The sequence below is a fragment of the Aphelocoma coerulescens genome, chromosome 2 (assembly GCF_041296385.1).
Source record: "Aphelocoma coerulescens isolate FSJ_1873_10779 chromosome 2, UR_Acoe_1.0, whole genome shotgun sequence".
NCBI classification, from domain to species: Eukaryota; Metazoa; Chordata; class Aves; order Passeriformes; family Corvidae; genus Aphelocoma; species Aphelocoma coerulescens.
In genome coordinates this window covers 51,791,039-51,857,589 of record NC_091015.1, presented here as the reverse complement: position 1 = coordinate 51,857,589, position 66,551 = coordinate 51,791,039, and the positions used below count along the sequence as shown (strand labels likewise).

At 42.6% G+C, this 66,551-nt stretch overlaps 2 protein-coding genes across 5 annotated transcripts; one reads left to right on the top strand and one right to left on the bottom strand.

The window, feature by feature from the left end:
- Positions 1-16,082: 16,082 nt before the first annotated feature.
- On the bottom strand, positions 16,083-28,375 carry METTL6 (methyltransferase 6, tRNA N3-cytidine). 4 transcript variants are annotated; one of them, XM_069007425.1, is made up of 6 exons: positions 28,308-28,375; positions 26,248-27,486; positions 25,439-25,573; positions 24,032-24,202; positions 22,034-22,175; positions 20,742-20,911 (listed from the first exon to the last, which is right to left on the bottom strand). In XM_069007425.1, the coding sequence occupies exons 2-6, from the start codon at positions 26,524-26,526 to the stop codon at positions 20,757-20,759; spliced, it is 882 nt and encodes a 293-aa protein (XP_068863526.1). In that variant the 5' UTR covers positions 26,527-27,486; positions 28,308-28,375; the 3' UTR covers positions 20,742-20,756. The 4 variants fall into 4 exon arrangements, with proteins under 4 accessions (XP_068863528.1, XP_068863526.1, XP_068863527.1 ...); XM_069007426.1 differs by lacking the exon at positions 28,308-28,375 and having other exon boundaries at positions 26,248-26,628; positions 27,405-28,179; XM_069007427.1 differs by lacking the exons at positions 20,742-20,911; positions 28,308-28,375 and adding an exon at positions 16,083-19,403 and having other exon boundaries at positions 26,248-28,173.
- On the top strand, positions 28,335-48,400 carry EAF1 (ELL associated factor 1). The gene is made up of 6 exons (XM_069007431.1): positions 28,335-28,525; positions 31,587-31,681; positions 35,025-35,161; positions 37,674-37,840; positions 44,261-44,491; positions 46,429-48,400. Exons 1-6 carry the CDS (start codon positions 28,423-28,425, stop codon positions 46,473-46,475), a joined length of 780 nt encoding a protein of 259 aa, XP_068863532.1. The 5' UTR covers positions 28,335-28,422; the 3' UTR covers positions 46,476-48,400.
- The last annotated feature ends 18,151 nt before the right edge of the window (positions 48,401-66,551 follow it).

The following is a 66,551-nucleotide window of genomic DNA, read 5'->3' as shown; positions in this document are numbered from 1 at the left end:
TGTGTTTTCTAATGTTACAATAATTTGGCTACAAAATAAATAAATGGTTTACAATAAGAAAAACTTTAGGAATTTGGGCAGTGGCGATGAATGCCAAATTCAGAGCTCAGAAGTCTCCTCTGAAATGTTGTTAGTTCATACACTGCTACTTCTCCACAATCCTGATCTTTAAAACTTAGGATGAAGAAAACTTTGAAATTTGGACTCTTGATTTGAATTTGCTTTCTCATGTAAGAAATAAACTTTAAGCTTTCAGGAGTTACATACTTAGAGTCTGGTCTCACAATAAAGAACATTGATTTTTCTAGTCAGTAGAAAAATAGAAACAGTTTCTCTTGAAAGCTGCATCACACAGTTTACAATTAGGAACTGCCTGGGAAAAAAAATAAAGTAGAAAAGAAAGACTAGAGGGTTTTTTTAAGCTATGTAAAGCAAGGTTATTATTAGAACTGCCAGAATTCTTTACATTGGCATAATGCAGTAAGAACACTGAAATACTTCTCTACTAAATTATGGTGTTCAGCCAGGCACTTTAAATTGCTATTTTCGCAAATCCACATGGTCTAACTGAAGGCAAGTTGGTTAGAGCCATGCCACTGCCTGTTTCAAAACAGAGGTGGAGAACAAGTGTATGATCTGCCAGGTACCTCCTCGTGTGCTTGCCACAGCCTGACCCACAGCCAGGCTGCTGCTGCTGCCACCCCTACCCCAAGCACTTGCAGTATGAGCAGGTACAGAGACAGCAAAGGAACACCTGTATGCCCTGAAGGGGAAAAATAAATGCAGCAAGAAAGAAAACTTCAGGCTTAAAACTGCTGTTCCTTCCAAAAGATGCATTAAAATGGTCTCACAGCTATCTTACAGACGTACAAGCAATAAAAAAATCATCGAGAAGTTCAAAAGACAGCGGTCGCTTTTATCTGCCACACATTTTGCTTTTGAATCTGCAGTTCTGTGGGGTTCCTCAGATGAGCAGACCACTCTTCTAAGTGTTTCTAACACACCTACTGACTTAGATTCCTATCCTGCAAATCCAAGCAGTCATTACATGCACTCATTCTTGTCTGCAGTATCCAAAGTGTATTTTACACCTATCTATCTACTTTATATTATATCTAGGACATATTTTAAAATTACTAGCACATGAAACACAACAGACTTTTGTAAAGTATTTCTGTCACAATACAAAAAGCCCAGCAGTATTTAAATCAAGAAATCCTAGATAGGTTTCTCCCATCAACTCCAGGTAATCTGGTACATTTCCCACCTCTTCATCTACAAGAACTGTAAGTGGGGGAAGAGAAGGAAGAGAATTCTGCAGCTTCTGCATAATATAACCAAATATCCTCCTCCTGTCAAACCCCTCTCCTCCTCCCAAAATGGCTTAAAATAGATTCACAGTAGACTCTCCATTTGGGAGTGTTACTATCATGCCATTGTTCCAAGCTTTGTACCTCAGAGGATTGGGAACTGAGGTTGTACTGCTAACGAGAACTGAGTCTGTAATTCAACAGCCTGAACCAGGATGCCAAGAAGAAAAACAAAACAATGAAAGTGGGCTGCATATTGGGAAGACAGCATAGAGAGCTGACATTGCACACAAAGCCTTATTTCCACACTCCTTGCTTACTTTCTCTTCTACTGCTGTCCAAATTGAGTTTTTGTCTTTCTTCTACTCCATGTGTTCCCTACTCTAAGGCCAGCTGAACAACTTTTCTTTTGTAGGAACTTGAGGAACTTGAAGCAAGGCAACGAAAGCTTTCTTGAGAGCTAAAGCCAAGACTTGCCAAGTGAGCAATCCTTACTACTTACACTGATTAGGAGTTTGAGCTTCACTCTACTGTATGGTAAGTTATATCAAGAGCCTTGAGCCAGACAGAGATGCTTGGGAAAAACAAGAAGAAGGAAGTCACCTCTGCCTGAAGCTCTCAGCCCAGTCCACACAGGCTACGCTCTGCCTGAGAGCACAGAGAACTGAGCTGAAAGCAAGCAAACACAGCCAAGAAACTCCAGCCTCAAGGAATACCAGAGCCTACCTCCCTCTGGTCCTCTTTTCATGTCCTAAACAGACTGCAAGAGTGGCCAAAATACATCCAGAGCTGCTTAACTCAGCATTTTCTTCTTTGTCTGTGCCCTTGCAGCCATTTAGCCCTAGCTAGTCTCAGTATCTAAGTTCAGTGATACAAATCTGCTAGTGAGCCTGTTCATTGCTCTCTACTGCTTAATCCTCCTCTGCCTGAAGAAACTAAGGATAGGACCTGCTGTTTAAGTTTCTCCAAGCAGATTTTCTGTGTGTAAGACACTACCATGCATTCCCGAGCCAGCTTTATGTAAATCCTGTACTGTCCAGGTAACTCTAAGGAACAAAGCAAACTCTTCAGAGAACAAATAGCAGGAGCACTTAGGTTGTCTTGCACCACTGTTGACCTTTGTCTGTGTTCGTGTCATAGTAAGGGTCCTCAGCCAAACCAGCTCTCTAGGCAATGATTTACTCTACCTGTGCTTCTCTGATGGTTAAAGATTCCACAATTTTTGGTTTTTGGAACCAAAGCAGAAGCCCACCAGCCTCTGTGCTTTTTCTCATACATGTAGCGGACAGTAATTCAAACACAATTTTCCTCTCCTCAAATCTCTCACTTCTTCTCTTCAGCTGGGCTGCTCTTCCTCTCACGCCTACTTTCTGAAGGGAACATGACCCAAAATTGGGAAATAAGCACTGGGACTGGCTCTACAGAGCACAGGTCCTTTCTTTGCACAAATGCTTGTAAGCACCACTTGGCTAAAAGAAATGAAAACATTAGCTTATAATGACTGAGGTTTCCTCTCTTTCTGTGCAGCCTCACAAACCAGGCTGCATTACATGTCAGCTCACAGACCAATTAATGCAATTTAGGATCTTTTTTAGATTAAGAACTTGCTGAGATGGGAGCAAATGGCTGAAGGGAAGAGGTTGGATGACATACTGTGCTGAGCTGTATGTGAAGAGTGATGCGAAACTGTTTGAACTCACTAGTCAGCATAACAAGGAGACAGAGAAGGCTCTTATTGTGCATAAAAGAAAAATATATCTGAATTGTCTACATTTTTTGTTAGTGCTTAATAGAAAAAGGAGAAATTAAAAGAAAAAAAAAAAGAGAGAGATGTTGAGTAAGGGTATAATAAAGTGCAATTAACTCCATGTTGTGTGTAGAGCAATTTCCTCCAACACGTCCTCAACGCAAATGAGGCACAGCAGGAACGAAGGCGAATGGAGGCAGCAGTGCTTTCTCCAGAGCATTTACCAGTAGAACTTACCTTTTATAAATGACATATAAGGATAGAGGTGACTAAATTCTCATAGTTTCAGACCAAATTCAGATTCTGCTGTTCTAAGTACCACATAAACATACACGAAATCAAACCTGCCCTGAAATATTTGCAGTCTAAAGACAATAAACTAGAGAAGGAAGGAAATGTTTATCATATACAGATAACAAGTGTTAGTGACATGGTAGCTAGCATCACTGAAGGGAGAAAGAAGCCAAGCAAGTCAATTTACTTAAGGGTAGGAGGATTATAAAGAAGGACATTGTGGAAAATGGGCAAAAGGGCTGGATAGGAGGTGACTTGTTGATGGATTTGATCTCTTGGTTCAGAAATCACCCTGAGCCAAGCAGGCACAGAGGTCTGCCTTGTGCAGTCTGCCAGCTGCAACCATGTACCCCTGTGGGACTCTGCAGAGGGACCTCCCAAAAAGTGCAGCACTGCTGCCTTCCCAACCATGCACAGCCAGTGCTCCTCAGCATCCACACGCTGCCCAGGCCTGATCACTCAGAGCTTGCATCAGTTAGTAGTATCTATCTCATCCCTGTTTCTGAGAGAAGGAGACCCAGGCAGTGACCCAGGCTGCAAAGGCAGTGCTCTGCAGAAACATTTGCTCCCCTTACCATTTACTGTCCTTTGCATTTTCCAGTGAAATTCCTCAGGACCCAAGAAATCCCAAGTGGCATCTGAAGGCTATCAGGATGAGTATACTCCATAATACAGCCACAAGGCAGTACCCATGGAGACCCTTCTGGCTTTCTCCCTGCCTGCACACCTATTCTCCTTTTTAATGAAAACAAGGACTTCAAGAGAGAGAAGGGGAAATGGTGCACAGACAAGTTTATCGCAACGTTCAGTCATTTGGGGGCCATGCTGCAGGCCCAAGTCCCAGAGTTTATCTGAGAAAGCAGTGTCCCAGGAATGCACAAGGCTTAAATGCATGTATGCACTCTTTTTAGGCTTTCAGAACTTTGCTGATGCACCAAGCTTAAAAAATAATGTTTGAATTCTTTAAGCATTTTTCTTCCAGGTCTTGGAAAAATGCTCCTTTTTAAATGCTTATTAAATGTCTTTGGGTTCATATATGAAGCGGATGATTCTGGATTTCTGCCTTCTCTTAGAACAATGAGCAAATGGGTATCTATGCTGTTAACTCCCCTATTGATTTTGTGATTCACAGTGTAATCAATTTGCCTGTCTCTCCCCAGACTTCTGCCTCAGGGCAAGGAGGGCTATACTAATGCTATGGGACAGTGGGGCTGTCTCTGTTTGGTGCTGTGTTACAAATACTGCTGATCTGTGAACACACACTCTCAATTTTTATTTTTTTTTTTTGCCTCCTCCCTCTCTAATGGCATATTCACCTGAGGAGGTCAGTAAGTAGGTAAGTCCCAGATTCCCATAACAACTAATATCCTCCCCACTCCTGCACCCAGCAAACTAATAGAGCCCATTCACAACTTACCAAGATTGTCAATTTGCATACCTTACCATCATCACTTAGGCTTTATCTGTTTCTCTTCAGTCATATCAGCACTGTGTCTGTGTTAATATTCCTGTATTTGTGGTTCATATCAGTCTGCAACCCACTGGATACCTCTTTGCTAACACAACTACGTGGTTTAGGAGAGATTTGCTTCAGCTGAAGCAGTATCCACTTTTCTTCCTGAGGCTCACTATCCTCCAGTCCAACCAATACTCATTGCATTCCACCAGCAAATAATACAACCCATGGGTGTTTTTGCATCCTTCTTTCAAATGCTGCATTGTCTTGGCTAACAATGTTTGCCAAAGTCTCTGCATCAGCACATTTTGAGTTCTGGCATGCCCTTCCGCATTTCTTGTAGTCTGTAGATTTTATTTTCTAGTACCTCCACGGCACTGGACAGTTGTTCAACCATCTTAAATTTCATAAACCAGCCTGGGGGTTTCCCTCTGCCTTGCAAATTATAACTGACTAATATAACTGGTCAGTTTTGTGTTGTCTAGTAATAACGTTCTCTGATGGCTTTGTCTCAGACCCCACATGGCAATTCATCAGGGACCATGTTAACTCCCCCGATGGAAAAAGCTGGTGTCTCAGTTTGCATTTTCAATTTGTATTCATGTATTAAAAACAGAACAAGAAAATGCACTCTTCACCTCTTGGTCACAATTCTACAGTCTGAGACATATCAACTGATTCAGAATGGGAGGGAAAAAAAGTCTTATGACTGTCTTCATCTTTTGCTGATACCCACTGTCTGCATAAAAGGCTTTTTCAGTTGGCCTCTGCTTTTCCAGAGCAATGTCAACTATGGTGCCATTTTTAGCTGTGACATTTTCCCCACTCAGAATATTTTCTTAGTCCATTATACCCCATGTACCATCTGCCGTACAATAGTCATACAGTGCCAAGAAGCCTGGTCACAGTCTGCTTTATTCAGTGGACAAGCCCTAATTGGTTAGCCTGGCACAATATGAGCCTCTACATAGCACAGCATCCCATTCCAACTGCTCGTGCCACGGTTTCTCCAGGGTACAACAATCCAGCACAACCTCAGAGACAGCTGTGATCACCGATTAGTTCCAACACAGAACAGTTGTGCTTCCATTCACCTGCTGTGAAGACAGGAGGGAGCGCCCATGCTGCAGGCCTCCAGATGCCCTTTGTTCCCAGTTTCACGCTGAGAACACGGCAGAAAGGAAGAGGCTGTGAGACTGGGAGTCAAGGAAAGCACTGCACATCCTGGATGCAAATTGTCCAAGTGATTCTATTGTCCTGCCTGGTGCTAAAGAGTGCTGGAGGGGTGGGGAACAGGAAGGCTGGGGTTATAGTGTTGCCTCTGGCTTTGTATTGGATGCAGCCTCAGTAATATGTGCCGGGATCATCTAACCTGTTGAACAAAGGGCAGGTGCCAGTTTTAGTATCTCCCTTGCAGGCCGTACAGTTGTTGGCTCTGAACACCTTGGTGCCAGCACTGCAGAATGCAAACACCCAGTCTCATGCTGCTTCCCTGTGAGCTGGCCACGGCTCCTCGGATTCACAGGCAGTGACACAGACCAACCTGCCAAGAGAAACACCACAGTCCAGGGTAACACTCAACACTCCTGCTCCACCTCTGTTTCAGTGTCTAGAGAAAAAAGATGCCAAGGCTGAACACAATCCTGACATAACTAGGGAAATATCACAGTCCCACAGCTGTGATACCCCATCAGCCTGTGTTAACCAAGGAGGAAAGACTTCTCGTCCTGCCCAAATACACCAGTACACTCTGAGCTGCTGCTGTCTCTGGGTCTGCTGCTCTCTCAGCCTGTACAGACAAATGAATGTTTGATATGACAGTGACATTTCTTTTTGATCACTGGGTATTTAGAGCGGAAGTGGTAGGCCAGATGTTACTTCTACATGGTGGAGATCAGGACAAGTTTGATGGAAAGGGAAGGAAGAATAACATAATGTACCAGGAGTCCAGTACCACAGTACTAGTACTCACTTGTTAACCCCTATTGTAATTCCCCATCAAAGCAAGCTTTTCTTGAAATGTCTCAAGGCCCAAATCTGTGGGATGCTGTGGCCCCTCCTTGAAAGTCAGTAGAAACCAATGGCACAACGCAGCATTTTGTAAGATCAGGCCCTTAAAAAGAAGCAAGATGGCTCTAAGAAAGCCCACCAGATGCATTAGTAGATAGGCAGAGTGCTTGGAGAGGGGCCAGGAAAGAACTGTGCCTGAAAAGGCTGTCTGGGGGAAGCAGGTCCTTTGCGACACTTCTCCTGGACTGAACACACCTGCTAGTCCCACTCACCACTGTCTTGGGAAGCAGGAAAAAGCAGCTCTCAATCTGTTCTGTTTCTGCCTATCATCCAGTTGCTGGGAAGGAGCCATTTGGAGCCTCTGCACTTTGCTTGCTGATAGGTTTCATTCATAGATGCCTTTCCATGAAGTCATTTATTTTGGGGTTGGAAGATCCCACTCACTTGTGCAAAAAGCAAGGATAAGCCAGTTCTAAATAAAGAGAAGGGAAGGTGTAAGAAAGGCAAGGAGAGGAGCTATGTTCTTAGAAATCAGTTTCTGCACTGGCAGCTAATTATCGTTTACATTAATTCAAATATTTAATATCCAAAAGAATTACTGTTGCATAAAATGCAGTTGAGGCAATTTTACTGTAGCTTATTAGCAGTAATGGATTATACTGAACACACCGTGCTTAAAGTGAGATATAAAGCCAGCAATATGTAAATGTGATTTTATTCTTCCTCTTTCCCTTGAAATGAGAAGGGCTTGCCAGAGACAAAATGGGGATTACTAAAGTAGGAGAAACTGTAAAATGGCAAACTAAACTACAGCTGACTTCACACAGTAATTAATGAGAGAGATGCTGCCTCTCTGGTCATGTGCATCCTATGCATCTCTGCTTGAATGGCTGCTCAACTGGAGAGCAGCTCGTCTATGAAACAAAAGAAGTGGAAAGAAAATGGGAGCAGTTAATATAAACAGAGATTTGCCTAATACTTTTGTGGAATATTGTAAAGAAATATTGTATTAAGGCACTGCGTTTTGAAATTTGTATAAAGCACTGCAGTTTCTACAGTGTCAATATAGTGAGACACAAATGAAACAGAAACAAACAGCAAGTTGTCAATGCAACAAATTATTGCCTCATGGGTAGGAGACAATTAGAATCCCAGCTGCCATTAACAGTAATAGTATTTCACCTCACTCTCCCTCACATGGTGCTAAGAACATTCCCTTTCAATAAGTATCTCTGAGATGCAGCTGTACCTCCTTTTTTAAAAAGTTTTTTTCTTTCTTTGCAATCCAAGTGCTATTTAAGTAGACAAAAAGAGGACTTGACTGCATATAAGAAAACACTCTTAGTTGTCTGGTCCGTAGTTAATCATCACCAGCTCTTCCTACCACCCTGTCAAAGATTTAGACAGTTCAGTGGTGCTGGGACTAAAAGGAAGGTGGCACTGGTTAGGGGCTAGTGCCACCTTGTGAACAAAATCCCAAACACCCTTCCTTCACCCTTTTTATCAAACGGTACTTATGCAGCAAAGCAGAGTGAAAAAATAAAATCCAACTTTTGCATGAGTAAGTAACTTCATGATAAGACCTCCATATTTAGGGATAAAACATGAGACTAAGCCTCCAACCAGGCCAGACAAGAGCTTGACGAAACAGAGACAGTCTAGAAAGAAGATAAATATTTTACAGTACAGCTGATGGTAATAGAAGCAATTCCTTTGTCACTGCATTGCAAACAACATGAACACAGGGATAACCAACCCTCCAACTTCCCTATGGACTCCACAAGAGTGGGATTTGCAGTGTTCTGGCCAGGAACAGACGGGAAAGACAGGAGAGATCAGGCGAAGAGCAGCACTAGCACTTCTCATAACATACTAACAACTTTTATTACAAGCTCTGCTCCTGGCACCATGCAATTGTAACTGAAACCTTCCACTAAAACTAAAATTATTTTGTATCACTTAAGGCACTTCCATATACTTTTCTCCTCCCTGCTCACTTCTCCTACACCCTCGCCCCATCTCATGGATTTTGAGTACCTACTTCATCAGTTTTTTTGATCAGGTTTGGCTGTATCAGTGGTTCCTCTTTTCCCAACATCAAGGGTCAGCAAGGAGGGAGATGCATTAGATCTCCCATCCTAAAGTACAAGCCCCTTTGCCATCTTAGAGGTGCAACTAGGTCTCAAGGAAGTCAGATGAAATTTTCCCCTCAACTTTGACAGAAGGAGCCTTTTACCATGCCCATTTCTAATTTGGGAAAGTACTTCCAGTTTTGTCCTTTTACCCTATCCTCTCCTTTTCAAGGCTGCATTACAGTTAACTCTTCATCTCCTACACTTTAAAGACTTGATGTTTACAGCAGTAGGAAAATAAGAATTAGAACTCACACCAAATGTACCTCCTGACTCCTTGTGAACCAGGAGTGGAACTTCAAGTTACCAGGTGTCTGCTGGAAATACAACACAGCAGATAGGGAGCAGTGTAGGAGGTTCATGGGGTGTGTGGAAGGGAACCTCCTGACACAGCTGGTGAGGGAGCCAACTAGGGAAGGCCCTGGACCTGTTGTTTGTGAACAGAGGAGTGATGGGTGATATGATGGTTGGAGTCCCTCTTAGGCACAGTGACCACAAAAAATGATAGAGTTTTCTATTCTCAGAGAAGGATGGGGATCAGCAGAATTACTAACTTGGACTTCCAGAGGGCAGACTTTGGGCTGTTTAGGAGACTGGTTGATAGAGTCTATTGGGAAGCAGTCCTGAAAGGCAAAGGAGTCCAGGAAGGTTGGTCATGCTTCAAGAAGGAAATCATAAAGTTGCAGGTGCAGGCTGTCCCCACATGCCTAAAGAAAAGCTAGTGTGGAAGAAGAGAAGCTTGGCTGAACAGAGAGCTTTGGCTGTATTTCAAGGGAAAAAAAGGAGGGTTTATGAGCTTTGGAAGAGGGGGAAAGCCTCTCAGGCAGACTACAGGGATACCTTGAGGTTATACAGGGAGAAAATTAGAAGGGTCAAAGCCCAGGGAGAACTTTCTCTGGACATTACTGTAAAAGACAATGAAAATGTTCCTATAAATACATTAGCAACAAAAGGAGAGCTAAAGAGACTCTCCATTCTTTACTGGATGCAGGATGAAACAGAGTGACAAAGGATAATGAAAAGGCTAGGTACTTACTGCTGCCTTTGCTTCAGTCTTTGACATTAAGATGAGTTGGTCTCCAGGTACCTACTGAAGTGGAAGACAGGAAGCAGAATAAAGATCCCTGGGCAAACTGTGTGTGTGGCCAGCAGGACTAGACAAGTGATCACCCCCATGTACTTGGCACTGGTGAGGCCACATCTTAAAACCTGTGCAGTTTTGGGCCCTCAAGAATGACACTGAGGTGCTGGAGCACGTCCAAAGAAGGGCAGCAAAGCTGGTGAAGGGTCTGGAGCACAAGTTTTATGAGGAGCAGCTGGAGGAGCTGGGGGTGTTTAACCTGGAGAAAATGAGGCTCAGGGGACACCTTATCACTCTCTACTGCTGCCTGAGAAGAGGTTGTAGCCAGGTGGGGATCGGTCTCTTCTCCCAAGTAACAAGTGATAGGACAAGAGGAATTGGCCTCAAGTTGCACCAGGGGATGTTTAGAATGGATATGAGGAAAAAATAGCTTCACCAAAAGGATTGTCAAGCACTGGAGCAGGCTGCTCAGGAAAGTAATGGATTCACCATGCCTAGTAGTATTTTGGAGACTTGTAGATGCGGCACTTAAGGACGTGGTTTAGCGGTGGACTTAGCAGTGCTGAGTTAACATTTGGACTCAATGATCTTAGGGGTTTTTTTCAACCTAAACAATTCTACGATTCTTCAATTTTTCACTCCAAGATCCTTCCCTTTTCCCTACAGGGCAGAAGGTAAGAGTAAAGGCTTGAAGTCACCCAGGAAACTAACAGCAGGGCTGGGAATGGTACTCTTGTCATTCAAATTGCAGTGACAAATCATTCAGGAACCAGGTTTCCCTTCATCAGAGCTAGTACCTCTCATTAATAAAGGATCTACTCTGCATCAAGGTGGCTTGCTAATTAGATATTGAACAAAGATATGGGAAATAATTTCTTCAGTCCCATTTTCACACTAATTTAAATTTGAAGGAGGGAAAATACCAATCCCTTTGTCTTACCACAAGGGGGATGTCCTTTCTTCCTCTTCTTACCAATCTCGCATAACTGAATGGTTACAATTTTTAGGACAGGTATTGCCTCTTACTCTGAGTCCACAGCACCTAGAAAAATGCTGTCCCATTCAAGGGTTCCCAGACATCACCACAACAAGCATGTAGTGAACATTTTAAAAGGGGCTTGTTCAATAGAATCCTCGTCGGAAGATGACATGTGTTAAACTTGGCATTTGGGGTCCATTCACCCTGGGTTCTGAGACTCTCCTGTCATATCATACCATCTACAGTTCCAGCAAGCAATTTATATTTCTTTCCACACTCTGCAATATTCAACACATGCACCATAAAATCAATACCAATATAAAATTAGCTGAAGTAAGGATATATGATATTAAAGGCTCCAGGAATTGTCAAATCAAGCCACAAAAGAAAATTTATCATACTTTGCTTATATTTTTGCCTCATACTTTACTCATATTTATGAATGTAATCAGCAGTAACATATTCACAACTCAAAGGCTGGCTACATGAAACAAAAACTGTATCATCACAGTAACAGGGAGTTACACTACTGCTACCTATGCTGCAAAACCATTTGAGTGTCCCTGGAGCAAAGTTTGGCATTGCACATCTTCAGCTTTGGTATTTAAATATGAATAATGCCACTGTTGCAGCTACAGTTTTAGTTGCACGCTGTTTGAAGATGCCAGGCACATTCAAGCTCCTCTCTTTAAATTTTTGAAGGTGGTTTTTATTTTTTAATTAAAGGATATTAATTTTTGGAATTTTCTTTACAGTATTACAAAATGCTGCCTGACACTGAATTTCCTGCCAAACAATAGGCTGGCCTGGCACATGAACAAACTGTGCTGCTGCTAGCATTAACAAAACAGTCTTGCTCCTTCATCAGTCATTCACAGGTGTCGGTTTCTCGGGCTTCACGTGTCGGAGGAAAATAACTGTAAGGGATGGGACTGTGCAACTACATGAATTTATTGTTTAAAATAACAAACGCATCAGTCGAGGCCTGAGATTTTACAACACCTCCGAGTAATGGCGACTAGTCACAAGATTTAGGGTTACATCGTAATTTATAACTTTCTAATCCAATAGATACTTAAAACGACACTTTGTTTTAGATTAATGACCTATCACCTGTGGCACTTCTCACTGCAATGCAGCTTATGTTTTGACCAATAACTTCTCATGTCACGTACACACAGATGTCTCTCTTATACCATCTAAATTCTTAACTTAAACTATATAAAATCACACTATTATATTTTAAAACCCTTCACCAAAACACCCAGTGTACAATTTTACTTATAATGATAGGAACACAAGTTTGTAATCCTGTTGCTTAAAGTCCACAAATCTCTGTCAATTAAGCCAGACCTAGTCTCTTCCAGGGTTGTAAATCAAAGCCTCCTTTAATTGCAGGAGTTTCTACTCCTCTGTCTCCCACACACAGGTAGCTTTTTTTTTTACGGAAGTACTAATATATCTTAAGATCTAACTGCAAAATCATTTTATCTTACTGATCTGCTATTGATGACTGAGTCAGGAAAATGTCTCCCACAAAGAAGTCTGTAAAAATGAAGTATAAACTGTGCATTATGGAATCAAGATTAAAGCTCTCAGTTGCTAAGTTTACATCCTCTTCAGTGGGCTTTTGAGAACACCACTGCCCTACTTCAGGAGATGCATTTGGTTAATGCTGTAGGCTCTGCTTGTGGTATTTTCTTTTCCTGTAAGGTTTATGGGTTTTGGAATTTGGAAAGTAGCTTGGAAAGGAACCCTTAAGCCTAAGGGCAGGTTAGTATTTTGTATAGAGGAAAGTCCGTAAGAGAAGATTTTTCACTGTTTCTAAAATACATTCTGGCTCTGTATTAGCTTGATTGTTTCAGTTTACTTTGAGGTGGGTCCTTGTCTCTTCTCAGTTTTACTCTTCTTTCTAACAGGCTTTTTCTTGGCCATTGTTTCCCAGTCAAGTACAGGGCAAGAATAAACAGATAGTTGCTGATCCTTAATTTATTAGCTGCTTTCAAAAACAAAATCAAAACCTGAAACTGTTACTGGAAGCTGATCCAAAGCCAGAAAAGTCTTTAGTGGCATACACTGTATGGAGAAAAGAGGGCATGCTACTGTGTCAGGTGGAAAGTCCAGAACATCTGCATATTCAACTTCCAGTAAGTGACTCAGATTCATCTGGTCAAGAGGTCACAAGTGTGATGTTCCCTGAGGCCAGGTCCTAAAGGACACAACCAAGCACCCTCGAATGCTGAATGTGAAATCTGTGATTAGAGACTTTACCCAGATAGTCACAGCCAAGTTTATGAAGTTGTACAGGATTTCAGAACTATCTTTCTGAACGTAGCTCAGAAAAAAATGGTGGCAATTGTTGTGAGGCTTCTTCAAAGTGTTTTCATGTTCCTATGAAATTTGGTTTGCAAATAAAACAGATGGAACAGAACATTTCTTAGTTTTGTTTAGCTTTTTAGAAGCCAAAAGCAAGCCTCCTTTCCTCTCCCCTTAACTTCTTCCATCCTGCTTTTGAACACTGGTTTTAGCAAAATAGCAATAGGTCTGTTACATTTTAATGAAAAATATTAAAAATAAAATTAATATTAAAAATTCCAGTTAAGTGTCCCATTCCACACAAAAGTTTGAAGCCAAAACTGGGAAAAAAGACAACCAAAAAAAGCTCATGAATATCCTTGAATTTCAGATGCACAACAATCCCATATATGTGAAGATACCATTATCCCACTGAGCAGCAGCTTCTCTGCTGTACCAAGTTTACAACAGAAATCCAAGAGTCCAGAGAAACAGGCTGTGGAAAAATACTGAGTGGAACCTAGAGAGAAGGCAGGCTTGTCTACTGGTAATTTGCCTACTTTCTGACCTTGCCCTGTAATTACCTTCATTTATTCCCATTCTAAGTTCTCTGGATGCTACGGGCATCAGAAAAGAGAGCTGGAGTTGATTGGTGCCATCTAACTTAAGACAGCACAGCACCCCAAAGTGGGAACTGTGAAAAAGCACTGAAGTGACAGTGAAGTAAAAGGCTTCTTACAAGTCAAAGGAGGAAAACAGAGCTGGATTTATATTTTCAGTCACACAGGTGCCTTTCTAAGTATTTCACATCAAGTATTTTACAAGCATGCAAGTTAAACCTGTGTCTTGAGCAAAGACCTTCAAAAGCAATCAAATTTCCCAAGATGAGACCTAAAATTTGCTGGGAGAGGGGGTAAATGGTCCCAAACAGAATCATTTAAGTAGAAATACACAAAATCACTATTAATTTGGAAGAATCATGTCATCTTTTTCTTGTGCCCTTGTCTTCCCTGACTGCACACAGCACCCTGCTGCAAACACAATGAACGGTGCACATCAGCCTAGGAAGTGGGAATGAAAAAGGTTCTCTAATGGAACATCTTACCTGGCTAATAGCTTCTATCTCTGCAAGCAATGCCTCTGTGTGCCTCCCCACAGTGCAGGCTCACCATCTGCCTTTGTTCTAATAAATGAACTCCCATTACAAACACAGAGCACAAACATACTCATATCCTGAGCCTACTGCACCCAAGGGCCAGATGTTTTTGCAGTATGCATAAAACTAGCAAATGTTTGCTCCCAAATGTTTGAAATGGCTCACAATCTTTCCTAATAACAATCATAACCACTGAAAAATTCATCACAGCTATATTATGGTAAGGTAAAACTCCTTAAAAAGTACTTATCTATTTTTACTAATTGTATCTCAGCAATATCTTTCCAATATAAAATTCTGCTTCCCACAGAGCCTTGCGTGTATTACTAATACCGTACACAATCAGATGCCACCTTCCTGCCTCCCTGTCTTCCAGTCTGATTTTGGAACCTGCAGGCTTTCATTTCCAAAATTTCACTTTTTAGATGAAAAGCTTATTTAATTATATGTCATCCCTGGTCTGTGAAACTCAGGATTTTTTTTTCCCAGAAACTTAAACATAATCTTACCATTTTTCCTTCACACACTGATGCTCAACACTGATATCCTCTCCAAATATATATATGTATATATCTTTCAAATAACTCTTCCATAAAGCACTTTCTAACTGATAATTTGTATCTCTCAGTATATTCAGATGTATAAACTGTACAACAGCTCAAGCAAAAAAAATTTTATCAGGTGAACATATAAATGACCTTTCAGATTTCATATACCTGTTATGAGAGCAAGGCTGTATGTTTTACAGTTGACTGCTGATGCTTACAGGTTCTGGAGTTTCAGGTCCCACTTTTATAGCACTTGGTTTCATAGAAGTGATGCACAATCAACCATGCCTCTAGTACTATATTAATTACTTAAATATTCTGCCTTTGGAACCCAAGGAACTTTCAGGTACCTGAAAGATGCACCTGAACTAGCTTTTTAGCTATCAAATGAATCACATAAAACCTGCTGTGATACCATCAGTTTAAAGTTCAAAGTTTTTTTCTCAGTAGTGCATATTTCTAAGCAAAGAAAGCTCACCCATCCATACAGTATAGACACAATACCTGGTGGGTTTCTGTCTTAGTTGTAGCTTGTTGTCAGACATCAGATAGCATCAACCAAATTTGACAGAAGCTGTCCTTTGACAGAAAGGACACGTAATGTCAGGCAACTCAAAGACTTCATACTTCTGTAAATTCGATCAAAATAGACGACAGTCAGACCTTACCCGTGTCCTCCCTGAAGCACTGCTTGTTAACATCATTCCTTAATATATGCTGTCCAATTCCAGGAGGAGACATCAGAGAATCCCACACTGAAAAGTGGCATTTAGGATTCCCTGACTTCAGGAAAAGCCTTAATCCAAGTTCATACTTTATTAAACATCAGAGGATGTAAGCACAAGGCACCAAATCATTTAAAAAAAAATAAAATACATTTTCTCAGTCCCATTACATCAGCAATTATTTGCTTCTATCCTAAATATTGCTCAGAACAGGGTGTTGGCATAAAGGAACTTACTACTTATGCTTGCCAAATAGAGCAGCTAGTTCAGCTTAGGGGGAACAAAAAGCAGGTCTTCTACAGACAATTGAGTCATCTCAGCAGCCTCCACTGATTGCAGACAACTTAAATCAAAGAACAATCAGGACATTTATTACAATCACAGCATAGTAGCTTGTTTGTGCAAGGTGAGCATGATTCAGTGCATGTATGCTTTTTTCAAGTCATTTTAATACTATTATCCCTGATTACTACATCTCCCTAAGGACAGTTCTACACAGAATAGTTTAGGTTGGAAAGGACCTTAAAGATCATCTAATTCCAGTCCCCCTGACAACTTCCACTAACCCAGGTTGCTCAGGACCCCATCCAGCCTGGCCTTGAACACTGCCAGGGATGGAGCATGCACAGCTTCTCTGGCCAACCTGTTCTGGTGCTTCACCACCTCACAGTAAAGAATTTCTTTGATAGATCTAACCTAAATTTCCCCTCTTTTAGTCTGAACCAGTAACTCCTTGTCCTATCACAGCAGTTCCTTCAAGTTAGGGTACTAGGTACAGGTGCCCTCAGCATGTGCTGCTGGCGAGCTTACTTGAGCTTGGAAAGGCTGAAGAATTGGGGGGGTATATCCACTTTACTCAGCACTACAGCAACTACATGCACAACCATCAGTCACTGTGTCTCACATGATGTGGCAAGGATTTCTTAAAGCTGACTCAACTTCCTCAAATTTTACCACAGTTACAAAAAAATTGCCATGATTTAAAGTTCACAGAAGCAGAGTCATAGAAACCAGATTAACCTTTCTGCCCATTCATCTCAGAATAACATCTGGTTTATGAGAACTATAGCAGAAGATCTTTCTGGCAGGGGCATTAATGCATGCTACTTTATTTTCCAGGTCTGACTAGAAAAGAGACTGAGATATAATAAAAAAGTTAGAAATACTGCTCTCCATTTAATATGCTGCTACACAAAAGAGTGTACACAGAAATACACAGAAACACCGAAGCTACAGCCACCCACAAAAACATGTATTATTGTTCTGGCAATAGTTAGTTCAGTGTAAAAATGAACTCAATGGCTGTCTGCAGCTAAGTCTATTGGGCTGACTGAAGTCCTCTAATTAATACTTTTGATTCTTGCCTACATCTCATTTCCTTTCGGGGATGAACAGTTCATTGCACTTGCCTTTGCATACAATGACAAGCACACAGCACAGTGACAAGATCCTTCAGTCTCATTTATGTGCTGTATACTCCAAAAGGACCAAACCACCAGCCCTGAAAGGCACTTGGAGTTACAGGCTTCAAACCCCACTAATATCAACAGAACTCAGGCTACATGTAGTCACTGCAAAACTGCTGTGCTAAAGATGAACATTTGCTGATGAAAGCCACCAAATAATGATAGATCAGATTAGAATAGTGCTGTCATTGTTATATCCCTTTTTAGCACAGCTTTTCATTTACTATAAATGTTACTAGATATTTATTACTAGCATGGCAGAAAGAGCTAAAGGGTTGCACAGCAGGGGTCAGCAATGCATAAATTTCTGGGATAATGCTCTCCATAAAAAAAAGGAGATGACATGTAATAACCCTCCTCAAAGAGTCATTAGGAGAATTGTGTGATTTAAGCATTTTTTCCTCTGAGGCCAAAGACTTGTGATACAATAAATTCAGTTGTGGGGCTCACGGTATCAGACAAAAAAACCCCTGCAGTATCCTGACGCGAAGCAACAATCTGTTGCAAATTTATTTCTAACCATATCAACTGAATATGACCTTTGGCAGCTCCAATTTGTTAAAAAATTTTGACTGGTTAACTTTGTAACATTAAGCTTTAGGCTGGAAAATTATTACTTCTTTCTTTCCATGCACATATGGCCAGTGTTAAGAGCCTGGGAAAAAAAAAATCATTATTACATCTTATGTCTACTTTGTCGTAAACAGAAGCAAAAAGTCACCTCTGGTCCACATCAGATGTGTGTGACTGGGTCATCCACAAGTCCAGTGGAATGACAGCCTGAGTCAATCAATCACATACTCATATACACAGCCAGAAATGAAATTCCTACTCAGAACAGGGCCACCCTCAAAGTCACAGGGTGCTCGAGGCCTTGGCCGGTCTTATTCCAAGTATTCCCAAGAACGAAGGTTCCACAACTTCTCTGGGCCCTGCCCCAGTATTTGACCTCCCCTTAGTATTTCACTGGAATTTCCCCTGTTGCAAACTGTGTACATTATACAAGATCAGCACAGGCCATTGCACAAGTCACCGGATACTCCTGGGCTTCCTCTGCTGCAGAGCAGCTGTTCAAAATGCAGGTTAAAGACCCAGGCATGGTTTTGAAATTACATCATCCAAGAACACAGAAAAGGGCCTGCAGTGCAAAGTGCCACAGTGCAAAGTGCTGTAAGGAAAGGATGAAGTTCCTTCAAGCAGTTAAGTCTGCTGCAGCAACAGTACAGTGCCTTTTAGTGGCAGGAAGAGCAAAGACCAACACAACTTTCCTCAGAGTGATGGAAAAGAATTAAGACCTCTGCTCAGGAAAGAAGCAGCTGACTACACTTCATATCCAAGAACGTACTCCTGACTTGCTGATTTCAGTTCCAAATAGGAAACTCATTTGCAATACCTCAAATATTTCTGCACATGAAATGAAGAACATCTGAAATTAATTAGGGATAAAGACGACCTGATCCACTAGCATGCTTCTTCAAGCATGAAATCAGATAAATTAGGATCTTATTTAGAATATAAACATCTGTTTACACACCTAAATGCTGAGCAGATTAAAAACATACCATTATTAAAATATTAAGGCAGCTTACACTATACTGCTCACTGAGTCTGTTTCAATCCTGTATCTGAGAAATTACAAGTACTGAAAGTAAATGAAATATTCTAACCTTAACAAGCCACAAAAATCACAAGTGACAGGAAACTCAGGATACTTATTTAAAAATAGGTTTTAATAAAAATGGAAGTAGCAGTTATGATAATAACTAATGAAAACTAATGCTTAAAATTAACCATATTTATATGCTTTACCAGATCCTCCAACAATGTTGCACGGGTTTTATTTTAGAAGCAGGAATTCAGGTGCTCAACAGGTTGCCTGCATCACTAAACCATCTTAAAACTGAATCAGAATAGCATTCCTATTTTGTATCCTAGGATAGAAACCAACGAGAGGTACTGGATGCAGTCATTTTTGGTTCACCGGAAAGATGAGCACACAGCTTATGTGCTAGCTTCCATTTCAAACAAGCAATGCTGTTGCTAATCAGCAAGAACTTATGTCTCACTGAAAGGCTTTTGAAATTTGCTTTGAAGAAAAACTCTTGGAACATGCAAGTCTTCTTTCCTATTCACAGTTTCTCGCTGCACATATTCATTGACCACTTGCTCATATCCCTCAGCCTTGAAAAGCTGAGATAAGAACTCTGGAAGAGAATTTAAAAAAAAAAAAAAAAAAAAAAAAAGATGAAATATTATGTTTAAGTTATTTTTAAAACACCAGACAGCCTTTATATAAGCATATGTTCTTATGTGTTACAGCATGAAAATCACACAGGCCTTCAGATTTCAAGCTGTTCTATGTGGGCAGACTGCTGAATAAAAATCAATAAAGATCTTCTTTAGAAACATCAACCTAAGCAAAACAGCTTGTAAAACTGGGGCTTAAGCTAGTTACTCAGTTGAATTTCCAAAAATTGACACATCTCTTTATTTTTATTAGGCCTTGTCATTCTCATTGTGACTGACACCAGTGCATTTTCCCTTTGTGCAGCTGACCTTCACTAGCTGAATACATCACTCATCACAAATATTTCAAAGGTAATCCAGCTGTGTAGATGCACCTCTGCTCAGGGAAGAATAACACCTTATGTTGCATGCAATTGCTCAACAGAAAAACAGACAAAATGGCAAAGGGGATATGGTGGTACCCAGCCTCCACTCAGTCGAACCGAAAGTATTTTCCATAAACAAAAGAATTTTACTCAAAGCATTTCTCCCCTAAGGAAGGCAGAAGCACCTCACAAATAGGGTGACCTATGCAGCTATTGACTTGTAATGTAAAAATCATATTTTTTCCTTTCCTGCACGTCAATTCACTTGCCCAGACAGTAATTTCACTGTAAATTTAAGCTGTTCTAAACTTGTGTTACGTGATAGAAAACAAAGACATTCCATTTTTCACTGCTCAGGGGGATCAGCTCAATGAAACAGTGATTATGTGGGTACAGGAAGCACCACGAGAGATGGTGTGCTGAGGAAGATGAGACCACCCACTTTGGTGGCACTGCAGGCTTACATCAATCCAAGCCCACCATGGTTGTAAACATTGTGTGTTCATGTAAAATGGGGGACCCACGCCAATGAAATATAAATAAACAGCACTTAATTATGGACCTACTCAAATCTCATTGTAAGGAAGTTGCACATATATCACAACACAAAACTACAACCACACATTCTTCCACAAATTTAGTATTATTTCAAACAGTAGAAGAATGGATTTTTTTTCCATGGAAGAAGTTCCGTGTTGTTATCTGAGACCAGACATTTATAAATAAGCATCATTCAAATCAGCCCACGCAGCAATTACTTGGTGTACCAATGTAGTGCTAAAGAAATGAAAAGTAGCAAGGGCTGCAACCTCTGCGGAAAAGATGGGAGTCAGGTCTCCAGTAACAAAAGAATTCTCAAGCATTAAGCAATGTTTATATGAAAATCTGTGAAATGAATGAGATCATAATGATTAAAAATAGGAGTAGAGGTGATCCATGAGACTGTCACAGACCAGCCCAAGGAAAAGCAACTGCTGCTATGAACAATACAAAATAAATTCCCTCTTTTCTCCTTCCTTCCTCTTTCCTCATCCCTACCTCAATTCTTCTCCCAAGGGAAGCATGCATGCTAGCAAGGAACTTCTCATTCAGAAACCATTCTAAAACACAATAAAAATGGGATTTAAAATTCCACAGCTAGGTCAGTCTCTTATTTGTTCCCTTTAGCATCCATTCACTTTGTAAGAGCTAATTGTTTAAACAGAACTAAAAATCACTCAATAAATAACAGTTCCAGAAATACTTCAATGAAGCTGTAGCACAGCCTGCATTATCTTAGATTTCATCATTGTCCTATGAAGAATAGGGGGAGCTCAGACAAGATTAATGGTTTTTATACCAGAAGCAATTAGGTAATATGTTATGGCATAAAATATGAATAACATTTACTTGGCTCCAAATCAGTCTCTTCAGTGGCTGTATTTTGCTTTAGACTAAGAACAAAGAGCCCCACAGAAATAAATTCACAGCTCTTATTACACAATGCTCTGCAAGTGATAAGGGGGAGTAATGAGTTTAACACGAGGAACTGGGAGTTAGAAGCTATAGACAAGCTATAATCCCAATTCATTGTGAGAATCTAAGCAAATTCCTTCATGTCTCTGTGCTTCAAATTCTCCACCAGTAAACTGCCATAATTACCCTTCCTCCTAAACCATTATGAACACTGAACAAAAACTAAATACTGTATCACATGGGAAGTTTTTTTGCATTGTCTTTACTAAAAAACAAACCCCAGAAGACAGAGTGACCACAGCTAGTCAGTGCTATCCCAGCAGGATTTGTGCATGAGCTTCTTAGTGCTGCAGTCACAGGTTCTGCTTTTAGAAGTCAATAGACCTCATCCTGCACACCAGAAATAGCCTTGCACAAAGAATGATGTCAAAAGAACTGCTTAGTTGCTTCATGAAGATGATCAACTCTCTTACTGAACATTAGTCTTTTCCCCTTAGGTAACAAACCTGAATGAAATTCAGCAAATTCAGAAACTGCTGCTCTTGGAGCATTATTGCACATACAACAAGCTGGTAAAAAAGAAAGTGCTCCACAAAGTTCTGCCAGTCTAAATAACTGCTTCTTCCCAAAAAGGATGGTAAATGAAATAAACCACAATTTATTTTCATCCACATAAAATAAAACTTCCATGGGCACGTTGGCAGTTCCCTGGAGAAAGTTTAAACAGAAGATTCACAGGAAAGAAAGCACTCTACAGTATGTCTTACCTTCAGTAAAAAAATACGATCTTGTCCCATCTTGTCTAACATAGAAGTTTTCCCCAAGTTTGCTGCCAGATTTAAACCTGAGCATTGCATGATCATACAGGCCATAGTCTCGGAACAGGACACACTTCCCTGGCTTTAATACCTGTCACACAATACATACATGCTTTAATAAGCTAAACAGATTTAGTCATATGTAGGTATATTTATTTGTGTACACATACAGGCATACATAGATAACTAAGACAAGGTAGACTAATATAGTCAATACAACAGTGAGACAGATATCTATATCTATATATACATCTATATATAGATGTAGATATAGCCATAGATACAATTCATTCCCTGTGCAATAAAAAAGTTGTGTAAAAACTACATTGACTCTTAAAAATGCTTTCCCATGAACAAAAGACTGCAAATAGTTTTAGAATACCTGTTTGGATGCTGATCAGCTAAATAAGCAACACTCTTCAAACACAGAGGAAAGAAGAAAACATACAGTGTAACAAAAATTCCCATCCGGGCATTTTTTCTGGGGGAGTATCCTGTTTACCACCTGATTTTGTTTAACGGTTAACAACAAAATTTAGAATATCACAACATTGATTTTTTCATGGGAGAAAGAAAAATGTTGCAATATGTTGAGAAATAAATATGAAACCATTTTGGGAAAATGCATCATGGATTTTTTTTAATTGCTTTTTGGTAAAGAAAGCAAGCCATAAAGAGTTTAAAATTTATAAATACATTGTCATTCCCCATGCTGATTTTAGGTATCTGATGCATGTAACTTTTCTACATCATCAAATACCAGCTGTATTTGCTAAGGAGAAAAGGAGCACTTGCCACTTGCCAATTTGTGCAGAAACCTACAAGTGACTTGGATGATCCAGGCATCTCCACAGAGAAAACTAATAATTACCCCTTTCATAACCACGAGCTAAGAACCAATCCTGATTTTGGAAAAGAGCTGGAGATATACAAAAAAACCCTAACATTCTCTTTTCAAACTACTGATAATAAACCAAAAGATATTAGAAAATACAAGACCCTGAATACACGCATATGCAAAAGTAAAAAATATGTTGACTGTTTTCCCCTGCAGTCAATATATGACATCTCAGGAAAATTCAGAACAATCACAATTCAGGTTGTTTAAACCACCCTTTGGATGGGCCTATCAACTAACAAAGCTTAGGGAGGTGAGTCTCCCTAGGTTAATGTTGACTTCTGAACACTCCACTTTTAAATCGCCACTGGTCAACTGTGTTTAATAAGAACAGCAACATCCTAACTACAAGTCACTGTATCTCTGGAAGTTAATTTTGGCTCACTATCATTCACACTTTATGAACACAGATATCTCTGTAATATATAAACATCATTCATAGCATACAACCCAAGTCACAGCTTTAAAATCATAGAGTCATAGAGTGGCCTGGGATGGAAGGGACCTGAAAAATCACGTGGTTCCAAACCCCCCGCCATGCTCAGGGACACCTTCCACTAGATCAGGTTGCTCAAAGCCCCATCCATCCTGGCCTTGAACACTTCCAGGAGTAGGGCATCCACATCTTCTCTGGACAACCTGTTCCAGCACATCACTAAAGAATTTTGTCCTACTATCTACTCTAAATCTCAGCTTGAATCCATTTTGCCTTTTCTTGTCACAACACACTCTCATAAAAAACCTTTCTCCACCTTTCCTGTAGGCCCCCTTCAGGTACATGAGGGCCATCTTTTATATACCTGTTTGTTATACTGTTGGCATGAATTAGGCCTCAATTGACTTCTAAAGCCACAATACCAGAAGAGGAAAAAAAAGGACATTGTAAAACATATTTTAGTCCCGCATACTTGGTGAATGAACTAAATACATCCATGGAATATAATATGAAAAATCACCATTGCAAGAGAGTCATTTTCTCAGAAAAAAATTTACTTTCGAGGTAAAAAGAAGGAAAGTGCTTTAAAGGCTGTAAAATCATCTGGGTTTACCTTGTAAATGTTCCTCAGGACAAGATGCATTTTGTCAGGATGAATGGCAGAAAGCACAAATATAAGTGTGACAACATCCACGGAATCTGCTGGTATATGGTCTAGAAGATCATCTTTGGTAAGATCACACTGGAACACTTTACATCTTTCAGTACTATATAAGGCATTTTTCTAGGGAAATTAAAACAGCAAGCTTTCACTGAAAATCAGCAGCATTTGTTGCTACAATAAAATAAAAATCTTGCGAAATTAATCAGTAAAGAGACACAAAAAACAGTGGCAAAAGAATATTAACTTCCAACAGGCAGCTAATGCAATCAGAAAGTCTTTGCTGCATACTACAATAGTGAAACTACAGCTAGTAGAATATTCTGTTCTCGTGAATTTGAGAAGGAATGTGCATTAAGACAATTCAGAAAACATACCATTTCTGTTTTACCCCTGCTTCTACTCTTTAAAGAATACATAAATACTACTAAAAAGGCTATTAAATACTATAAAAAATTAAAGAAATTACCTATTATAGGGTTATGAAAGTAAAGCTCTTGAGCTACAGGTAGACTGCAAACAGTTGGGGTTCCTGTTGCATAATCTGCAGCTGGGCTGCTCTAGCCCACAGTTTTGCCATGGAAAAAAAAAATCTGATCTTGGCAAAATATAAATTCAGCAAGAGCTGTGGAGGTAGATGCCACTAAGTCATCCAAAACCCAGGGCACACACTCAGCCCAACCTCATCCTGGGCTGCATCCCAGGGAGCTGCCAAGGCATCCCAGGGAGCTGCTGTCCTCTTCTTTTTGCCATGTGTATTTCTTCCCGTGTTTCCCATGACAAATGCTCTATGTGTCTTGTGGTTCTTGGTCACAATGCTTTCAATTAACAGATATATAGAAATTTACGTGTGATTACAAACTTAATATAAGACTTCTAAAGCCCAAAGCCCCCACCAGTCCTGCTGCAAGGCTCAACTTTGGACTGCAGTACCCACAACCAAGTATAAACATATCTACTCCAAATCAGGTTACAAATTGCTTTAACAATAACTTTCCTAGCCTTGTTTCCAAGGTTCTCCCTAGGACTCCCTCTATTAAGGGCAAGCTTCCATCACAAATTTTGCTTGTACTGCACAGTCAGCAGAGACACAGTAGTGCTCCCAAAAAACAGTCTTCATAAATCATTCAACTAATATACCATAATGCTCTAATTTGACACTGAAAAGCCAAGTCTCGAGCAATGATTTGGCTTCTTACATAGGATCTCCACTGAAATGCATCAGTCTCCATTTTTTGGCAAAACGTATTCTACCCTTCTTACAAAAAGGAAGCCAAGAGAAGTCTGTTGTTACAGTCACTTGTAATTTTAGAAGCTTCTAAAAAACACTCTAAAAGAAGTTCCAAATATCACACCAACCTTCACATACTCAACAGCTCTAGGAGAGAAATCACAGGCATATGCAAAAATATTCAGATCTTCTTCTAAGAGTGGAAACAAGCAGTTCCCAACCCCGCAGCCTGCTTCCAGAATGGTCAGTTTTTGATCTGCAAACTGGGGAGGAAGCAATACGAGACAAAAGACATCATTTTTGTTTTCCCCATCATATGAGCAGAGGCACTGTTCAACCAGCACTTTAAAAGCTATAATCAATTTTAATTACCATTGTTCAAAAAAACCCAAAGTACACAGCCACTGGACAATCTGACACTAAAACACAGACATTTTGATTTCTGCAAAACTAGAAATAATTTTAGAATATATTAATACTTCTTCAGTCATTTACCCCTTAAGAAATCAACAGACTTGTGCCCTTCCTGTCTTGTCTTTCATTCAGTTATAAGGAACAACAGATGCATCTGGCTATTCCCCTAACTATGTTTGGCAATTAGCCTGCAGTTCTGGATGCTTTTCTTTAAAGCAGTGTACTGAAGTTGCACCAGCTTGAGAGAGACAAGCTGTCTACTTAGGACACAAAACCCAAATATTCCAGACTTCATTCTCACCATCCTCATCCAGCATGGGCCACTTACAAACTGAAACTGAACTGATGCATCTGATTCTGAGGAGTTATCTTTGATATTAAAAGAAACTACACAGGGCACTGCAAACTTTACATGTCAGCTCTTGTCCAAATGGCTTTGTTCTAAGTATTATTAACTCCCTTGGAAACAACTGATTGGAAATTATCAACCCCATCTTTTACAGCACAAGTGTATAGATCTCACCTCATGACATGCCTTTAACTCTTGAAACTCTCTGGTTGTCCAATGTCTGTCTTTGAAGAAGTTGGTGCTGTTTCTTTTGTAAAATAGATCCCAGTTCTTCTGTGCCTCTTTCTCCAGTTTTAGTTGTTTGAACTCAGACACCAGCACCTGATCTTTTGCCAGTCTCTCAGCTTCCTCTGGGCTAAGGACTCGTGCACTGTGGCCTTTTTTTTGGAAAGCACCATCTTCAGATGTTTTTAGTATATTTAAGCAATTGGCTGTTGCCTTTTCTTGGAACATCCTAGATTCTTTCACACAAACATGAACACCAAAGACCCAAGGTTGATTTTTTTCCTTTAGTGTATGGTTCCATCACTTAACTAAGGTAAAGTAAGTGAGGATCTAGAAGCAGAATTAAAAATGAGAAATAATTACAGTAGGCACTTACTACAACTTTAGTGATCTGTCCTACCTGATGGACTTACATGTCACCAGATTTCTCTTTTTTTCAGAAAACCTCCATCCAAACTAAGAACCGCATACACCATCACACTGATGTCAAAGTTAAAGAAGATACTTCAGAGTCTCCTGGTCTTCCCTCTGCATCCTAGAAAGCTACTCAACAAGAAAAAGATGGTGCAGCTCTAACTTTATTTTCACTAAAGGAGACCTGAGAAGGAAAGCAAGGGCTTTGTTTCTCATTGACCTCAGTTAGAACACTTCAGAAAAAAGGTAACTGAAAAACAGATGACATTTAAAAGTCACATTAAAATTGATGAAACAAAGTGTATTCATGTTAGCATTTCTCCTTCCTGCTCTCAGCTCTGTGAGAAAACACTGGTGAAAACATCAGCATTTATAACACCATGTCACCTGAAGAAGAGAACAAAACCAGTACTGTGGCCAAAATGCCCAGAGCTGGCCTGTGCCAGCATTCCTCCCACTGCCTCCTTCTGAGGATCCACACTGGTTTTAACAACCACAGGTGGTTTTATTTTCAGAAGTTAACAAAAAGAGCTTCACATAGGCTGGGAAGGGACTCAAACATTTTTTCTGATGTTAAACTGGTTCTGACATCTGTCTGGTCACAAACACACAGATCCGGGATGATGGCACATGCAAATTAAATCCCACATGGCCCAGTAACTCCCAGGGAAGCCCAGGTAGCAAACACTCACCACTCGTGTACATCAGTGCCCAGAACCAGGCACTGGTGCCATTTTACCAAAAAGGAAATGAGAAAAACACAACAATACGCACCTAAAACAAAAAAAAAAAAAAAAAAAAAAAAAAAAAAAGGAGCAGTACTTCACTTACGTATTTTATCTTATCATAAAATACTTTCTATGATACATATCATGGATCATATGCACACGTTATATATGCTATATATGATGCTATCATGATATATACATGTCATGATACAAACACAAACACAAAATACGGAAGTGTGCAAATAAAAAAAAGAACTGTCAGAATTTTGTCCAGTGTCACAGACACACCCCCTTTTCCTCCAAAACCAGCAGAAGAGGTTATGGAGAAGAGGCTCCTTTGAAATGAAGTCTTTTCAAGAAGAGCATACCATCAAAACAAACAAAAAACCTTAATCAGCAAAATTTCTGCTATATTTCTATACACGCCTATATTCTAGGCAGGCTCCATTATTTCATCACAGAACGAGCGAGGGAAGGAAACAAACCGAAGCCAGTCCTCTCAGTGACGCATGTGCTGTGGTGGGAAGGCAGCGCGATGATAAACTCAGTTGCAACAGCCCATGCTTAGGCTAAAGAGCCTTTTAAAGGTGTTTAATCCAGAGCTAAGACCACAAACATGTAACACCCCTGTGTGATCCCCTGCTCCCCCCACAGAGAACCGGCTTCCCTCCAGCAGCTCCTGCCCTAGCGCGACCGGGGCTTGGATACCCCGGCAGGGAAGGAAAGCCCCTCCTGCCCTGCCCTGCCCTGCCCTGCCCTGCCCAGCCCTGCCGAGGGCGGGCAGCGCCGCGCTCCCACCCCCCCGGGGACCCTCCCCGGGGCAGCAGCCCCAGCCCGGCTCCGCGCCCCCGCCTCGCCCCGCCGTACCCGCCGCCAGCCCCGGAGAAGGTTCCCGGAAGGGAAAGTCAAGAATTTCCGGGAGGACGCCGGGCGGCAGCGCACGGAGGAGAGGGAAGGGACCGGCCGGGCCGGGAGCGGGGCCATGAACGGCTCGGCGAACTCGTTGCTGGACAAGGAGGAGCACCCGCTGCAGCTGGGCGAGAGCTTCGAGCGGCGGCCCAAGGCCTCCTTCCACACCATCCGCTGTGAGCGCCTCCCCCGCGGCCGCCCCTTCCTCCCCTCTCTCCTCCCGCTCCCCATGTCCCGTCCCCCGGCTGCGCTTCTCCTTCTGCCGCGCCCACCCCGCTGCTCTCCTCGCCTCCTTCGCTCCGCCATCGCAGGGCTTCGTGCCCACTCGGCGCCTTTCTTACCCGCCTCCCTCCTGCGCCCTCATTGCCCGTCTCCCCCTTTCCCTCCTATCCCCTTCAGCACCCATCTCACCCCTTTCCCTCTTGCTCCTCCAGCACCCGTTTCTCCCCTTTCCCGCTCCCTCAGCCCCTGTCTTTCCTCCCCACGAGCGTTTCCCCCACAGAAGGCTCCAACCCGGGAAGAAGGGGAAGGAGGAGGCTTGAGCGAGGCAGGCCAGGGCGAAGGAACAGCTTTAGAAAGTTTGTCATTAACAGCTTGGAAGCATGAGGGGATCCCCTCCGTAAGGGGGTGGCTTTGCCATTTTGTTTTGTTCTCTTCTCTTTGTGGCACTTAACTGCAGGACAGGTCCCAGCGCGGGCCTGGCCTGGAGAGGCAGCGGGAGCACTCGGAGTTTGATTTTTAACTGGGTATTTTCCTGATGAAGCAATGTGTAGCCCAGCAGACCTGTCCCTGGCTGTCCCGATTCCAGCCAGCTGTGATAAATCACTGTCCCAGGAAAGCAAGCAGAAAGGACTCAGACACATACAGTAATGTCCAATAAATGCAAGATAAATCCTGAGGTAGGGTCTCGAGCAGTTATGAATAATTGAGAGAATAGTTTGTTTTATTTTTTAAGACACCATCTATTATTCCAACTGCTCTGTTTAGCCTTAGGTGCAATTAATTCCATATTAGAAGATTGTTTTGAAGAGGAACTCGCTGTATCCCTGTACTTGAATTCTGTCGGCAAGAAATTTGAGCAAAATGAGTGCAGGTTGTTTTACTAAAATGACTGGTAAACCATCAAGAGTAAATGTAAAGAATACTAAACTTATAATTCAGTAATTTTCTATGAAGGTGGGGAATTTATGCAGACAGGATATTTTGGTTTATGATGCACAAATTTAGGCCCAGTCTCATGGCCCATATTCATACACCACAAGAAGTAGTTTCAGTGATATTGGTCACCCAAGTGCCTGATCCTATGTGAATTAAACCCTGCCCATATCCAGGTAGAAATAAACTGGATTTCTAGAATGGAAAGTGCTTCAATAACCAACTTCCTAGGGATTGCAAAGTCAAAGCTCTTCAGACTACAACTGGAAGAATTCAGTTTTATTTCAGAAGATCTTTCTGTATGCTCTGTTTTCCATCTGTGACTTTCAAATGGGATTTCTTCGTTGTCTCGTTATAATTTTTTTCCTTAACTGTTGTTCTGGAATGATTTATCTGGGATCCAAACATTATATTATTTCCATAATCCTCTTCACACAAACTACAGTGAGGATTTTGTAGGCTACATTTGTTTTGACCTTCTTAAAATACTTCATTCCTTTACGTAATGTTTTTGAAATACTGTACAGAGAAATTTGATTATCTTTGAAAAACACATCTTAAAAACATAGGTTTTTTGGGAAAAGAGCTGTGGGTGTGTTTGGAGGGAAGTATGTGCTCTCGATCTACATGAGGATTAGCCAAGCACGTGCCCCTAGTAAACTAACAAAATGAAAACAATTTGTTGGGTGTTTGTTTAAAGTCACTCTATATTCCAATACCTAAGAAAGAAGTCTGATAGTGATATTTCTTTTAAGTTAGTGGCTGTGCTGTTGAAACTCTTGATCCCATTTTGGCAAAGACACTAGCTCTTGTACAGCTGGTTTGTTTTATTTAGCAAGCTTGCACATAAAGTAGGTGGGAAACAATAGCTAGAAACAGATTGCACAGATGAAAATGAAGGTTATGATTTGATCTGGCAGTTAAGGCATGAGGATTAAGTCAAGTGTGTCTGATTCTGCTTGTTGTGCTGTCAAAGTAAAACTCAATTAAACATTAACATCTGCTTAATGAGAATTTATTACAAGCCAGGGTTAGAGTTTTTTTTCCTGCAAACGTGTTTTTTATAGTGGAAATTATATTTTAAATTTGTTCTGAGGTACTAATTTCATAGCTAATGCAGTAATTAAAAGCCTTGATCGTGAATATAATTGCACCTCTTCAGATCCAGGGATGCTAGAATTGAATGCAGGCTTCTTTTAAAAACAAACACAAAGCAAACTAGCCTATATCTCTGTGGTTTTATTTCACTTCGTCTAAATCCTCTCTTAAGATATTAGAGGTTCTGATAGGTTTTTTTCTGGGTTTTTTATGGCTCACAAGCACAATAGAATAATGAGGGGAAAATGCTTTTAAGGTATTCAAATGAATACATTAAAGAGAAGTGCCTTTATTGGGATACAAAGCATTCTGTACAACAGAGCAAAAATACCTAAAACAAGTGTTAGTTTAAAGCCATTAGAGTGCCTCCCCTTACTGATGCTTTCTGTCCACAGTGACTTTGAACCAGCATGGAGACTGCTGAATTAAGATCAGCACCTCTTTTTTTCCTCATAAGTGAGACCTGAGATCTCCACCCATGAGGAGATTTTAGCACTATTGTGGAGTCGAGATGGCTGTTAAAGAGCCTGAAATATCAGTAAGACTAAATGAGTGGCTGTCATTAAATTAGTGTTTGTCACAGAGAGAGTCCTCAGGTTTGGAACTAACTGGCAAGAGCTAAGCAGAGCCCAGGGTTTTGGAAGTTGTTACTCTCTTGAGTTAATTGGTACAGTTTTATACTTGCCTGCAAAACCAAGTGCCACTCAAAGCCTGGGTTTTGGAGAAGTCTGCTTCTGGTGTTCAAACACACAGTCTAGAGCCTTATTTCCATTTTAGAAAGGAAGTTCAGAATACAGTACCATCACATGGCTGGGTTGCTACGCATAGACACAAAGTACTGGTGTTATTCCACCCCTGCTGTAAACACTAGTGTGTGCTTTACCATTCCCTATAATCCCAGTAAATGTATGATGGCTTTTTGCAGGGCAGGTTGATGCTTCTGGAGACTCTAACAAATGTAATCACAATTGTTTTCCTCTTTAGATGATTTTAAGCCTGCATCGATTGATACATCTTGTGAGGGGGACCTCCAAGTGGGTAAAGGAGATGATGTTACCATCACTTTGCCACATATTCCAGTAAGTCTGTTATATATGTGCCTCTGTTTACTCTCCAACAAATTTGCAGTGTTGTTACAGTCTAATGTAAATGCTATTTTCACTTTTATCTTTATTAACACTGTGGGTTCAATATTTAAGCAGCTAGACTTGTAGTTGTTTACCTTAGGAAAGGACTGTACAGTTGGATCTTTGTAAATGGCTGTATTTGTAGGGTTGCAAATTCCTTCCTTCCTACTCTTCCTTGAAAGACGAGGAAGCTTTTACTATTAGCTGAAACTGTACACTTGGTTCCCATCCATTTTTAGTGCTATGGGTTGCTGAAGAAAGGCAGTGTGACTTGGGCTTCAGTCAGGGTTGGGTGTTCAGAACCCGCAGGCAGACCTGTAAGCATATTCCTGCCCTTACTCAAACATGTACAGATAGGGCATAGAGGGTTCCCTGCCTTCAGCTTTATCAGTGGAAGCAAGGGGACAGTTCTGGTGAGTGGCCATGGAGTGGTTTCCCATCCACTTCCCTCTCTAATGATGCCATAAAGATCTACTGTGTGAGGATGATGGTCAAACAGCAATAAAACAAGTGATCAATCTGTTTATAGGTGCAGCTGTTTTATAATTGACAATTCAGTGGTTTCCTTACCAAAACAAAAGAAAGTGTTTGTGTGCTGGAACTGGATTTGTTTATTAGCTGAAGTTAATGCTCTGTGTCAAGCCAATAAACCAGAATTCATAGACATCAATGGGTCTAGTGGCTGCAGGGGGGCACCAGTCAGTTTGGAAGCCATGTGTCAGATCCTTTTGGTATTGTTCATTCCAGCACGCCCGTGGTTTTAATTGGTAGGTGATGGTACTGTGGTAATTCTCACTGAATGAAGCTGTAGCCTGCTTCACCCTGCTCCTGTTCTTTATATGGCTTTGGTCACCTTCAGTGCTGCAGGAGGTCTCATACTGGTTTTTGTCTATAGAAATGTGAGCATGGTAGTGCTATTGGAGAGCAGGTAACAACATAACTAACAGCAGCATTCATCTTGGATTAGTTGGAAGCACTGTTGCTCATTCATCTTTTGTGTTGAGCAGCATCACTTGTAATGTTTTCCAAATCTCTGTACTGAGGAGCTTAATTTGATTCTCTTCCCTTCAGTATGAACAGTTTATAGTAGGCTCCAAAGGCTGAGGCAGCCAAGCTGCTCTGTGTATGTTGTTCCAAGGCAGTGCTGTCTGTGTTCTGGACAGAGAGCTGGAAAACACTTGGAAAATACTGGAAAAGAGTGAGAGGTTTTGAGATCGTTTCATCCTGATAAGGTTCACTGAATTTCTTGGATGCTGCTTTGTTTCCCAGTTGTCCAACAACCAGATAGGATCCAAATTCTGAGTTGAGGTTTTCTTTTTGAAATTGCCTAATCACTGGGAATATCTCTGATAATTTGTTTGGTGGAGATATTTTGGTGTCCCTTGCAGCTTGGATAAATTGAAGTACTATTTCTACATGTGGAATTTAGTGACTTTAATAGTTGATAAACAGTCTGGATTGGGGAAATGAAAATTCCTGTTTGTTTGACTACTACAGAAGGAGATTATAGAAGATTATAGAATATCATGATTTGCAAGGGTCCCCACAAGGGTCATCAGAGTCCAACTCCTGGCCCTGCACAGAACAATCCCAAGAATCACACCGTGTGCCTGAGAGCATTGTCCAAACACTTCTTGAGCTCTGTCAGGCAAAAAAACCCTCACATGTGAAAACAATTCAATTAAATGTTACTTGTTTCACCTACCTCCTTCTGTCCTGTAATGAGCAAAGTCTTATAGCCGCCGTTATTTAGGCACTAACATAAACCCTAAACATTTAGTTTTAAGTAGAAGAGTGGGACTAAATTTGCTTAAGCACTTGCATTTCTACTTATTGTTTAGCCAAAATCACAGTCTTTGCTGCATTAGGAGGCTTCTGGGTAGCAGAATGGTAGCCAACAAACTTTGATCAATTTGCATTACGTTTGTGCATTATACGTTTCCTGGCTTAGTTGTCAACAGCAGGCAGGGTTTGACTTTCAGCTTTCTTTTTACTCTCTTAAATGTTACTTTCCTCTCTTAAATGTAGGAATGATAAAAATGTAACATGCCTTTGAAGACTAGACTTTCTTGAGACATCCTTTCTGAATCGTATTTCTGAATCTCTCTTACTGTGTCTTTGTTAGGAACTCAGATTTTTCACACTTACTGTTCAGAACCCATTTTAAATTCAAATATATTCTGTCTATAAGCAACATGGAGAATAGGAATTGCTTCCAGAGTAGTTAAAATGTGATTGTTTGTTTTTGCTCCTCAAAATAAAATACAGGAGTGCAGGGTTTTTTCATTTGCTCCCTGATTTTGGTTGCTTTCCTACAATATGTGCAAAGGTGCATAGGAATAAACATTTATTTTTTTAAAAAAATCCTTTTGTACGGTATCTATACATTACAGAGAAGTCTGAGAATGTTTCATAGCTGAGAATATAATCCCTTGAGTAACAGCTTTTTGACATGTCCAGGTGTGTATCCATGCTGTTATGTGCTTATAGACCACGAATTCAGCCAGCTGTAACCCCAAACCAGCTGTATGAACCAGCCTGTGCATGGATGCAGTACAGCTGAGCTTAATCTCTGCATTACCAGTTAGCCAGTGTGCAACACCACATGAGTTTGTTGTTTTTGTTGCTTCTCAGTCTAAGACTTTAGATTTTAAGGTTCTATGCAGCATTTTGGGGACTTTCTGGAAGGCATTAAATACCCCATTTGCCTTTGAGAAGACATTTCAGTATAATTGCATGGGCATATGCATGCTAATCTGACTTTGAAGAAGGCAGCTGTTCTTACATAGTTTGTGACAGTTGCTTGTAATCCACTGTGAAAATACTGACATATATATTTATGTAAAATATTCAATGCAGTTTAAATTATTTTTCAATTGACCACATATTTCCTTGGGCAATAGTTCTGCTACACAAATAATTAGAACTTTATTTCTTATCCAAACCCATGATTTCCACAGCAGAAACATCAAGAAGATGTGGGGACAGCTATGCAAATTTAGTTATGCTGCCATTTTGGGAATGAGAACTGTAAATAAAGGCAGCCATGGAGAAGATGTTTTGTCACTGCAGAGACACTTAAAATGATGAAAGGCATAATATTACTATGAGGAAATGTCTGATCTACTGCACATTTTCTCTGTATTTTTCTCTTCGTGAATGAATATTTTCTGTAGGAACTAAGCATTAAGTGCTTAGCCTCTTTTTCAGAGCAATACATATACTCTTTTTGTATTCATAAATTTTTGGGCAGGGTAATATAACCAAACAAATACATGTTTTTTCTTTGTACCAGGGTTCAACTCCACCAATGACTGTCTTTAAAGGAAATAAAAGGCCATATCAGAAGGACTGTGTGCTTATTATCAATCATGACACTGGGGAGTATGTGCTGGAAAAACTCAGTAGCAGCATTCAAGTCAAGAAAACAAGGTAAAGCTGGGGACAGGGTTCTTGATAGGATTAATTCTTGCTGAAGTTTCTTATTAAGATTGGGTTTTGAAACAGAACTCTGTTATTTTGTAGTGATGTTTAATTACTAAGCCTTAGCTTTACATGGCCAATTATCATGCCTAAAAATGCAAATAGGAGTGTGAATCCAAGAGTAAAGAATTTGTAAATTCTCCACTGCTGAAATGACATAATTATAGTTTGCAATGAAACACCTGTGATGATTTGAGGCTTTAGAAGCCCGCTGAAGGATGGGATTTGTTTCAGGAATCTCTGGTTAGCCAAAAAAACCCATGAAAATATTAGACTGTCAAAAGGATTATTGGACTTTCTAGGCTTGTTCGCTACAGCTTCCTGTGGGAGTAATGATGTTTCAATAACATAGTCTTAGGGAGCAAGGAACACTCATTCCCATATTGGATAAGCAAAATATTATGTGGAACACAAGTACAAAGCCTCCAGCTGGTGAAGGGGTGGGCAGAGCTGTAGAAATAATGGTTGTGGTGTTTTGCCTAGAAGAATTGATGAAGCCAGAAATCCTTTCTGACCAAATACTCTTACTTTGCTGCAGAAATGCTACAAAGCATGCAGCTGGAACATTTTTAGCAGTCTTACTGCTCTGCAAGTCCCTGAAGTGCCTGGATCTTTCAGCATCACTGGAGTACAGGCTGAGATCTAAAGAGAAAGCAGTTGTTCAGATGTCTTGTGATGAAGAAACTCTTAAATAAGTTTAGAAGTTCTACATTAAAAAAACACTTTATTGCAGTGTAGAACCCTTAGCTGCTATAACTACTAGAAATGTGGGTTGCAGCTCATCAGTAGTTGGCTGGATGTTTGCCAAGAGCACCTTGAGTTCGAGGTAAATGGACTGTAACACTCCTCTGAGTCAGTGATGTGAAAACTCATCCATGTAGCGCTCATATTGTCCAGTGGATATGAGCACATCAGAGATGAGATTTGAATTTCCAATTTCAGTTCTGCTGGACTTTGTCAGAAGAAGCAAATAAGTGCAGGAGAGCCTGAGTTCAGTGAGATGTTTGGTTACACTGAGTTCTGAGTCTGGTGTGCGGAAAAATACTTCAGTGTTTTTCAGGCAGAGGGAGGGTAGTAAAAAGTTTGGGGATCCCTGTTTTAATGAATAGTGCTTTGCAAAGTCATTGACTTTCTAGATAAGGAGTGCCATTTTTTTTCATGGCTACTCTGATCTTTAATGACTTGTTGACACTCTGTGGGAACAGGGCTTTTAGCGTTAACACCTTGATGACATTCATGGGAGTAAGTGAACTTACTCCACATGAAATTGTCTGTAGTTCCAAGAGCATAATTAACACCAGAAATCTTTGGCTTTTGCCTTCTACTTGATACAATGAGTATATTCCCACTCCTCACTTCTGCTGTAGATAGACTGTGTAAGCTGCATTAATGTGGCATCCACTAGCTGCATGTTACTGATAAATGATGAAGGGGTTCTGTACAAGACTGACTCTAGAGTCCACTGAGGCACAGAGATACCCCAGTAAATGCTCAGTGTACCAGCTCCACAGGTGGTTTAGGTGAATTCCCAGGAAGTTCAACATGGGCTAGTTTAACTTACCTCTCAGTGGGATTAGTTTCCAGACACAAAGTGTAACAGTGCTGAGCTGGCACCCTCCTAGAACAGAAACTGAGCTCTCATAGCCACAAGCTGCTTCTGTGCTGCACTACATAAAGCCATAACCCCAAAGGCTTTGGTGTTACACAATAAATATACCACACCCTTTAACCTTATTACGGTGTACCATAAAGGAACCTATTTTGGGTTTGTGGTTGGTTTTTTGGGTTTCTTTTTCTGCCAAGGGTATTGAATGTTCTACAATCTCAGTCACATCAGAAGTTCAGTAGAAGGCAGAAGTACCTGGTTTGAATTGAGCACTTAGGCATAGTGTTATCCTGGAGACTATTTTCCACTAAGGAAAGAGCTTAAACTGTTTTGAAGGGCTAACAGCAAATGGATAAAAACCAGGAATTAAATGCTTGTATGCTGTATTTAGCAGTAAGAATTATTACTCTAGTCAAGTTGACCTCTAAGAGAGTTCAGTTTGAGATTATTTAATTGCAAGTGAGAAAATACTTCTTTTGCTGTGATTGTTTTAAGCAGGATTTTGTTATGAATGGATTTGTATTTACTTTAAATTACTATGATTGATTATTCTTTTTTAAAAATACAAATACTAATTGCTAAATTAAAGCCTTCGTTAAGTTCAAGTAGAGAATTTGGCATCACTGAATCACATCTGGAATTGAAAATACATTTTGTAAGGGTGTTGCAGTGTAGTATATGTTTCATTATTGAAAGCAAGTGTTGCATGCAGAAAGCTGTAATTCACTCTTCATCTTTGTAAAACAAAGTAGAGATCTGTACAAAAGGAAGTCACAGATGATGCATTAGCACAAGGATATTGAAAAAGCTGAACATAGTTGCACAGTTGCTGAATGTGTCTGGTTGTTTCTTCAGAGCAGAGGGCAGCAGTAAGATCCAAGCCCGAATAGAGCAACAGTCTGCCCGAGCATCTCAGCCTCCTTCACAGTTCAGAGCCCCAACCAAGCCAGCAGTTGGACCTAAAACTTCTCCTTTGAAAGATAATCCTTCACCTGAGCCTCAGCTGGATGATATTAAGAGAGGTAAAGAAGAGTTTGTAGTTTCTTAAGTTTTGGTTGGTTTTGTCTTTCTTCTTTATGATAAAAACTGTGACTCTGCAATTTCTAAAAACATTCAGGGATTAAAAGATGGTATTTGACAGCTGTTTTGTCTTCTTTATGTCTTGTTTCTTTGTTCATCTTAGTGAATTATTTATTCTCTTCTACTAGAATAGATATTCATACTGCAGCCTTCTCTGGCATGAAAAAACTTCCTCTTGCTGGATAATTTTCTCTCTTCCAAACTTTTTCTCTGTTCTGAAAAGAAGAAAAAAAATAATGTGAATTCAGAGACTCTGTAGCTCAGTGCTGGACCAGTTGCCTGTGGTCTTAGGCAGCCACAACAGCAATAGCAAAGCCTAATGGTCCAAGGTCTCGTTTCGCAGTCAGGTCTCTCGGAGAAGGTTACCCTGCACGAAGTAAGGCTGGAGCCGCTTGTTGATGCGATGGAAGGGCTAGGGCTGTGTTCCCAGCACAAGACAAGCTTGCACCATGCCAGACAGTGCTGCTAGGCGAGGAATGAGAGTGAACAACCCTGCAGCTTCCCCTCTTCCACAACTACTCCTTCGCAGCTTTGACACATCTGCCATATGGTTGCTAAAATTTTATTTTAGAAGTACCTTAAAGGAATGGTTGGCTCAACTCACTCTTCTGCTCAAGCAGCGCTTTGTCTTAGTATTCTGCTGTGGGCAGGATGTACTTTCGTTGTCCATGGCCTTTTTTTCCTACCTGTTTTTGCTGTGGATAATACAGTCAGAATGAGGAAGGCTTTAAATTTTTGTTTGATTCTTCTCTGGCACTGGCACCAGACACAATAATTTTATTTTAAGCTTGTTCTTTCTGTCTGCTTTTCTGTCTGGGTTCCTTTCTCTTTTTTCTCTGTCCCATATAACTATTTTTGTCTGTAGACTTAGCCTGTGTTAATTGCCCAGATGATGTTAATTACTCCGCAGGGTATTTTTTCAGTTCATGGTAATCACTAGGTGACATTTTTGCTGCTAAGCTGTGTGTTTGCATAGGTGCTGACTGGTCTCACTTTTCTGCAGCAGTAGTGTTTTCAATACTTGGATGCTGGTCAGCAGCCAGAATCAACGTCTGAGAGATTCTGTTGGCTACAGTTCCCTTAGCTGCATTGTTATTTTTATTTTCTGTGTAATAGGTAAGGAAAAAGATAATAGGTGATATATCAGTTTTTTTAATTGAACCAGTTGTGGATTTTAAATGTCTTTTCCTGTAGGGTGTAATAAGTTACTTAACCTTTGGGGCGCTTTTTTGTATACATACAGCAATTTGTAAAGGTTGTATTACAGTAAAATAATTACATTTGTTTGGAGTGACACCTGTTCTAAGAGATGATTTTCTAGGGGTCTAAAGTATAAGTCACATTGTTCAGAGCTGTCCTAATATTTTTTTTTTTTGCCACCTGATCATGTTTTATATGAAAGTACCTCCAAATAAATAACCTCTGGAGTTTTGTTTCCAAAATCAAAGATTAGAGCACCTGACTTGTACTAGAAATAGGTCTTCAATTTAATGCTTTATAGGGAGAGTTGTACAAAGCCCCAGAAGAGCCAAAGGCCTGGGCACGGGTGTTTTTTGCTTACAGTCTATAACTTTTTCCAGCATTGATGATCTAGAGCGTCAGCATTGCTAAACCATTTATATTATAAGAACCTACTTAAAAAAGGTAGAACGAAAATGGCACCATTCCACAATGAAATGTAGACAATGACCTGTAAAAGCTGTAAGGTAGTCTGCAATCCTATTATCTTCCCTTAATGTGTGTTTTTATGAACACAGACTTGCAAGCTCTGAAGAGCCTGTGTTCTTTCCATTCAGGTAGTAGCTTTCGTTTTGGTTGAAGTCCTTCCTCTGTACAAAAGAAAGATAAACAGAAAGCTGAAATTCTGTGGGTTTTGTTTAATGAACACAGCACAGAATGTAAAATTCCCAAAGGAGATGCTTGAAAGGATCTCTGGCACTTTGACACTCACTTGCTTCCAGTATGCTCTGCTTAAGGGTGTGGTAAGACACAACAGCCCTCATGATGTTTCACAGTAGTTTAGTAGTGCAGTGCACATTTCTGTTTTCCCTGGTACCCTCAGTTGTGCATTTCCACCACTCCCCTTACAGACAGATGAGCTGGAAGTGAACTTCCAGGTACTGCAGTTCTCTGTCTCATTACACAGCTGTCCGAGGACAGAGTCAGAGCTTCTGAGAATTGAACCAGTCAGTCCTCCCATGCACAGAGGCTTTTGGGAGGCTGTGTCGAGGGTTTTGCACATGCGGAATCCTTTCCCCTGCAAGCTTCCATATTGTCCTCTGGTTTGAAGGGAGCATAGGAGAGGGTATGAGCTTGTTCTTTTGAACACTCAGCTACATCTGATAATGTCTCATTAAGCTGTGGACATTTGCACACATATACCACAGTACAGCCATTTATTTGTACAAAATAATTTATGTTTATCAGACATACTTGTCCACAGCAGAAATCTTTCCAACAGCATTGATATAATTACAGCATGTAATATATTGATACATGTCAATAATATTGACATAATTACAACATTTGAGAAAAAAACCCACAGAAACATATTTCAGGTTTTAAGACTCAGTGTTTAAAAATCTGAGATTTTATTTACCTGAAATGTAGCTGTGGTGTGTGAGGATTATGCCGTAGCACTGTGTTTGTCTCTCAAGAACACCTCTATCCAATTTTCTGCACATCAGTAGAAAATACTGCCTCTTCTAGCTGCCATCTCCACATGCTCACAGTGCCAGTATCAAGTTGATTTCTCCACTTTGCATTCAATTATTAACAGTAAGTGTTCCACTATGGGCATTCAAACTTAACCCTCCCTAAAGCTGAATGACTTTTTTCTGGAAGTTCTTGGTTTTCTTGCAGCCTAAGGTTAGGGCTTTGGTTAAAAAATCTGCATAACCTATTGGAATTGAGAAAAGAAGTAGGAACAGTTAAACACTGTTATGGTATTTGATACTGAATATATACAGAAGACAGTGCTGTTGAGAAAGGCTGTTCTGTTTGGATAATGATTTCTGACCTCGGATTTTTTTTTTTTTTTTACTCCAAAACCTGCATTGCCTGCCAGTGTTGTAAAACAGTAAGCCATTTTGTCTTCTTGAAAGAAATCTTACAGCTGTAACATGAAATGTTGAGAAGTTAAGGTTGCCAAAGCAGTTCAGCCTTTTCAGATGATGTAGACTCTATTAAGGGCAAGTGTTCAAAACTGTACTGTATGGAAAGCTTTAAAGCTTTTTTAAAAGTAACTGCTGCACATCCTGACTCTTGTCATCTTTCAAACCGTACAGGCGCGTTGACACGAGGCGTTTGTTCTTACGGTGCAGAAAGATCTAGGAAAGGTCAAACTCTTCTGTTGTGTGTACACATACACACACAACTATTTTAATGGGAAGCACCACAAGGAAATGTTTAACCCATGTCTTCAGTACCTATAACTCTACTAAGCATAGCAATCAAATGGGAAAATGCAAAATCGAACCATTGTAAAGCAGCTGTGTTTTTCCTATAAGGCTTTGATGTCATCATTGGCTTAGTCCCTGACAGTGTGAGACAAGTGCTTTGAACAGAATTCCTTAGTGGGCCTGCTGAATTTCTCTTGACAGACTTCTAGTGGTGCAGCAGCCACCTTAGCATTAGTGAAAACAATTCCTTTTTTCTCGTCTGCTCAGATAAGACGTTTAGAATTCTGGGCTCAAGGAACAAAAGACAACAGAGGTCTGAGGGGACACTGTCAGCCTGTGAGGCAAAAGTTGACTAGAAGATGGGCTCTGACCAAGTTTCTACCAGTGACCACTGCACTGATAACACCCTTAACTTCCCAGTCCTTGAAGCTTGTGATACTGGTTCTGTTTTGCTTTTTCTTGCCTCTGTTCAGCATAGTGGGCTTTAGCACTACTTCCAAGTCATTCGCTCATTCTCTTCTCATAACCAAACCTCTTTTATGGGCTCTTAGTTTCCTGCTTTCCCTAGTAGAAACCTCCCACTCTTCATTCTGACACTAATCTCCAATTCTGTTTAAAATTGGCCAGGCTAATCTTCCTTTCCCATTGGTCAGACAGCATCACTTCCTTCAGTTATCGCCTCACCTACTGTATCGAGTCCACACTTCTTGCTTAGGTTTTTTTTTTCCTAGTTCTTTGCAGTGTGTTTTTGTTTTACCTTTTCCCTCTCACCACCATCATTAGATCACTTCACCTTCTTCATTCTATTTTACATGTGGGCTTAATGTTCTCAGTCCATGTGCCAACATTCCTCCCTTTCAGCCACAGACTCCAGCTCTGTAAGCATACATGTGTAATTCTCAGGCACTTGTCCTATATTAGACTTGTCTGTTGTATCTTTTTGCAGTATGGACTGTGATAGGTGGTTGTGCTTGCTGCAATCCAGGATATTCTAGCCATGTAATTATTGTCACTATCATTTGCAACTAACAACTCCATCACTGGAAGAATGTAGAAATTTTACATCATTAACTTGGGGGGGGGGAAGTTTAAACCTGAGCATTTTAAAAAGAAAGAACCCTTATTCCTAATTATCTTTACTTTAGCTTTCCCCTATTAATTTCTTAACCTTAAACACAAGGAACATTTATAATTTGAAATCCTCGATGTGGATAAGCTGAGAACAGTGATTCCCAAGTACCCATTTGTTTGTGTATCAGACTCCAGGCCTGAAATGGATTTTTAAAGCCTGCCAGACTGTGTTGGGAGGGAATAAGGGAGAAGGATATTACAGTACAAAGTAGTATCTTCTGTTGGCCTGTTGAATCAATATATGATTCTGTTGAATCATATTTTCTTTCTTTCTCTTCCAATGGTCTCTTATGCTATGTCTTCAAGCTGAAAGAGTAGGTTTTACCTGGCATACTGGTAAAGTACAGAGAGCACAGATAGTCTAGGCAGGGATCTAGATTTAGGAAGTAAGTTAGAGAAACACCACTATCCTTAAATACCCAGCTGGAGTATAGCTATAGCACTTGAAATTGAGCTCTAAACCTTGAAATTGAAAAATAGTGATTTTAAAGCTGGAGAAAGAAAACATAATTTCTCAAACTAATAAATCCTGAGCTAGAGAAGTTCTCTCCAGCAAATATTGTGGGGGCTGAAAACTTACCTGTTACTCTAGAGTATTAGGCAGCCCAAGGAAAATGGGTCACAATAAAAATGGACTCTGACACATCTGACCTAGCATGAATTACTCCCAGCATCAGTTCTCCATTTGTTAGGTAGGGATGATCATACCTCTTCTCTCCCTTCTTTCATTCTTGTCCCTTTTAGTCTGTGAGTTTTCCAGGGTGAACCCTGTGGGTATAGAACTGCTAGCACAACAAAAGCCTAAATTTTGAGGGTTTCATATCCCATGCTTAACATATGTGTGGATGTTGTTCTCTCATGGAAACCTGCCAATATGAACTGAGTCATTAGATACTCAGCCTTGTGGGTAGATACAAAAGAGTTGTCCTCTACTAGTGTTTAGGCCACTTATAATTATGACAAATTTAACAATATTGTATAATTTGGGGTGACGTACCTTAATAGCTCTTTAGAAACCAGTCGTTCAGCCAACACTAGCTGTTGCTGATGAGGCTGTTGTGGTGATGTCATGGTGTTCCAGTGTTTCTTTGCACTGGAAACCCTAAAGTGGGCAGTGTCTTGACTTAAATAACTTTCCAGTTTCAGAGTAGCTTCTTTATTTTCCTGGCTACTTGTAAGCACTATAGCTTACAGGTTAACCTACAGCTTATAGGTTATGGTATTTTTACCACTCCCCAGCATGTGAAAATTCTCAGCTCTTCTCATCTGTCCTACAGCAAAGTTATTTGATGTCATCCATCTGCTTCTGAAGTTTGTTTACAATGGGCTGTGTGACTGTGTTGAAGCAGTTTCATATATTATCTGAAGTCAAGGCAGTTTCTGCTGTGATCATTTGCCTATGTCCATGTACCCACCCCAACATGCACCTTTTTTTATGTTTTCCAAAAGCCTCATTGTCGCCAGCATCTAACAATTCAGATTTAGATTTCCTCAATCAGCTGATGTACTTACTTTGTGTGTAGAGCATGTAGCCTGTCAAAAATAGTGAAGCAGAAAGTGCTTTCAGGAGTGTGAAGTATATAAAGAATAACAGTGGAAGTTAAAAGTTTTAGGATACTAACCTATGCTGTTGCTTCTTTAAATTTACTTACAGCGATAAATAAAGAAGTTTTCAGAATGTTTTGGTTTCCCTTCCTGTCTCTCTTTCATGTGAGATATTTTGGTGTGATAAATTATCCTTGACAAAACTATTGCATTTGCACATTCTTTTCCAAAATTCCATGGGGCCCTGTTTATGGTGTCAACCAGATGAATTCCTTTTTATTTCAGAGCTGAGAGCAGAGGTTGAAATTATCGAGCAGATGAGCAGCAGCAGTGGAAGCAGCTCATCGGATTCAGAAAGCTCATCTGGGAGTGAAGATGAAAGCTCCAGCAGCGAGGGGGAAGAGCCAGCACATGTTTCCCCTTCCCAGCCACCACACCAGCAGTATAACAACAGGAATGCTGTTGCTAACGGCACCAGCAGGCCACAAGGAAGCAATCAGCTCATGAACACGCTCCGTAAGTAGATGCTTGTGTCTTACCACTGATGAAAGCTGATCGTGACCACTCATTTACTTAGCATGTCAGGCTAACTTCATGAAGTGCCTTTTGCCAAATAGTAGTCCCAGGGGGTTGCACTGGCTGAAGTACATGGGCAGATTTTATGAACAGGGGGCTGAGACTTGTCTGAAGGTGTGGAGAGCCTGTGGGAATCAGTGCAGTGGCCCACATTGGCCCTACTGGGCCTTGATTCAGGCCTCCAGGTAGCCACTGGTGTGGGAGGATCTGGTACACTGGAGGATGGGAATTATTTTTGTGTGAATACACAGATTATATGGAAATAGTGGGGTTGACACATGTGTCAGTTAAAGGTCTGTAAAGAATTGTGAATGGCACAAGGCTGTTGTGGGTTCCTAAGTGCAGTCTTTGTGGTCTTCACTATTGCTTTGTCAGCGTATTTATTGTGTTGGTCTCAGCTGTATTTTCACAAATACCACATTTTGAAGGAAAATTTGAATTAAAATTATGTTAAAATATTACAGCTATGGTGTTGCAAGCATTGAATTAGTACAAGCTCACGTCACCCTTTAAAAAGTATCAGAAACATTTTTAAAGCATAGTTCTGTCCCACGAGACTCTCTCTGGGGACATGGTGTGCATCTGTGTTGCTCTCCTTATGCTACACCAGGTATATTCTAACTCGGTGGAGTTAAAATATTGCATTTGAAATTACCATAAATTGTTCTTAATTCCTCCTGAGGCACATTTGCACACATCTCTGGGCACCCATTCATAGGGAACTTGTGGAGTCTGAATACAGATATGTGTAGGGTTTCCAGCTTTGAGAAGATAAGTATATTGTACAGACCACACCGAAAAGGCCTGCTGGGAAACTTAGAGGCCTGCCAGTCTTCCTGCCAGTCATGAATGACTAAGTGAAATCCAAAGTTCAATGAAGCCATTAGGACTGTCCATTTCCCTGTTTCTGGTTGTGAGCAGCCTCCTCTCTGCTTCTCCACCACAACAATACTGCATGAGTTTAATGATCAGAAGCGTCTGACTGCAGGAGAATCTGGGAACTACTAGGTAGCTCCTCTATTCATGCAATGCTTTTTGCCTTTGGGTTTAAAATACTTTTGCTGTGGGGAGAATCACCCCTAACCCAAGTTGTTGACTTGGAAAAGGGAAGAGGAACTGAAGAAAACCAGGGCATAGCTGTTGCATAGATGCCCTGCAGCTATTTTGGAGAGAGGGCCGAGGTAGAATGCTGGAACAGTTAGGTTCAATTATCAGAACACAAAGATGATTCTTGCCCCTTTTTATCCCCTCTACCTCACCAAATCACAAGTGCTCTGCAAAACAGGATTAGAGCCAGTAGGTTTGATGCATACCCTGGCCTTTCATCCGATCTCTGCACTTTGGATGGGAGCCTTCACCATCATAGCACGTGTCAGCTTAGTTCAGCCTTGAGCTGTGATGGCTTTAACAGTCCTTTTGGTTTGTTGATACATGGAGACCTTGCCAAATGGCCTAAAACCAAAACCAATCTGTTTTTAAAGGTTAAAGAAAGCCAAGGAATTCCCCAATGCCTTGTCCCAGAGCCATATATAGGAGCTTGCAGGGGTGGAGGCTGTGGAATGCTTTCTGCAGCTGCTAGCAGCTGTTGAAGAGGAGAGGGCTGTTGTCCCACCAGGGAGCACCTTTGGTGGCTCTGGAGACAAGGATGCTTGGTTTGGCCTGGATCCAGCTGTGTGTTAGCCTCATGCAGCTCTTTGATGTTCTTGGGCATGGCCAGCAGTTTCATTAAATCACAGATGATGTTAGCATTCATTTCATGTGTTATTCTTACTTAAAAATCTTCCAGTAAAAATGTGACCTTCTTTGGTTTGATTGCTATGAGATGTGAATTAACACCTATTCACTTGTTGTGTTTTGTTGGTTTTTGTTTTCCATAGGAAATGACTTGCAGTTGAGTGAGTCTGGGAGTGACAGTGATGACTAGAGGCTGAGGTTCTGCTGTTTCTGTTACATATACATGAAGAACTAATTTACCTTCAAGTGATCCTATTGCTTATGAAGAGGACCTGGCACAGAAATAGTTCCATGTGTGGAATTTTAATAGAAGAAATGCACAGCCCTACAAAATAATAGATGTTGAGGGCTGTTTTACTGTGTGAATTAAGTGTATATATTGTGTATATTCTTACTCTGGTAAAGCTTTGAATAGATATGTACAGTGGGTAAGCCAATATATGTTCCTGTCCACCATCTTCAAGTTTAACATGTGACTATATGAGGTCATCTGAATATTTCTTGTTTGTAGGAGATGTTCACTGCATCATGACTTTGTCAGGGGACTTTTGTATATAGGGTGAGCATGTGCTGACAATGAGGGTTTTTTTAAAAAACTCACACATGCAGGAGCTAGTGTGTGCACTGAAGTGGGACTGCCATAAATTAAGTTTCAATACTAAGTTGATTTCTTTGGTTTGGGACTTTTCTAATGCCTTTTTATTGCTATTTATGGTTGATTTAATAGACTGACTTTTAAACAGTTGGAAAATAGGAATGATTGAACCATGTTTGTCACAAACCTTGCTGCACCAGTGCCTTATAAGCAGGTTTTTTAAATAGTGCTTCAATTCCTGCCACCTTCCTTGTAGGAGCAATACTGAAACCTCCTCAGATTGCTTCTGCAGACAAGAGCTGTGTGTCACATACAGCCTGATGTGCTCTGAGGGCAGTGACTCTGGCAAGATAAAGGATATACATCAGTCACCTAAACTCATCCAAGTAAGAATCAGATCAGGGTTTTCTTTAGCAACTGAAGTGTCTCATTTAACTCAGACATTCAGACCTAGTCTTCAGAAATACTTTGAAGCCCAACTACTAGTGACATTGCGACACCACAAATGCAAAATATTTGACTTACTGATATTTTAGGACTGGAGCCCTCTTTGCAGTTTCCTAGAGAATGCAATAAAAAGAGGTGACTAAACAAGTAGCCATGAAACAACAGAAGTCTCTCTCCCACCACAGTTGTCAAGGTAGACTTTAGTCCATGCCGTTCATTGGACAAGTCTCTTTGTGCTTGGCAGGAGTACACAGAACATGAAATATTTGCCTAGGGTGAAATTCACCCCCGTTTAAAGGGGGTTTAAAGGGTGCTTAGTTGGATTATCATTAACTTTTTTGCTCACATGGAAAATGAGTGCCATAGGCAGCCTCTCAGAGCTTGAACACCAGGGTGACTTTTTAAAATCAAAATTCCACTGACATAGGACAAGTTGCACCGTAGTTGTGGTGTAATCCTGGGGAATGGGAAGCTGAATCAGATGCCTCTTCATTCTCAGGTGTCTGCTTTGCACTGCTCTCATCTGTTAGTTTAACTCCTGTTTGTTTACTGAGCTCTATCCTTTTTTTTAACACGTTGAAGAGCAAGGGGACATTCGAAGGGAGATTTTATTAAATGGTTTATTTTTTTGCATTAGATACATATTTAGGCATATTTTTTCATTATTGTACATACATTTTAAAATACTTGGTTTTTTTTAAAGTGTTTTGTGATGTGGGTATGTATTTTAATGGACAATTATGAAATATACTTGATGAAAAGCCACAATTGCTCTTCTTTTTTTTTTTTTTCCTCTGTTCCTCCTCTGACAGTAAAAATGGTCTGTTTTAACAAGCTTGTACCAATTTGGGATCTCACATTTGGTGCAGGAGATCTGCATGGTGTGGTTTGCAGTCTAATAAATGTTAATGCTGCTCCTGACTCTCCGCCAGCTAAAGGTCTGAATAAGCAGGGAGACATTTTTCGGATGCCATTTCCCCATTACTGGGGCAAATTCCTGAGTTGACATTATTTGCACTCAAATGGAAAAGCAGCAGAGTGCAGCATTTTCATTGCTTACCATCCACTGCCTGCTCATGTACTCTAAAATCCAGGACATCTCGTGGGAAGTTTATTAATTATGTGTAAATAAAAGATATGAAACTGTCTCGGTTTGAAAGACAGGTGTCTGCTAAGGAAGGCAGAAGCCTCCCTTGGAGTGGCAGATGTAACCCCTTTCCCTCTGAGTTGATTTTGGAATCAAGGGTCTTTAGGCAAAGATGTGGGAAATAGGAATAACAGTTCTTTACTAGATATATAGATAGATAGATAGATAGGTAGATATATAACCAGTCGAACAAAACAACAACAACTATGACAGTAACAGCAAACACAAACCCAGTCCCGGCCTTCTCGGCTGTCAGGCTATTTCCCCTCGGGTGCAGTTCCGCTCGCAGCCGGCAGGGATCGCTGGCAGCTCCCGGGGAGCAGGGCAGGTGCGATGGTTCTCCCGCGGCTGCAGGGGGCGCTCCGGAGCGAGCTCGGGGAGCACGCGGCTGCTTTGGTGCCCTGGGATCCCGGGGAAGGATGGAACAAAGGAGCTTCACAAATCCCGGCTGGTCAGCCGGTCCTGGACTCCCAGAACCGCAGGCTGGAATGGCAGGCTGGAGCGGCAGGCACAAACACAAATCCTGGGTGGCAGACGAGATGTATCCAAAAGGGGAACCCCCCGGGGCTCCAGGCAGACAGGGTGAGCACGGCTACAGCGTAGCGAAGGCTCGAAGCAGCAGCGGTGCAGGGCGGCCACAGCCCCAGCCTCCAGCAGGGCAGGGAAAGCAGCCCTGGGATCCCGGTGTTGTTTCCAGCAGAAAGGAAAGACGCCGAAAACGGGAACCAGCAGCTCTTCTCTCCGCGGCTTCTCTCTCCAGACGCTGAGAGCGAACTCCCAACACGCCCAGGTGAAACAAAGAGTAGCCAGGCCCACCCCACCCCCAAAAAACGGGGTGCTTTTGTCTTTCTTAAGTATGGTCATTTGTCTCCTAGCAACATGCATATGGGAGAAAATTCCTCTAACAGAAAAAAACTAGGACAAGACTAAAACCCCAACATTATCCACCCCGAATTTTTTCCCATACTAACATGTTACATGAAACTTAACCTTTTTAACCATATAAATACATGCATCACCCAAATTATATACATATGTACATGCTGATACTGATACAAGTACAGAGCCGTGGGTAGTTCACCCTAAAACAAGGTCCCCTTGCGGTATGCATCAGGTCTCTCCATCCCTTTGCATCACCCACCAGGTACAACCTGGTCCCTGAGCAAAAACAACCCCACGGATGGGTTTGTCTTTGCTCAAGGCAGACTTTACCCAAACAGTTTTTCCAAGCATACCTCTCACGTGCACCACTGGAACCTTATCCCCATCTGTTGTTTGCAGGGGTTCGGATTGGGCAGGGCCTGCTCGGCTGGTGGAGCCTCGGGTGTTAACTAACCAGGTGGCTCTTGCTAAATGCATCTCCCAGTTTTTGAAAGTCCCCTCACCCAGTGCCTTCAAGGTGGTTTTAAGCAGTCCATTACACCGCTCAACCTTCCCAGCTGCTGGTGCATGGTAAGGGATGTGGTACACCCACTCAATGCCATGTTCTCTAGCCCAGGTGTTTATAAGGCTGTTCTTGAAGTGAGTCCAATTGTCAGATTCAATTCTCTCAGGGGTACCATGCCTCCAAAGGACTTGCTTTTCAAGGCCCAGGATGGTGTTCCGGGCCGTAGCGTGAGGCACAGGGTAGGTCTCCAGCCATCCTGTGGTGGCTTCTACCATTGTGAGCACATGGCGCTTGCCTTGGCGGGTTTGAGGCAGTGTGATGTAATCAATCTGCCAGGCCTCCCCATACTTGTATTTGGACCACCGCCCACCATACCACAGGGGCTTCACCCGCTTGGCCTGCTTGATCGCAGCGCATGTCTCACAGTCATGGATCACCTGGGAGATACTGTCCATGGTCAGATCCACCCCTCGGTCTCGTGCCCACTTATAGGTGGCGTCTCTGCCCTGATGGCCTGAGGCATCATGGGCCCATCGAGCTAGGAACAACTCTCCTTTATGTTGCCAATCCAGGTCTATCTGGGACACCTCTATTTTCGCAGCCTGATCTACCTGCTTGTTATTACAATGTTCTTCATTAGCCCGGCTCTTGGGGATGTGAGCATCTACATGACGGGCCTTCACAGATAGTTTCTCTATTCGAGTGGCAATGTCTTTCCACTCCTCAGCAGCCCAGATTGGTTTTCCTCTGCGCTGCCAGTTTGCCTTATTCCACCTTTCCAGCCAACCCCACAGAGCATTGGCTACCATCCATGAATCAGTGTAGAGGTAGAACTTTGGCCACTTCTCTCTTTCAGCTATGTCCAGAGCTAATTGAACGGCTTTTAGCTCAGCAAATTGGCTCGATCCACCTTCTCCTTCAGTAGCCTGTGCAACTTGTCGTGTGGGGCTCCATACAGCAGCTTTCCATTTCCGGCTAGCACCTACAATTCGGCAGGAGCCATCAGTGAAGAGGGCATATTGTCTTTCACTCTCTGGTAGCTCATTATACGGTGGGGCTTCTTTGGCACGCGTCACCTGCTCCTCTTCTTCTTCAGAAGATAACCCAAAAGTCTCACCTTCTGGCCAATTCGTAATTATTTCCAAGATCCCAGGGCGACTTGGGTTTCCAATTCGGGCGCGCTGCGTGATGAGGGCGATCCATTTGCTCCAAGTAGCATCGGTGGCGTGATGCGTGGAGGGAACCTTTCCTTTGAACATCCACCCCAGCACCGGTAGTCGGGGTGCCAGGAGGAGTTGTGCCTCTGTGCCGATTACTTCTGAGGCAGCTTGGACTCCTTCATAAGCTGCCAAGATTTCTTTCTCTGTGGGAGTGTAGTTGGCTTCAGACCCTCTGTAACTTCGGCTCCAGAATCCTAGTGGTCGGCCCCGAGTCTCACCAGGCACCTTCTGCCAGAGGCTCCAGGACAGACCATTGTTCCCGGCTGCAGAGTAGAGCACGTTCTTCACCTCTGGTCCTGTCCTGACTGGGCCAAGGGCTACGGCGTGAGCGATTTCCTGCTTGATCTGGGCAAAGGCTTGCTGTTGTTCAGGGCCCCAGTGGAAATCGTTCTTCTTGCGGGTAACCAGGTAAAGAGGGCTCACAATCTGGCTGTACTCAGGAATGTGCATCCTCCAGAAACCTATGGCGCCTAGGAAAGCTTGTGTTTCCTTCTTACTGGTCGGTGGAGACATTGCTGTGATCTTGTTGATGACCTCAGTGGGAATCTGACGTCGTCCATCTTGCCACTTTACTCCCAGGAACTGGATCTCTCGGGCAGGTCCCTTGACTTTGCTCTTCTTGATGGCAAAACCAGCTTCCAGGAGAATTTGGATTATTCTCTCTCCTTTCTCAAACACTTCTGTTGCGGTGTTCCCCCACACAATGATGTCATCAATGTACTGCAGATGTTCTGGAGCCTCACCCTTTTCCAGTGCAGCCTGGATCAGTCCATGGCAGATGGTGGGACTGTGCTTCCACCCCTGGGGCAGTCGGTTCCAGGTGTACTGCACACCCCTCCAGGTGAAAGCAAACTGAGGCCTGCACTCTGCTGCCAGAGGAATGGAGAAAAATGCATTGGCAATGTCAATAGTAGCATACCACTTCGCTGCTTTGGACTCCAGCTCATACTGGAGCTCCAACATGTCCGGCACAGCAGCGCTCAGCGGTGGAGTCACTTCATTCAAGCCACAATAGTCCACAGTCAATCTCCATTCCCCATCAGATTTGCGCACAGGCCAAATGGGGCTGTTGAAGGGTGAGTGGGTCTTGCTGACCACCCCTTGGCTCTCCAGCTCACGAATCATCTTGTGGATGGGAATCACAGCATCTCGATTTGTCCGATACTGCCGGCGGTGCACTGTCGAGGTGGCAATTGGCACTCGTTGCTCTTCCACTTTCAGGAGCCCAACTGCAGAAGGATTCCCTGATAGTCCAGACAGGGTATTCAATTGCCTAATGCCCTCTGCCTCCACAGCAGCAATCCCAAATGCCCACCTGAGTCCCTTTGGGTCTTTGTAATAGCCATTCCGGAGGAAGTCTATGCCCAGAATACACGGGGCCTCTGGGCCGGTCACAATCGGATGCTTTTGCCACTCCTTCCCAGTCAGGCTCACCTCAGCTTCCAAAAGGGTCAACTGCTGTGATCCCCCGGTCACCCCAGCAATGGATACAGGTTCTGCCCCCACATGTCCCGATGGCATTAAAGTACACTGTGCCCCAGTATCAACCAATGCATCATATTTTTGTGGCTCTGATGTGCCAGGCCATCGGATCCACACCGTCCAGAAAACCCGGTTCTCCCGTGCCTCTTCCTGGCTAGAGGCAGGGCCCCTCTAGCCTTGGTTATCATTCTTTCCCTGGGCATACATGCTAGAGGTACCTTCAAGGGGATCTGACATATCATCCTCCCTTCTGTAATACCTGGCAGCTCAGTCACGGGAGGCTGAGGCTACTTTCACCTTAGTGGAACCCCCTCGGTTAGTGCCTCCCTCCTTGAGTTCATGCACCCGCGCTGCCAGGACAGAAGTGGGTTTCCCATCCCACCTTCTCATGTCTTCCCCATGCTCACACAGGAAAAACCACAGCTCAGCTCATGGGGTGTACCCTCTCTCTCTCGCAGGGGGACGACGGGCTCTGACCTGGGGGCCTGTGACTCGCACTGGTGCCACACTGACCTTCCTCATCTCCTCCATCTCCTCCCTCATTTCCTTCCTCATCTCCTTCATCTCCTCTTTGAGGTCCTGGACCACAGCAGAGACATGAGCTTTCAGCGGACCATTGACCATGCTGTCATAATTCCTGAGCTTGTTGGCAACAGAGCCCACTGTTTCTCGGTTATTGTCAGCATCAATGGTTGCAATGAAGGTGGTGTATTGCGATGGCCCTAGTCTTGCCAGGTTCCACATCATCTGTCCTGTGCACCTGACCTTATCGGGGTCATTACCGTGCTGTCCATCCTTCCCAAAGAGTACCTCTAATACTGCCACCTCTCTTAGCTGTTGGATCCCTTCCTCAAGTGTCTTCCACTGCATTCTATGATGGTACTCCTGCATTCTCTCTTTGTGAATGAACCTTTCTCTCACACTCATTAAGAGCTGGTCCCAGAGAGAAAGAGGTCCTGGCTCCCTCACAAATACCTGGTTCACACCTGGGTCCTGGGTCAACGATCCCAGATACCTTGCCTCACCACTATCCAGTTGCACACTTGTGCCCATAAGGTCCCAAACCCGAAGCAGCCAGGTGGTATAAGGCTCACGCCCCCTTCGCACAATGTCATCTCGCATACCACGGAGACTGTCGTACGAGAGGGACTCAATGATGATTTCTGGCTCTGGCTCACCTGCTGGTTGTGAGGGCCCTGGTTCCCCATCATCATTAACTGGTCGTACTGATTTGGTCTTACACTTCCTCCTCTGCACAGGGGCGACTGCTGCTGGCTGTACTTGTCCTTGGGGTTCAGCTGAAACCTGGGTGGTTGTAACATCCGTGGGTTCCACTGCTGCACCATCAGACTCACCCTTTTTGGGGCAGGGAGAGGTTTTTTCACTAGCTGAGGAGGTGTATTCCCTTAGCAATTGGCATATCCCCTGGTGCACCTGGCCCATCTCCTGGCGCACCTGGCCCATCTCCTGGCATATCTCCTTGCGCACCTGGCCCATCTCCTGGCACATCTCCTGCATCCCTTTCGCCAGTACCCCCACCCATTTCGGGTAGTCCATTTCTGAGGTGGGCTGTTGGGCGGTATCTGGCTGTGGGGGAGGGTCTCTAGTGTCTGGGGCTGTGTCAGGCTCTGGGGCTGAATCAGGCTCTGGGGTAGGATCTCTAGTGTCTGGGGCCGTGTCAGGTTCCGGGGCAGGATCAGGCTCTGGGGTAGGAACTTTACTCTCTGGGGCCATGTCAGGTTTTGGGGCAGGATCAGGCTCTGGGGCAGGATCTCTAGTCTCTAGGGCTGGTGTCTGGGTAGTTATCCAAGCCAATCTCAACTTATCCTTGAATGCTAAATAGAGTAGGCCTACCAGCAGCAGGTGGTTAGTATTTAGAGGGAATCTAAACCCTTCGAAAATTGATGGGGTGGGTCCAAAGAACTGGTTGAGGGGTTGGGGGAAAACTTCCCCTGGTGTCATTTCCTCACAGAAGGTACCATTGTTAACATAACCCCAAAAACATGCGCTCAGTGTGTGATAGCCATTTATCCACGTGCCCACATTCCGGAGGAAGTTAAAAACCCATGAATTCCTCACCTTCTCGACCCATAGCACAAGCTGGATAACAGCAATGGTAGCCTTAGTCAGAGGACCCATATTCAAGTAAGGAGCTGCAAAGGGGAAGAATATAGCCACGGCCACATGCCACCCGAACCAGGGCAAAGTAGACCACATAGTGCTGCCTACCAAGGTTCCTATATCCAACACACCAAATTAAGTTATCCAGGAACTGTTATTCCTTTTTCACCTCTCTCTTAATGCCCTCAGGCCCCACCGGTTGGGTGCCAAGATCTGTCTCGGTTTGAAAGACAGGTGTCTGCTAAGGAAGGCAGAAGCCTCCCTTGGAGTGGCAGATGTAACCCCTTTCCCTCTGAGTTATGATTTTGGAATCAAGGGTCTTTAGGCAAAGATGTGGGAAATAGGAATAACAGTTCTTTACTAGATAGATAGATAGATAGATAGATAGATAGGTAAATATATAACCAGTCGAACAAAACAACAACAACTATGACAGTAACAGCAAACACAAACCCAGTCCCGGCCTTCTCGGCTGTCAGGCTATTTCCCCTCGGGTGCAGTTCCGCTCGCAGCCGACAGGGATCGCTGGCGGCTCCCGGTGAGCAGGGCAGGTGCGATGGTTCTCCCGCGGCTGCAGGGGGCGCTCCGGAGCGAGCTCGGGGAGCACGCGGCTGCTTTGGTGCCCTGGGATCCCGGGGAAGGATGGAACAAAGGAGCTTCACAAATCCCAGCTGGTCAGCCGGTCCTGGACTCCCGGAACCGCAGGCTGGAATGGCAGGCTGGAGCGGCAGGCACAAACACAAATCCTGGGTGGCAGACGAGATGTATCCAAAAGGGGAACCCCCCGGGGCTCCAGGCAGGCAGGGTGAGCACGGCTACAACGCAGCGAAGGCTCGAAGCAGCAGCGGGGCAGGACGGCCACAGCCCAGCTTCCAGCAGGGCAGGGAAAGCAGCCTTGGGATCCCGGTGTTGTTTCCAGCAGAAAGGAAAGACGCCGAAAACGGGAACCAGCAGCTCTTCTCTCCGCAGCTTCTCTCTCCAGACGCTGAGAGCGAACTCCCAACACGCCCAGGTGAAACAAAGAGTAGCCAGGCCCACCCCACCCCCAAAAAACGGGGTGCTTTTGTCTTTCTTAAGTATGGTCATTTGTCTCCTAGCAACATGCATATGGGAGAAAATTCCTCTAACAGAAAAAACTAGGACAAGACTAAAACCCCAACAGAAACTTTAGAGGGTAAGATAGCACCAGGCTACATTGATTTGAATCGCCACTTTAATTGCAGATTAGATCAGCAAGTGGGAAAACTTCATTCAGATAATCGATTTCTGCCTTGTTTTTGTACTCTAGGCCATGTTTTCTTGCTCATCCCTCCCTGACAGATATTTTTCCCCCCTCTCTGTTTGTTGGTAACCAAATTAACCTATTTTCATATGACTACACCACTTTTAAACTCCATTTGGCTGTGCTTTGCATCCCCCTCAGATGCATCATATCAAGGGTGGCCTGTTGTTTGTGAGCTGTTTATGTGCCCTTTTCCACACCCAGGTGAGTAACCACAGCCTGCTCGAGGGTGTGAGCCAGCCAGTCCCTATGAGTGTGTGGCCAGCCCCTCCCTCCCAGCCGTTGTCCCAAGCAGCTCCTGGCATCTCCTGCCTGAAGAGCTCTCTGGCATCTCCACCCTTCCCGCAGTTCTCAGGTACCAGGAATGTAATTTGTGAAGGTGAACCATGCAGTGGGCAACTTCTGAGATCAGAAGAGGTGGCTGCCACCACCAGCAGCAATATGTTGGTTTTTTCTGAATACACATCTGTTTTGAAGCCATGGCCAGCCTGATGTTTTGATTGAGGCCCTTGAAATTTTATGCTTCATGTATTAAGAGATACTAAATGTTGTCTCTCTGTTCCTATTAAGACAGCTGTTCATTGGTTCATAATTTGCAGGAAGTTTCATTTGGATGGAAAATGGAATCCAAGCAGTTATTTAGAATTTTCTTAATTAGTTGGCAATATCTTTAACATGCTGGAGAAATAAGTTGACTAAAATGTTTTGATTAAGCCTATTAATGAAATAAAGTATTCCTGATTATTCCTGGTAGGTTCTAATCCTGCAGGATTTTAGCACTAGCACATCTTATCACCACACAGTAGTTTTTCCACATAAAGCAGGAATGTCTTTTATATGCCAGGTAATTAAAATGTGAATTAACAGTGTATGTGGAATGCAATTATGAGAATGAACTGAAACTAAGGATTTCTTTGCATTCATGGAGAGCTGCCTGCTGGCCATGGCAGGGCACACTGTTCAAGGGGCTTTGGTTTCTGATGGTTTCTCCTGTTCAGTGACCTTATCCATTTCAGTGGTTTGGCTTTCCTTAAACTTCACCTGCAAACATGGCCTGCTTATGACTTCCCATAACTAGAATTACTGTAGGAGTAATAAACAATCATGATTTAATTCGATTCAAGTAGATTGTCACAATTTCAAATATTGTTACAATTTTTTTTTTTTTTAATAAAAAGGCTTGGTTTCCAAAGGGACAAATTCGGTCATCTGCTTGTCTGTGTGGGATGTCTTAAAATACAATTGCAGCAATGCCCAAGCTCATGTTTCAGATTTTAGTCGTGTACAGAAAAACTTCCACCCAATCTTTGCCCTTGCTCCAGCCCCAAGGGCTGAGCAGCCCTGCCAGCAGGCACAGCTCGAGTCACTCCAGCTAAGCCACAGGAGCAGCCACCTCTGGGCAAAAGGTGTCCCAGTCCCCTGATGAGAGTCACATGTGTAAGAGCGGGTGGCACTGCCCTTGTTCCACCAAAGCATCCCCCTCCTCTCACAAGTCTTGGCTGAACTGATTTTGTGGAGAAGGCAGACTGATGGAAAAAGGTTTTTCTTCAGCATGTCTTGGAATAGCTCTGCATTTGACTGTGGGTAGTACATCTATTTTGAAGATGCTCTGCCTTAGTTGATTTGCACAGTTTCCTGTATTATAGACTAGATATAGGCCTGTTTATAGATATGTATAGAAAGGGTTTGATGTGCCAAGCTTTACAGTCTTTTTTCTCCTTCAAAGTCCATTTACTTGAGTTGTCAAAAAAAAAAAAATTCAACAGTCCATGAATGTCTACTTTTTTTTTTTTTTGTCATTTGAAAACTAAGAGAAACATAGCCTGGAAATGCATGTGATGGAGAACACTTATTTTCAGTAATTGCCTATGCTTCATTATTCAGTGTGCTAACTGCTGAGTCAGAGAGATCTTGTGGAAAACACAGGTGCCCAGGAATGGGCATGTTGGTGGGATGTTGGCTTCTGATGACAACTGTGGATTGAGCTGCTAACAATGAATGACGACATCTTGGTTCTGTCTGGTTGTTTACAGTTTGTTATACCCACACAAATAGGTGTGATATCAAAAGGAAAAGAGTATTGCTGATTATTGCCTCACAAACAAAAGCTGCCATGTTGGGGACAGATGTGAACTAAAAGTAGGTGATCATACACCCAAACCCTGTTCTCAGAAGATGATTAAGAAAAATAATAGTCACTTAGGCAATAGCTACCTCTGGTTTATGTGAGAAGGGTGTGTATATAAATGGAAAAGTCTCTGTTTAGCTATTGCTTCCTATTCCCTCTGCTTACACTCCCTTCCTTTCTTTCTTTTGTAATTCCATGACTTCTAGCATAGTTATGCTTTCTGCTGCCAAAGTCCTGCAGGAATTTACAGGAAAGGGGGTAGGTGTTGAAACGTTACAAGTGCATTGGCTGTATTCACCCTTGCTCTAAACTTAATGTAAGTGACAAAGACCTTGTGAATGGACCCATCTTCCTCCCTCTCCTTGTCTTTGCCTTTATTAGGACTAAACAGTATTCCTTTGGACAAGAGAAAGAAAGGGCAAGATGACAGAGGGTGAAAGACCTCAAGCTGATGCTGCATATATTGAGGGTGCTGTCACGGTGCCATGGCCTGAGCTAGCCTGACTTGATCTCACAGCATTGTAAATTGAACACAAAATTCATTGCTACCACTGCCCTATGGCTGGGAGGAGAGGAGTGGAAGTTGGAGAAAAAATAGGTTGAAAATACCTTGCTAAAGGGATTTGTGCAAGAGTTTTGATGGGATGATTTGCCTTGCTAAGTTTCATTTAGCTCTGTCAGTTTTTGTGTGCCCTGTGTAGTGGGGGTACCTTCACTTCCCTTTTAGGGAACTTTTTAGGCAGATGCTGGTGGAAGCAGGGACTGAAGTGAGGCTGACATGTTATGTTCTTCTGTGTGCTGCTGGATTTAGTTCAACTGTATGCTTTTTAAATGGCACTGACAACTAAATGAGACAAATGATTGGATATCTCAGAAGGAATCATATGAATCTGACTTGAAATCCCACAGAACCTGTAAGTTCTGATACCTCTGACTGCAATTTTAATTCTCATAAACTGTTGTAAAAACAGGGCTTTGCGAAGGGCAGAGTGTAGAAAATGCACTAAATATCATGTTGAAGGTTTTACATGAAAATTTTGACCTGTTTCTTCCCAGACCAGCTAGCTTTGTTGTAGGATGTTGTGTGAAAACCTTTGAGGCACACTTGTACAGGGTCAGCTCTGAAGGAAAACATGCCTTGCATGCTGCAAGTAAGATATAACTGTCTGCTCCTTTGTCACCCCAGTCAGCCTGTAAATTCTGCCATCACCCCTCCATAACTTAGGAATTGGCTTTTTCCTCCATAGCTCCTTAACATTTTCCTACTGCCAGACATTAACAGCACCAACAAAACCGAACAAGCACCTGCTCAGGAAAACAGCTACCAAATACTTCATTGAGCAGCATGGGTTTTATTCCGGTGCTTCTAATAAGCATCAAGACTGTGACAGTCTGCTAGGAACACAGAGCCTGTGATAGGAGCCCTGAATGCTCATCAAACATAATAAAGATGACAAAAAAATGCGTAAGTGTATGGGACATGTACCAAAATTACACCAGAGCCACAGGCTGTGCCATGTGTGCTTTGGGAAGCTGAATGGGAGGAGATGTTTGGGAGTGGTTTGCACAGAGGAGATGACAGCAGGGCCATTGATGGGACTGAGATAGAGAGGACACAAAGGTGAGAGACCATCCAGTGATGGCAGCCACAGTGTTCTATCAGCTGAGTCACACCATAGCCTCATAGCAGCCCAGCACAATCAAGGTGAGAGGTCACCCATGTGGTGGAGAAGCTTTGAATGCCCTGAGAGGTACTGGTAGCTGTCACCCTCTCCTTCACAAGATAAGAAGTGTTATATTTAGGTGTGCAGTCATTGTGTAATTAGGAAAGAGAGAGTCATTTGGGTCTGGGTGCTGGAGAGCGATGGCAGAAGGGAAGAGTAGGGATGGGGGTCACTCGGCAGTTGCAGGCTGTGGTGGTTTCCTGCTCTTTTCAAAGTGGAGGTAGTGGGTCTTAAGACAAGGGACATCACCAGTTCCCACTGGGAATATTCTGATTGAGCCAGACTCCAAGAAGTGACTTCCAAAGCCAGCTCTGCTATAACCCTGTCTTACTCCAAATTAATTTTTCAGGTTTAGGCAAGACGCTAAGATGCTTTACCTCAGAAACAGAGCCAGATTTTTCTTCTATACTACTGAGGCTGAACTCAGCATCATAAACAAGATGGTGAAAACTAGAAAATAAAGCCTCTGATTAACCATTAGCCAGTCAAATACCAGGCTTGGTGGTTAATTAATCTAGCCAGTGAACTCACCTCCCAAATACCATCAAGAGATTTTAAGGTGCAGTAAATATACTGCAGCTGTGCCTGTGCTAGCAAGCAGTACAGCCTGGGAGCAGATCCACAATGCAGGAGAGTGCTGAGATTGCAATGTGCACACTGGCCGCCTTTCATCTGAGAGGAAGCCACCTCTTGTGCCCTCTTCATGATGCAAACCACAGCACGGTAAGTAGGGATGATTGGGGCATTCACTGTGTAAGTGCTCTCCTGACCGGGGCTAACTACTAATGTGTAGGCACATTGCGTGAACTGGCCCCATGCCAGCTTCTCTGCAAAAATACTGGGATAAGAAACACATTAAGAAATATTGCTTTATCCCAGAAGCATAATACTAGGCCTTACGGAGACATTCTTAATATGGAATTAATATATGAATCATACTGAATAATAATAACACAGGATCAAATACCTAAGACAACCATTTGAAAAAAAAAAAAAAAAATCTTTTTCCACAGGAGAAACTCATATTTTCACAAGCTTTAAGGCATGAACAGTATTCCTGATTAATACACACAAATCTCCATCTTATGAGGTGCTAAGTGACTATGCCAAATCAGAAGGAAGGCTGTCAGCAGTTCAGCTAGGACCAGGCTCCAGGCTTTCCCATCTAATCCTATCAGCAGCCTCATGCCCACGACGTCAGCACAGGGCTTGCCCTTGCGGGAAGGCATCCCAAGAGACTGAGGCTGGGATCCGGTCTGATTTCCAGACAACAGCTTTGAATTGCAGATCAATGATCAATGCTCTTTGCTTTTAGAAGCTTAGGCTAACCTTGGGAAGGAGGTGTTGACCCGGCCAATGCCATTGCTGTCACTGCCTGTGCTCAGTTTTTCATTACTCTTCTCCTAAAGCAAGTGACTGTCAGAATAAGGGGTGCTTCCAACATCAGTGTGGACTTACAGAGCAATTGCAGCAGAAGTTAGGGCAAGGTCTGGGCCAGTGCTGTGCTTGGGAATAGACCCTCAGGGTATGATGTGCCAGATACTGCCCTATCTGTGTCAGTTCACACCAGTGCTTGCACCAGTATCCTTTTTTTCCCTCGTAGACAATACAGTCAATTTTCCTCTGCTTCTCCCCTCCTTTAGAAGGAAAGTAAATCACTGCAGTTAAAATCATAAGTCCTGGTAAAAACCTGCTTGTGCCCAGAAAGCTAAGTATCAGAGCTTGCCTAAAGCTTAGGAAGAAGTGGCATCTTTTTCAATAAATTTACATCTCTAAATAAATGATAAGTGTTGAATCAATTTCCATATGTTTAAAATAGCAGAGCATTAAGGATTCTGGCACTTCAAGCAATCAACTAATTTGTGACTATTATGAGAATATCTTTTATATTAGTGGAGCAATTCATCTGAAAATCAGGGACAGTCTGCAGCTCTGTGCCCTCTCAATATCATAAAGGATCACAAATTGACAAAAAAATCCTGTTTGTTTGCCTGAAGAGATTATGGTGCCTTATGACATTCAGGTCTTTGCAAAGTCACCTTTCAGCTCTTAATAAGCCAATTCATAATGTCTCTCCCACCTGGCTTTCCTGGCTCCACGGCCTGCTCGTGGATACACAGATCCAGCGATAAACAAGAGTGTTGGCAGATATTTCCTGGTGAAAAAGGCAGGAACTGTAATGTACCAACTTCTGCATCCAAAAGAGATGCAAGGGCAGAAGCTATTCAGTGCTCTGCTCCCAGTTTTTCCCATCCCTGTATCCACTCTGGGCTCACTAAGCCTCATGTCTGGCCATGTTGGCTGGCTGCTTGCTGAGCCTCAGCTGACCAGCCCTAAAAAAAGTTCACAACTTTTCATTCCTACCATTGTGTCCGTGTCTGAAACATACAGTTTCCAAAAGGACACAGAATGTTAAATGTGTGCACAGCCTGAGCTTCAGAAAGCTTCAAGAAAAATCAACTTCTTTCAAAATCAGCTGGTGTTGGTTTTGCCAGCATGTGGCAGGATGAAAGCTTTGTACCAGGCTTCGAGAGTCAGAATAAAGAGAGGATGGATGAAAAGCTTCAGGTGAAGGGATCCACAGTTAATCCAGCCTTGTGTCACCATCAGCTTGCTGAGTCATTAAATATTTCCATCGTATTTCAGTACCCTGTTCACAAATGTAATGTGCCATTGCCCTAATAAGCACATGGCACTCTCAAACCAGTGGAGACAGTGCTGTTCCTGCACAGCACCCAGCAATGTGGTGTGATAACTGCTGGCCTGGATGTCAACAGCAATACGGACTTCAAAACTGCCTGCCTGCAGGACCAGGAAAATGGCAGTGCATCAGTATATTCTCCCTCACATTTAACACATGATCTTCCTATTCCTAAAAAGAAGAGACTAGGAGGAGGACTGATTCAGGGGTTTTTTGATGCCTTTTTAAAATTTAAGTTCATATTTTGGAGATGGCAATGCCACCAGGGAAAGCTGCTAATTAAGCAAGTGGATTTTTCATAGCCCAGATCTTCATCACTATTTATGTGTTTAATTTCTTACTGCCAAAGCAATAGGATGTTCAACCACTGACCTCAAAAGGAGGATTTGTGGTAGCAGCAGGATCTTTATTCTATATAGATTTTTAACTAACATTTTAACTTAATTGAGAACCTGTGCATTTCTAACTCATTTTCCCTTTACAACATGTTCTTGGCTTGGATTATTCCTGAAAGTTTTCTTGCTCTTTCCTCAACTCCACTTACCATTGGGTAAAAAAAAAAATAAGAAAGGGGACCCAAAGCAAAGAGGACAGCCACAGCTGTGCTCCTCATTAAAGACAAGATAAACACAGACTGCTGTCTGGAAAGCTGAGTATCCTCAGGAGCAGGGAAGTAAGATGGGGGAACAATTTGCAAGATACCAACATGGATTCCAGCCTAGAACTGATCTGTTGGCCAAAAGTCACTCAGCTTGAGTCCCTGGAACAACACCCTGCTGCTTTGCTGCAGCAGGACATGTAATGCTGTTACAGGCTCAGTGGAAATGCTGTGAGGGTGCAAACACCACTGGAAACCCTGCACAGACCAGGCTTTTGCAGGGACAGCTCTTTCAGCACCTCTCTCAAGCAAGTGCAAGTGTCAAGGGCACTCCAGGTGTGTGAAAAGCATTTTGTGAATGAACCGGTACTGATAAAAATAAGAAATATTTTCTTTTTAAAGCTCCATGTTGTCAAGGTCTATGAGGGGTTGCCCATGCAGGGATCAACCCCCCTCAACTATTTTATTTCCTCGAGAATTTCTTGATGCTTTTGTTTTCTGGAAGGAGGGAACCAGTCTTTCCTTAGGAGACCAAACTGCAGATACAGTGTAGAGATGCCAGAGAACAAGCTGACACAGCACAGCAGCTAAGGGTGTATCTCTTATAATTTACTGGAGCTCACCCTCCTGACCTTTCTGTATTTGGATCAGCAGGGAGGGTGCGTAATGAGGGCTGCAGGAGGGCAATCGGGTTCTTACAGCTGGTCAGGCGAATTAATGCGAACTGCCTGGCAGTTCACCAAAAGCAGACCAATGACGGCTCTGTACAGAAAAAAAAAAGAGCCAAAAAAATCTTGAAGGTGGCTGGTCCATGGGCGGAATTTGTCAGATTTCTAACCCGTTGGAGAGGAGAACAGTGGCTCAGTGTTTCAGAGAAACACCACAGCTGCGGGCAAGTTGCGTTTGTCTGACACATTTCAGAAACCCTTCTGCTCCTCCACCTTCCGCAGCTTCTCGCTTCGCCTTCCCTACATGCCTTTTCCCAGCGTCGTTGTGACCGGGGCGAGTAGAGAATTAGTAACCACTTAGCAAGGTACTCTGCCCTTCCTTAGCCTTCTAGACCACACTCATCACCAGGCATTGCAGAGGTAAAGGCTTTTGTAAAGGTAACTCCAGGGAGCCAGGTCCTTTGAAAACCTTCCCCTCCACACCTCCTCCAATCCATGCAAATGGCAGAAAATCAGTTTATCCACTCAGCCTTCATGTTGACCCTCTGACCTGACTCTTCAATTTCTGTGGAGGTGGAGAACCTGCATAAAATCAGGAGTCACCTGTAAAATGCTGATATCTGTATTTTTGTTCCAACTAGCGTGGCTATGGCAGTGCATGTGCTCTCCCTTCCTAATGCTCTCCATATGCTCTCCAAAGTGAAATGCCTTTTCCAGCAGCTGAGAGTTACTGGGCACTGGCATCCCTCTGAAACGATCTAGCAACGTTTCCCTGCCCTCTCTGTGGATCAGGGCAACGGAAAGCATCAGAGCTGCTATGTTCCAGAAGGAGATGGAAATGGAAATGCATCCCCTCAGGGTAGGGGAAACTACTTTCCCTCTGGTTTCTCTTCTGAAAGCCATCCTTGCCACAGCAGACAGCTCCTTGACCCCCACTCCCACCTCTTCTCTTCCAAGAAGGCACTTGCTCCTCTTATGAGGCCATGCTTTGGGGCATGGATGCTCATGGGTATTTGAAGCAAGTAGGAAGAAAAAACACACGTGTGATTTCAGTATACAGTATTCAGAAAAGCTTGGGCATTTTACAACACTGTTGGCCATCTCCTCATCTCGTCAAAGAAGCAGCAGGTGCTTCTGGTTTTGACTTGCAGAGGGGCACAAGGGTGTCACGAGCATTGAAGCTGCCTTGCATCCACGTGTCCATCCCTCAGCCCCTGGCATCAGCATAATGGTCAGGGCCATTGAGCCTGGCTTGCTTTGCAAGCAGCACTTCTGCATTGCCAAAACCACTACCCTTTACCAGGCTGTTTTTATAATCTGCTTTTGGGGTACAGGTGTTAGAGCAAAGAGACTCATCACATGTAAATAAACAAATAATCACATCTGTCTGATTTGAATGGCTGCACTGTCAGATGTGACAAAGGATTTTGCAGTGCATGCTGCAATAAGATATTTAAAATCTCATTCGAAACCTGTCAGCTTTGCTACTCCACAGAAGGGAGATAATGAACACCACATACTTCAAAGTGATGTTTTAAGGACTAAAAAGATGTTCATGTGGGGCTTTGAAAATGCACATAAATCATGGGTGTTAACACTGAGACCCCATTTATTTCAACTGTGCCTGTTTGCAATGCAGCCTTGACCTCTCCTTGCTGCTATGGGCCAGAGTGCTGCCGGACAGGAGGACACGGCTGCCTGGCTGCCCACCTTGGGAGGCCCCAAACCCAACAGCCCCAACAGGAAAGGCCAAGGCTTCAGTTCCACCACCACGTCCTCACCAAATGCCAGCATGGTCTTTGGGGAGAATAGAAAACAAAGCCAGATCTCAGGGAAGCAAAAAGAGACAGTGAGACTGAGATTGACCTTGGCGTCTGAGCCCTGTGGCAGGGGAGATATCTGCCCAAGTGGTGGCTTCCTGCCCACTGGTTGCAGACAAGCTGTAATGTCACATATTAAGAGAAAATATTTTCTCATGTCCTATTTTCATGCTAATTATTTAAATGTATTTGGAAAAGAAAACACCAAATACCCAATGATGAGAGAATGTTAAATTTGAAAAGTCCTGCACAGGACTCACAACTCTGCCAACACCTGGAACCCTGACAGCCTGTGGTAACATTTGGTTTTCTGCAGGACCCCTGCCTCCTTCAGGAAGTGGCAAGAGGTTTAGGACTTTCTCTCAAGCTATTCAGGACTCACTCCTCCAGCCCCAGGCTGCCTACAGAGCCACAGGTCTTCCACAAGTACCCCACACAGCGAGTGCTTTGCAGCTATTACTGAACTCACCTCCCCAGGCCTGTGCAGTAGGTAGGAGACTGATATGTTGCCTCATTTTCCCCTGGAGAAGAGACATGTGCCAGGACCAGGATAAGTACATACAAGAGCACACCCAGATTCTGAGATTTGAAGCACCTAGACCAGCAGTTTTGGAACATTGGTAATTTTTACCGTGTTTTGCACATTCAGAGCACAATTCCAAACGTAATGAGGAGTGTTCAGCACTTGCCACTCTAATAGCACCCCAGGAATGAGGGCATTGTCCAAAATATCTGTGCGGAATAAATGAAAAATCCTTTGGTGGAAAAAACAGCAAGCACTTGCCATCCCACATGCACAAAGGAGCTGAGTTACAGTTGCACAAGCACTGAGCTGTTGGCGTTTCCTGATACTTCAGTGCTCGGCTGCAACGCCAGTGGAGGTTTTTCTCCGTGGTATCATTAGCACTGAGTTCCGCTGCACCCACGCCCACATCTGTGACAAGCC

What these genes read in the sequence shown, in the direction of transcription:
- METTL6 (XM_069007425.1), bottom strand. Translation starts at nt 26,526, where the DNA reads ATGTTCCAAGAAAAGGCAACAGCCAATTGCTTAAATATACTAAAAACA. An exon ending in GAGCTGTTGAGTATGTGAAG is followed by an intron (nt 24,203 to 25,438) that starts GTTGGTGTGATA and finishes TAATTTCCCTAG; the next exon opens with AAAAATGCCTTATATAGTAC. An exon ending in TCCTGAGGAACATTTACAAG is followed by an intron (nt 22,176 to 24,031) that starts GTAAACCCAGAT and finishes ATTGTGTGACAG; the next exon opens with GTATTAAAGCCAGGGAAGTG.
- EAF1 (XM_069007431.1), top strand. Translation starts at nt 28,423, where the DNA reads ATGAACGGCTCGGCGAACTCGTTGCTGGACAAGGAGGAGCACCCGCTG. An exon ending in CTCCTTCCACACCATCCGCT is followed by an intron (nt 28,526 to 31,586) that starts GTGAGCGCCTCC and finishes TTTCCTCTTTAG; the next exon opens with ATGATTTTAAGCCTGCATCG. An exon ending in GCTGGATGATATTAAGAGAG is followed by an intron (nt 37,841 to 44,260) that starts GTAAAGAAGAGT and finishes TTTTTATTTCAG; the next exon opens with AGCTGAGAGCAGAGGTTGAA.